General features: G+C 36.2%; 5 protein-coding genes, 1 long non-coding RNA gene and 1 other non-coding gene across 9 annotated transcripts; 5 read left to right on the forward strand and 2 right to left on the reverse strand.

The window, feature by feature from the left end:
- Positions 1 to 12,891: 12,891 nt before the first annotated feature.
- On the forward strand, positions 12,892 to 12,998 carry LOC148546806 (small nucleolar RNA R71). The gene has a single exon (XR_015900913.1). It is a non-coding gene; the product is annotated as a small nucleolar RNA R71 (small nucleolar RNA).
- A 22,257-nt stretch (positions 12,999 to 35,255) lies between these two features.
- On the reverse strand, positions 35,256 to 38,936 carry LOC107617612 (WD repeat protein). The gene is made up of 3 exons (XM_016319416.3): positions 38,801 to 38,936; positions 37,278 to 37,682; positions 35,256 to 35,730 (listed from the first exon to the last, which is right to left on the reverse strand). The coding sequence occupies exons 1-3, from the start codon at positions 38,846 to 38,848 to the stop codon at positions 35,518 to 35,520; spliced, it is 666 nt and encodes a 221-aa protein (XP_016174902.2). The 5' UTR covers positions 38,849 to 38,936; the 3' UTR covers positions 35,256 to 35,517.
- Positions 38,853 to 41,895, forward strand: LOC107617611 (ras-related protein Rab7). Its single transcript, XM_016319415.3, has 7 exons — positions 38,853 to 38,975; positions 39,094 to 39,120; positions 39,704 to 39,803; positions 39,896 to 40,042; positions 40,477 to 40,557; positions 40,628 to 40,773; positions 41,550 to 41,895. The coding sequence occupies exons 1-7, from the start codon at positions 38,923 to 38,925 to the stop codon at positions 41,614 to 41,616; spliced, it is 621 nt and encodes a 206-aa protein (XP_016174901.1). The 5' UTR covers positions 38,853 to 38,922; the 3' UTR covers positions 41,617 to 41,895.
- Positions 41,896 to 42,704: 809 nt separating this feature from the next.
- Positions 42,705 to 46,433, forward strand: LOC107617610 (uncharacterized). 3 transcript variants are annotated; one of them, XM_016319412.3, is made up of 9 exons: positions 42,705 to 42,932; positions 43,085 to 43,136; positions 43,345 to 43,418; positions 43,639 to 43,740; positions 44,249 to 44,395; positions 44,919 to 44,970; positions 45,525 to 45,598; positions 45,897 to 45,986; positions 46,189 to 46,433. In XM_016319412.3, exons 1-9 carry the CDS (start codon positions 42,799 to 42,801, stop codon positions 46,229 to 46,231), a joined length of 768 nt encoding a protein of 255 aa, XP_016174898.1. In that variant the 5' UTR covers positions 42,705 to 42,798; the 3' UTR covers positions 46,232 to 46,433. The 3 variants fall into 3 exon arrangements, with proteins under 3 accessions (XP_016174898.1, XP_016174897.1, XP_016174900.1); XM_016319411.3 differs by having other exon boundaries at positions 42,728 to 42,932; positions 45,897 to 45,969; positions 46,194 to 46,433; XM_016319414.3 differs by having other exon boundaries at positions 42,729 to 42,932; positions 45,897 to 45,969.
- A 1,635-nt stretch (positions 46,434 to 48,068) lies between these two features.
- Positions 48,069 to 48,606, forward strand: LOC148546807 (uncharacterized). The gene is made up of 3 exons (XR_015899482.1): positions 48,069 to 48,200; positions 48,314 to 48,404; positions 48,488 to 48,606. It is a non-coding gene; the product is annotated as an uncharacterized LOC148546807 (long non-coding RNA).
- A 217-nt stretch (positions 48,607 to 48,823) lies between these two features.
- Positions 48,824 to 49,780, forward strand: LOC148546808 (uncharacterized). The gene has a single exon (XM_088498206.1). It carries the CDS (start codon positions 48,824 to 48,826, stop codon positions 49,388 to 49,390), a length of 567 nt encoding a protein of 188 aa, XP_088354332.1. The 3' UTR covers positions 49,391 to 49,780.
- Positions 49,781 to 50,640: 860 nt separating this feature from the next.
- LOC148546809 (uncharacterized) lies at positions 50,641 to 51,309 on the reverse strand. Its single transcript, XM_088499372.1, has one exon. It carries the CDS (start codon positions 51,307 to 51,309, stop codon positions 50,641 to 50,643), a length of 669 nt encoding a protein of 222 aa, XP_088355498.1.
- Between the last annotated feature and the right edge of the window lie 20,780 nt (positions 51,310 to 72,089).

The following is a 72,089-nucleotide window of genomic DNA, read 5'->3' on the forward strand; positions in this document are numbered from 1 at the left end:
GTTGGCGGATTCTCCTTTTTTTATAAACCATTAAATATTAAACAATATATAATTTCACAATAATTTCAATAAATTTATAATTTCTAAAAATATAAAAAATAATAATTTTTAAATTCACATACATTACAGTCTTTATAATTATAAATATGTAATAAACATAATTATAAACCAAATTTATTGAAACAAAATAATAAAACCAACATTTCCAAAGCAAAATAAATATTGTCCAAAATATATAATTAAATATCTTCAAGTTTATAATCAATCAAACATAAAACATAATCCAAAATATAACTTAGAACATCTTCAATTATCATCTTCATCCTCTTGTAGATCAATAACATCATAAAAATTTGCAAAAAAATGGTCCTGACAAAATAAAAGCTTGGCCCAGCGGGGAAGCCTGCCCCACCCCGCCAAAACCCGCCAAATCCCATGGATTAGGCGGTGCAGGGTAGGCATGCTTTTTAAGTTTGACAATCTTAAATTTTTAGCCCAACCCCCCTTTTGGGGGTTATGCGGGGCCAACCCGATGAGTTTCGCCCCGTTTACCACCCCTAGTCCCTATCTAGTCTCAAAATACGAGTAATTCCTGCAAATACCCGTTTCGGCTGTTTTTGTGATCATTCCTATTGCAAGCATTCATTGGTTCGTGACGTGGAGCTATTCTAGTCACTCAATAAATTCTCAGATAATCAAAGTTAAGGTTATATCATTTTTATAAAGCTAAGTCACATATATCCTTGTTATAACAATATTAATAGAAGATAAATGGATAAACACTAAGCTATTGTTTGGATATAAGATGGAAAATAAGAGGAAAGACAATGAAAAGAAAGAAAATGAGAGGAAAGAAAATGGAAAGAAAAGTATATTTTTGTATGTGTTAGTTGTTTAGATGAAGAAAAAATGAATGGAAAGAAAATAGAGAAAAATTTTTCTTTTGCTTAAATGGAAGGAAAAGTAAGAAGAGAAAAAATTATAATAGAGTAAAATTATATTAATGTTTTTATATATTATATATAAATTATAATTCAAATGGTAACTTTATATTTTTACCCATATTTACACTTCTGCATCAGTTTTTTTCGCAACTTTGAAGAGAAAAAATTTACATGAGCTTCACATACACTTTTATGTTTAAATTATTTTTACCCTCCAATCTGCCATTAGACAGGGCGGATAAAAATTTGGACCGCTACACTAGGTGGGACGGGGCAGTCTAGTCCGTTTGTCACCCCTAAACTCTTATCTATCAAGTGCGAGGCTTTTCCTTTTTTTTTTTTTGGAATATTTCTTCGTATGGTTCAAAGTAAAACAAATTTACCGGGATCGAGAAATCTTCAACCAAATGCAAAATGGTATACTTTTTAAAGTAAACCTATATTCAAGCCAAGTTTGCTTGAACCTAATATTATTTTGTCCTACGCCAAGATTTGTCATAACATAAATACTTCCTTTAGAAATTCTTTTCCCAAATAGGGATAATTCTGGATTTTTTATTGTGCATTGTATATGGACATCATTATAAAATAATATTACAATAAAAAAATTAAAAATAATAAAAATAGTAAATTAATTTAAAAATGATATACATTTTTATATTACCTCTTCATCAAGTATAACAACCTTAATTGGGAATTTTTGTATCCGTGTTTAAATTGTTTGATATTTTATAATCGAATTATTCTAATCTTAAATTTTAAATTTTATACCCAGATATTACTTTGAGATTCTTAATAAAATCATACTTGTAAATAAATTCATATAAAATAAAAACACAAAAAATATAAATAAAAAACTAATTAAAAAATTATATTAAACTCAAGGTTACAACATCATCATATCTAGGAGTCATAGCAATTGTCAAAAAAATATAAGCCTTAAATATAAAATCTTACAATCATATAATACATTAAAGGACATATATATAGTATAGGATTAATATACTCTAAATTAAAAATAAACATATTTAATTATTATCTATTTCAAAACAAATCATTATAATGATGTGTATTTAATTCCTAAAATAAAAAATATACTATTTCTTTTTAATTAATAATTTTTTTATTTATGTATACGTATATATTAATTATTTACTTAATAGTTTCCTTGTTCTTAAGATATACTTATTTTGTTTAAATCATTCTAAATTTTTTTTATATATATGTATATATTAGTTGTACATAAATATATCTAAGTCACAAAGTTTAATTTTTTTTATTATGATTATTTTCTTTTGAGTCCATAATCATGAAAGTTTTCTTATTTATATAAAAATATATATTAATATATATTAATTGTGTAATTAATAATTTTTAATTCTTAAAATATATTTATTTTATTTAAATAGTTCCAAATATTTTATTATTTATGTATATATACGTATCATATTAATTGTAGGTAAATATATTTAAATTATATTATTAAATTTTTTATTATAATTATTTTTTTATATTTAATAATTTTTTTCTCAGGATATATTTATTTTTTGATTACGATTATTTATATATATATATATCGTCTACAATCATTCAAGCTAAGGAATTTTTTTATTCCTCATTATTAATATTAGTGTAAGTGTAATATTCATAAATTATGATAATCTTCATTAATCATGGCAATCTTCATAAATCACTATTAAAAACATAATTTATATAAAAATAGTAGTATAATAGAAATAATAAAATTATGGATAGTATTATGATTATATAAAATAATGTTAATTATAATTGTGTATTTATTTAATAATAATGATAAAATTGATTTGGTTTAAGATAAAAAAAATAAACTTTTAATTAATAATTTGATATATACTAATTATAGCCATAAATTTCAGCTATTAACATATTTTTTATACCCTTAATTATTTTCTTATATATATATATTATTGGAGGACTAAATTTTACCCTAATATACTATTCATTATAGGTTATCATAAGATTATACGTATAATTAATTATACGTTAATATATATGTTAATAAAATTTTAACCCAACTAAATATATTATTAAAAATATAAAATTTTGAATAAATACTATTGTTAACAAAATTTTAACCCAACTATTAATTATTTTGTTTGTTTACAATAATTTCACAATTGATTAAAATAATGATCATATCAAAGATATTATTTATTATTAGCAGATTTTTTAACTTAATTATTTTATTTTTTTCTTAGTTATATTGAGAGCAAATAAAAATAAACAATTTAAAAACTAAAAAAATCATACAATTAAATTTAAAAATAATATATTCAAAAATAATAATCGTACTATATAAATTGAGGCAACAATTAAAATTTTTCTAAATCTACTTTAATAAAATACTAATATTAAAACTAAATTATTATTTATATAATATTTAAGCTATTCTAGTCCTTAGACACATATAAATTAGAGTCACTCTCATAACGACACCTAACTGAAACAATATCATCAGTTCGAACATTTAGAATCCATGTAAATGCAGATCATCCTCTTGTTAAATAACCTTCATCATCCGCTATCTATGTAATGTGGTAAGGTATATAATAGTCACACTAAGAAACTAAATTGACCTTTATTTCAATCAATGACATTACATTGATACACCAGAAGGCCGGTAGTTTCTAAAAAAAATCATAATATGTTATAAAATTATTTTTATTATGAAAGGTTTAAAAGAAAAATACAATACCAAGTTTTGAAATTGCATCTCCAAACTTGACACAATTCTAGCAAAAATGAACCTAAATTGAAGAAATTCAATCTCATTATATGCTCTAATTCAAAGATTTTTGGACAGACGTAAAATAAAGCACAGAGGGGATAGAATTTGAACTTGGCCTATAAAGCTCATTGGAAGCAATTGCTCGATAGACGAAAAGAATAAACTTGAGTAAGAACAATTATCAAATTATCAAAAAAAAAAATGACTACATAAAAAAATATCATAAAAAATTGTAACTTGTACTTTAAAATGATAAACTTCGATGAAAAATGAAGAATACATTTTTATTCAATGAAGTAGTTAAGGAAGAATAACAAATTAAAAAAATTAAATAAAATATTATCTCTCAAACTTAGACTCATGAACTACGAAAGCAACACTATATATAATCTTTAGTAGTACGAAATTAACTATAAAAATTAATTATTGATATCGATATCAATTTACCACTAATTAATACACACATGTATTATAGAGCATTTTAACAAAGCTGTAAAATCACTGTTTTTTTAAATTAAATTATGAGTTATTTGAGATCTATGATATTTATTTATGATTTTATTTTTTGAAAATTATCTTACAAAAAGGTAATTAAAGCAAAATTATGAGGTTTTGAGTTTAAAATTTATTATAACTCATATAATTTTCATAATAATTGAGTATTTTTTTATTTATAATTTAAAATTTTAATAATTCAAAAATAATGAGAATTTTATATGACTTAATGTGAATATTAAGATTTTCAATTTTATCTTTTTAATAAAGAAAAATTAATTTGATTATCTCTAATTTTTGAATAAGAGTATTTATTTGAAAATAATTTGTAAGTTGATAATTAAATGGTATTCTAATTTTGTTGGGTTAAATTTAGTTTTCAATTACTATATTACCTCTAATTTTATTGAAAAATTACCAAACTAACCCTAACCCTAACATACACACTCTCATCTCAGTCACACTCTCTCGTTAGCATTGCCACCACCTTTTTCACATAACACATGATAAACCACTATTTTATGGTTTATATTGTGTTTAATTATGTGGTTTTATCATGATCTTTACCCACTTATTCATTAAATAAGCATGCATTTATAATTCCTTCCTAAAGTTAATGCATGATTGAAAACTTGCTTCCTAGAGACTTTTAATTATGTATTTTATTTCTCCTTTATTCCATTCGATATCGTGATCTGTGTGTTAAGTGTTTCAGGCTTTATAGGGCATGAATGAATTAGAGATTGGAAAGGAAGCTTGCAAAAAAATGGAAGGAACACAAGAAATTGAGGAGATGACCAGCGAGAAGCGACGCGGCCGCATGGATGACGCGGCTGCGCGAATTGGAAACTGCACAAGTGACGCGGAAGCGTGGACAACGCGCCCGCGTGGCAAAGCGAAACGCCGAATGACGTGTTCGCCTGAATGACGCGTCCGCGTGACATGCGCGATCTGCATAATCAGCAGAATCGCTGGGGGCGATTTTGGGCCTGATTTTGACCCAGTTTTTGGCCCAGAAAAGCAGACTAGAGCCAGAGAACATGCAGAAACCAACAACAACATTCATTCCGCATAGTTTTAGTTTTTTTAGATCTAGTTTTCCTCTCCTCTAGGTTTTCTCTCTACACATTCATAGTTTTTAGGATTTGTTATTTTTCATTGTTTTTGCATTGGGATATTGAGAAGAGTTATTGCCTCATCAAGACTTCGACGTTCTAGTTCGTTCTCTTTACTTGTCTCTTACTCTTTCATGTTCCTTAATTTACTTAATTTTACTATTGGATTATTTTAATATTTATTAATACAAGAATTACTTTTATTTTTAATTAATCTTTTGATCATTATTTATCATGTCTTTCTTTAATCCCCTTTCTTATGTTATGAATTTTACATTTACAATGAGCGAATAGTTCCCTAACTTGATGGGGAGTTGAGTGAAAGGAATCCTTGAGTTGAGATGCTCAAGAGAAAGATTGTAATTGGGTTTATTGTTGGATTGCTCTCTAGTCACTAACATCAATCCTCCCAAGAGCGGATTGGAACATGTGGATAGAAACAGCATCCCAACTTGTTTAACTTTTCCTTACTTAGTAAGGGACAACTAAACATAATAACCCCCAATTGTCAATTAATCTTGAGAGTACTCCAACAAGAATAGAGCTTCCAGCTAATCAACTCCCAGTCAAGGCTTTTATTTAAATTTATATAAATTCTCTAATTTAATTTTCTGCCATTCAACTCAAACCTTTTTGAAAACATCTGATCAATAAAATAGCACACTTTTCTGCAACTCATTGGGAGACGACCTGGGATTCATACTCCCAGTATTTCAATTTTAATTTCTGTGACACCCTTCTAAATTGATAAGCGGATTTCTGGTTGGTTGAGAACTATACTTGCAATGCATATTTTATAATCATTCTTAACTCGCCAATTTCCGCCACCACCAATTTTTGGCCACCACCAATTTTTGACCTGCCTTGGCTGTCTTTGTAGGAAACCCCATTGTCTTCGGGCAATTTGCGGCTCAACAAAGGTAGTAATATTGGGTGGGAGGAGAAGAAGGTATTCGTTGTTGTAACTCCTTTCAGTCAGGATGAGGAACATCTGCTCACAGTAGCGATTGGGAAATCGCACAGTGTCCTTTGCTGGGAAGGCTTTTTCTTTATCATCAACCTTTATAATCCTTTTTGTTTTCTTTGTTGAGGGCTTTACTGCAGTTGAAGAGGGTTCTGCCACCAATGCTCTCTTTGTTCCTCTTCTTGCTGGTTGTTTGGGAGTAGCTTTCTCCTTTCCTTTCTTGGTGGCCATCCTGAAAAAGGGAAGAGAAAGTAAATTAAATTTAAAGGTGTAAAGCAAGGAAGAGGGCGATGTGAGTGATAATCAATGCACAATAAAGAAGAATGACGTTAACACATGGTCCGGACTACATGTGAAAAGTTCATCAACAGAAATATAGCAAGTGCATATGGGGACAAATAAATGCAAGGGGTTTATTGGCATGCAGGCAAAGGCATGAGTAGCATATATCAAGCATTCAATGTCCAATTTAAATATGTTATCACTCGTAACTAACTATCACATTTGTATTGACAATTAAATTCAATGAATAAAATAGTAAAGGGAATTTGTGAAAAACAAGCATTGAATATTAGAGTAGAAAAATGTAGAGAAGTTCATAATGCCATATGCGTTTTTTCACAAACACATAGCATGCATGTAGAAGAAGCTCTTGAAAATAAGAATTTGAACATGCAAGTAATCCCTTAAAAAGCAATATATAATTGTCAAACAAATTTACAACAATCCACAAGCATATAATGAAAAACAATGACTCAAATAAATTTATAACACCAAGTAAAAAGGAGAAAGAAAGAAAAAGAAAAGATGAATAATGAAGGTAAAAAGAAAAGAAAAGAAGATGGCATATAAAAATAAGAAGAATAATAGAAAAGTAAGGAGGGAAGGAGAAAGAAAAACCTTGTTAATGGGGGTGAGAGAGAGGAAAAAGTGAGAAAGAAGGAAGAAGGAAGGAAGGGAGGGAGAAGAAATAAGGAGGGAAAAGAGAAAATAGGATTTGGGGGGAGAAAGATATGATAATTGGCAAATTAAGAAAACTGTGCGGCGCAGGCGACGCGGTTGCGTGGGGCACACGATCGCGCGACTTGCGCTGAACTAAATGACGCGGTCGCATCGGTCACGCGGTCGCGTGACCCGTTTTATGCCATTGGCGCGGAGGCAGCCTCGCACTCGCACAACTCTCTGTTCAAAATCATTACATGCCAAATTTTGGGTGACGCGATCGCATGGGGCATGCGATCGCGTGAGTGGTCAATTATTGGGGTACGACGCAGCCGCGTGGGGCACGCGATCGCGTGAGAGGGACTGCGCGTCCAGCGCCAGTCCAGCACCACTCTAGCACAACTTTCGGGTGTGCACCACTTTGACGTCGAAATTCTGGTCACGCGGCCGCGTGGGGCACGAGGTCGCGTGGGAGGCCATTATTCCCATATGACGCGGTCGCGTGGGACAATTTGTGCCATTGGCACGCCTCCAGCCACGCTCTTGCGTGACTCTCTGTTTAATTTATTAATCTCTCCCACATCTATGACGCGGACGCGTCAATGAGGCGGTCGCGTCGCGTGAAAATTTTTTTTTTTGTTTTTTTTGTTTTTTTTTAAAAATAAAAGTATGGAAATGCAGATGCACGAAATGTACTAATGAGGAGAAGAGTTATTGAATAAGAAAACTAAAAATAAAGAAAAGAACGATCATACCATGGTGGGTTGTCTCCCATCTAGCACTTTGCTTTAACGTCCGTAAGTTGGACGCTCCACTAACTCAGTCTTCGGCTATGTGGGGATCTTCCAAGAGGAAGATCTCAAACTCCTTGTTTTTCTTCAGCTTCTCGCCATGGTACAGTTTTAAACGATGTCCATTAACTTTGATAAGTTCAGAGCTTGAAAGATGGCTTAGGTGATAAACTCCGTACGGTTCGGCCTTCTCTACTCTGTATGGACCTTCCCATCTTGATCTCAACTTGCCTGGCATGAGCCTCAGTCGAGATTTATAAAGGAGGATTGAGTCCCCAGGTTGGAACTCTTTCCTCCTGATGTGCTGATCATGTACAGCCTTCATCTTCTCATTGTATAGTCTTGAGTTCTCATAAGCTTCTAGGCGAATGCTCTCCAGTTCCTGCAGTTGCAACTTCCTTTTAGCTCCGCTTTTTCAATTCCCATGTTGCATTCCTTTACTGCCCAGAAGGCTTTGTGCTCTACTTCAACAGGGAGATGACAAGATTTTCCATAAACTAAGCGAAAAGGACTCATCCCAATGGGTGTTTTGTATGCTGTTCTGTATGCCCAGAGTGCATCTTGTAGCCCGGTGCTCCAGTCTCTTCTATGAGGTTTGACTATCTTCTGCAAGATACGCTTTATCTCTCTATTTGACATCTCGGCTTGCCCATTAGTCTGAGGATGGTAGGTTGTTGTAACTTTATGAATTATCCCATGCTTCTTCATTAGTCCTGTTAGTCTCCTGTTACAAAAATGGGTGCCTTGATCGCTCACGATTGCTCGTGGTGATCCAAAGCGACAAATAATATGGTTTCTCACAAAGAAAACAATGGTGTTAGTATCATCAGTGCGGGTAGGAATTGCTTCCACCCATTTGAAAACGTAATCCACAGCTAACAATATATAGAAATAACCATTAGAATTTGGAAATGGACCCATGAAGTCAATGCCCCAAACATAAAAAATTTCACAAAAAAACATAATCTGTTGAGGCATCTCATCCCTCCTGGATATATTACCAAATTTCTGGCATGGAAAACAAGATCTACAAAATTCAGCAGCGTCCTTAAAAAGAGTAGGCCACCAGAATCCACAGTCTAAGATTTTTCTAGCAGTTCTTTGAGGGCCAAAATGTCCTCCACTCTCAGATGAGTGACAAGCCTCTAAGATGGACTGGAATTCTGATTGAGGCACACACCGTCTAATTACCTGGTCAGCGCCACATCTCCATAAATATGGGTCATCCCATATATAATATTTAGACTCGCTTTTCAGCTTGTCTCTTTGATGCTTAGAAAAATTTGGAGGAAAAGTGCGGCTAACTAGATAATTAGCTACAGGTGCATACCAAGGGACTATCTCAGATACTGCTTGCAGGTTATCAAATGGGAAATTATCAGCTATAGGAGTGGAGTCATCTGTAATATGTTCAAGGCGACTCAAGTGGTCTGTCACTAAATTCTGGTTACCACTCCTATCCTTAATTTCTAAATCAAATTCTTGTAATAGCAGTATCCAACGTATAAGCCTTGGTTTGGACTCCTTTTTAGCTAATAAATACTTTAGAGCTGCGTGGTCTGAATACACTACTACTTTAGTACCAAGTAAATAGGCTCGGAATTTATCCAGAGCAAAAACAATAGCAAGAAGCTCTTTCTCAGTAGTAGTGTAATTCGACTGAGCGGCATCTAAAGTTTTAGACGCGTAAGCAATAACAAAAGGATCCTTACCTTCACGCTGAGCCAGTGCTGCTCCTACAGCATGGTTGGAAGCATCACACATTATTTCAAATGGTTGGCTCCAGTCTGGTCCTCTCACAATTGGGGCTTGAGTCAGTGCGGTTTTCAGCTTATCAAACGCTTGTTTGCAATTTTCACTGAACTCAAACTCAATATCTTTCTACAGTAATCTGGATAAGGGAAGTGTTACCTTACTGAAGTCCTTAATGAACCTCCTGTAAAAACCTGCATGGCCAAGAAAAGAACGGACCTCCCTCACAGAAGAGGGGTAAGGTAAACTAGAAATAACATCCACCTTTGCTGGATCTACAAAAATGCCAGTGTTAGACACAACATGTCCTAGTACAATCCCTTGTTTAACCATAAAGTGACATTTTTCAAAATTTAATACCAGGTTTGTACTGACACATCTATCTAATACTCTAGATAATCCATCTAAGCAAAGGCTAAAGGAATCGCCGTATACACTAAAATCATCCATAAAAACCTCCATATAGTCCTCAATAAGATCAGAGAAAAGACTCATCATGCACCTTTGGAAAGTAGCTGGTGTATTGCACAAGCCAAAGGGCATTCTCTTGTAAGCATAAGTCCCAAAAGGACATGTAAAAGTGGTCTTTTCCTGATCCTTAGGAGCTATATGAATCTGGAAATAACCTGTGTAACCATCTAAAAAATAATAATGCGATTTACCTGACAGGCGATCCAGCATTTGATCAATGAATGGAAGAGGATAGTGATCCTGACGGGTTGCTTGGTTGAGGCGTCTGTAGTCAATGCAGACCCTCCACGCGTTCTGAACTCTGGTTGTCAGGAGCTCTCCATGCTCATTCTTCACTTCAGTGACTCCAGACTTCTTTGGCACCACTTGTACTGGGCTTACCCATTCACTGTCTGAGATGGGATAGATGATATCTGCCTCTAGTAGTCTAGTCACTTCCTTTTTGACAACCTCTAGGATAGTGGGGTTCAGTCTTCTCTGGGGTTGACGGACAGGTCTTGCTCCCTCTTCTAAAAATATCCTATGCTCACAGACTTGAGGATTGATGCCTACTATGTCTGCCAAACTCCAACCAATTGCCTTCTTGTGCCTCCTCAGCACACCAAGTAGCTGCTCTTCCTGTTGAGAAGTGAGTTCCCTTGCAATGATAACCGGAAACTTCTGCCCGTCTTCAAGGTAAGCATATTTGAGGTGTGGAGGAAGGGGTTTTAATTCTAACTTCTGATCATGTTCAGGCTCTGGGTTGTCTGGAGCTGGTAATAGTGGTAAAGCACTGTCATTGTCCTCTGAGAATGTCCCCACACTTGGGCCTTGTCCTGCGTGCTTCTCTTCAAATTCCTCCTGGTGAACTTCAGCCACGGTTTCATCTATAATGTCACACTTGAGGATAGAGTGATCCTCCGGAGGGTGCGTCATAACTCCATTCAGGTTGAAGATCACTATTCGGCCATCTATTTCAAAAGAGTATGTTCCTAAAAAAGCATCTAATTTAAACTTTGAGGTCTTCAAGAATGGCCTTCCGAGTAGGATTGATGATGGCTTGTCTGAGTCATTTTGGGGCATTTCTAGGATATAAAAATCAGTGGGGAACGTGAGTCCCTTAATGCCCACTAAGACATCTTCAGCAACTCCAACCACTGTAATAATGCTTTTATATGCTAACACAAAACGAGCTACCGACCTTTTTAAGGGAGGGAGCCTCAAAACATCATATATAGACAAAGGCATTATACTCACACATGCTCCTAAATCACACATGCAGTCAGAAATTATCACACCATCAATAGTACAATTAACTATACAAGGACCTGGGTCACTACACTTTTCAGGTAAACCTCCCATTAAAGCAGATATGGAACTTCCTAAAGGAATAGTTTCTAATTCATTAATTTTGTCTTTATGTATACATAAATCTTTTAGAAACTTTTCATACTTAGGTACCTGTTGAATAACATCAAATAGAGGAACAATTACCTCAACCTTTTTGAATATCTCTACCATTTTTGGATCAGGTTCCAGCTGCTTCTTGGGCTTCCTTGCAAGTTGTGGAAATGGAATGGGAGTGGTGTCTTCTACAGTGTCTGCGCCCTTTGATGCTTCCTCTTGTGGCTGCACTTCTTCTTCTTCAGCCATGTCCTGTATGTCTTCTTCCTCTTCAACATCTTCTATTTCCACTACCTCTTCAGCTGAGGCATGTTCTGGTGAGCTTGGCTCCTCCTGGTTCCTCTCCTGCAGTGTGGTTCCGGACCTTAGGGTGATGGCATTAATACCACCCTTGGGATTGGGTAATGGTTGAGAGGAAATTCCACTGGAACTCAAAGGTTGATTATTGGAGTTGTTCATTGATCCAATCTGGGAGACAAGAGCCTGCAAAGTAGCGTTCAGACCATTTAGAGTGGCATTAATCTTATTCTCCATGGTCTGTTATTTCCGATCAATTGATTGTAGTAAGTCATCATTAGCAGAAGAAGAAGGATAGGTAATTGGAGAGGTCTGCTGTAGGGTATTCTGTGGTCCTTGGGATTGCCTTAGGTGAGGTGCTCTGTAAGGCTGATTCTAATTCTGCTGCCTGTTGTTGTTGTTATTCCACCTCTGATTTTCCTGATTATCTCTGCCTCCTCTGTTGTTGTTGTTGTCCCTCCAATTCTGGTTAGAATTGTCCTGCCATCCATGATTGTAATTGCCACTTTGATTGTACCCTTGGTTGGGGCGGTCATAGAAGTTATGAGTGGCTGCGACGGTGTTGTCTTCCTGCTGGAGCTGCGGACATTCGTCAGTATAATGGCTATAATCAGTACAGATTTTGCAAACTCTTTGTGGGACTAACTGTTGGTTTTGCTGCGCTGGAGAAGGTTGAGCTTGTTGAACTTGTTGTTGATTCAATTGCATTTGCTTCAGCAAGTTGGTCATTTCACAGATACTCTGAGTTAGAGCAGCAGTCTCTCTGCTAGAGGATACTTCTGCAACGGCTTTTGAACGACCTTGTTTCTGCCTGTGATTCCTAGTAGATTCAGCTAAGTCGCTGATCAGTTGCCATGCCTCATCAGTGGTCTTATACTTTTTCATAGACCCATTGCTAGCACTTTCCAATGTGGTCTTGTCTTGGGGCCTCATGCCCTATGTGACATAACCGAGTAACACTATCTTGTCAATCATATGGTGGGGGCAAGCTTCCAGAAGATTATTGAAGCGCTCCCAATACTCATAGAGAGTTTCAGAATCATCCTGAACAATCATGGAAATATCTTTCCTCAATTTATCAGTAACTTCAGCTGGAAAGAACTTTTCCAAAAATTCTCTTCTAAGTGTATCCCAGTTGGATACAGTTGCTGCTGGTTGAGTGTAGTACCACTCTCTTGCCTTTCCCTCAAGAGAAAACGGGAAGGCTTTCAGCAAAATTGAAGTTTCATCTGCACCATCACGCCTGACAGTAGAACAGGCTGCTTGAAAATCTCTCAGGTGCTTGATAGGCTCTTGAGCAGGTAAGCCATGAAACTTGGGCATCAAATTGAGCAGTGCGGTCTTTATTTCAAAGTCTGTAGCCACCGCAGGGTGATGCGCTTGAAATGGTTGCATTGTAAAATCAGGGCCTCCAGCCTCCTGGATAGTAACTCTCCTAGCTGCTGCCATGTTACCTGCACGTAAAACAACCAAATCAGTAGAACGGGGGCTGGTTTCTTTCTCAAGTGACGTTTCAGATCCGCCCTCAGAGAGGACTAACCGACGCCGAGCTTGCCTTATTCGTGAAATAGTTCTTTCAATCTCAGGATCGAATACTAACAAGCTTGGGTCAGGAAGCGAACGCGTCATCCAACGAAAGAAACAAGCAGTTCATAGTAGCAAAATAAAATAAATGCAAATAAATAAAATCCAATCAATAACTTTAGCACTCTATTGCAACTCCCCGGCAACGGCGCCAAAATTTGGTGGTGGCGGAAATTGGCGAGTTAAGAATGATTATAAAATATGCGTTGCAAGTATAGTTCTCAACCAACCAGAAATTCACTTATCAATTTAGAAGGGTGTCACAGAAATTAAAATTGAAATACTGGGAGTATGAATCCCAGGTCGTCTCCCAACGAGTTGCAGAAAAGTGTGCTATTTTATTGATCAGATATTTTCAAAAAGGTTTGAGTTGAATGGCAGAAAATTAAATTAGAGAATTTATATAAATTTAAATAAAAGCCTTGACTGGGAGTTGATTAGCTGGAAACCCTATTCTTGTTGGAGTACTCTCAAGATTAATTGACAATTGGGGGTTATTATGTTTAGTTGTCCCTTACTAAGTAAGGGAAAGTTAAACAAGTTGGGATGCTGTTTCTATCCACAAGTTCCAATCCGCTCTTGGGAGGATTGGTGTTAGTGACTAGAGAGCAATCCAACAATAAACCAAATTACAATCTTTCTCTTGAGCATCCCAACTCAAGGATTCCTTTCAATCAACTCCCCATCAAGTTAGGGAACTATTCGCTCATTGTAAATGTAAAATTCATAACATAAGAAAGGGGATTAAAGAAAGACATGATAAATAATGATCAAAAGATTAATTAAAAATAAAAGTAATTCTTGTATTAATAAATGCTAAAATAATCCAATAGTAAAATTAAGTAAATTAAGGAACATGGAAGAGTAAGAGACAAGTAAAGAGAACGAACTAGAACGTCGAAGTCTTGATGAGGCAATAACTCTTCTCAATATCCCAATGAAAAAATAATGAAAAATAACAAATCGTAAAAACTATGAATGTGTAGAGAGAAAACCTAGAGGAGAGGAAAACTAGATCTAAAAAAACTAAAACTATGCAGAATGAATGTTGTTGTTAGTTTCTGCATGTTCTCTGGCTCTAGTCTGCTTTTCTGGGCCGAAAACTGGGTCAAAATCAGGCCCGAAATTGCCCCCAGTGATTCTGCAGATTATGCAGATCGCGCATGTCACGCGGACGCGTCATTCAGGCGGACGCGTCATTCGGCGTTTCGCTTTACCACGTGGGCGCGTCGTCCACGCTTCCGCGTCACTTGTGCAGTTTCCAATTTGCACGGCCGCGTCATCCATGCGGTCGCGTCATTGCGATTTCCTCTCTTCCGCGTGGTCGCGTCATCCATGCGGCCGCGTCGCTTCTCGCTGGTCATCTCCTCAATTTCTTGTGTTCCTTCCATTTTTTTGCAAGCTTCCTTTCCAATCTCTAATTCATTCATCCCCTATAAAGCCTGAAACACTTAACACACAGATCACGGCATCGAATGGAATAAAGGAGAAATAAAATACATAATTAAAAGTCTCTAGGAAGCAAGTTTTCAATCATGCAATAACTTTAGGAAGGAATTATAAATGCATGCTTATTTAATGAATAAGTGGGTAAAGATCATGATAAAACCACATAATTAAACACAATATAAACCATAAAATAGTGGTTTATCAACACACTCTACTCATGAAACTCGCACACGCAGAAGACAAGAGGGAAGAGAGAGGGGTAGCGCTGGCGAAGGGGAAGGCTACTGCTGCCGTTACTGCCATGTCACTGAGGGAAGCCCGGGAGAAAAATGAGGGAGACATGAGCCAGGGACCACAACATGGAGGAGAGGATGTTGTCGCTGTCGTCGTCGCTGGTGTTGGGTTTTTCTCTCCTTTGTGAGGCTCAAGCCCAATATTTTGAGGTGTCTCTTTGCACCCAATGTACCACAACTCTAATCAGATTTTAGGGTCAATTTGAGAGAGAGAGAGAGAGAGAGAGAGAGAGAGAGAGAGAGAGAGAGAGAGTAGCTACCAAGTGAGAGAGAAGAGGAAAAATAGAATTCCCATTTTTATGCAAAGCAGTATGTTTTAAATGGCAGTTTCTCATTCATTCACTGTTGGATCAGCTTGAAATTTGAACTGCGTGTTCGACTCATCTTGTTCTTCATTCTGGTAGGTAGAGATGTTGATTGGAGATTTGCAGTGGGAGAAATTGGCTTTGCAAGAGAGAAAATAGGTTTCCCATTTTTTCACAGAGAAGTAATCTTTGAACGGAAGTTTCTCATTCTTTCACCGTTGGATCGACGTAAAATTTGGACTACAGATTCTTCACATCTTGTTCTTCATTTTGAATGGTAAATATTATAATTGGAGGTCTGCAGAGGGAGAAATAGGCTTCGAATAGCAGCTCTATTTTTGGGTATTTTTCATCTTCTTGCTTCTCATTTATAAGCTTTGGTGCTTTGATGTTTTGGCTGGTTATATGCACATTTTTGTGCTTTGTTTGAGACTCTCTTGTACTTCATTTGATTATAGTGGAGCTATTTCATTGGTCTGGACGACCCGTCATTTTTACCTCTCACATTGAGGGAGTTTTCCACGTTAAAATCTCGGTGTGTTCTTGTTATTGCTTTACTTGCTATATTTGCTTGTTATAGTTGCTGCCATATTGTGTTGTGAGTACTTCTATATTATTCTTGTGTTGGATATTTGTGTTATTTTCGCTGCTAGGCTCTTTCATACTAGCATCAGAGCTTGTTGGTATTTTTCTGGGCTTGTGATTCTGTGAACAATGGAAGCTAATACTAATACTAGTAGAATGATCACTCTTAATGGTCCTAATTATGATTTTTGGAAGTCAAAAATAGAAGATTTGCTTTATGTCAAGAATTTTCATCAACCAGTTTTTGGTACAGAGAAGCCTAATGATAAATCTGATGATGATTGGACTTTGTTGCATAGACAAGTTTGTGAATATATTAGGCAGTGGGTTGACGATAATATGTTAAACCATATTACTGGAGAGACACATGCTTGGACCCTTTGGATTGAGCTTGAACAGTTGTATGCTCAGAAAACTGGGAATAACAAGATGTTTTTGATCAAGCAGTTGTTGGCTTTGAAGTATATAGATGGGATATCAATGACAGATCACTTGAATAATTTTCAAAGAATTATGAATCAGTTATCTTCCATGGGTATCAAGTTTGATGAAGAGGTTCAAGGATTGTTACTTCTCGGCTCCTTACCAGACTCTTGAAAAATTCTCAGAATGTCATTGTCTAATTCTGCTCCTGATGGTGTAATCTCTATGGATCTTGCCAAGAGAAATATTTTGAATGAAGAGATGAGAAGAAAGTCACAAGGTACATCGACTACACATTCAGATGTTCTTGTTTCTAAGTTTAGGGGGAGAAACAAAAGTCGAGGTCCTAAAAGTAGAGATCAAAGCAGAAGCAAGTCTCGAGGAAAGTATAAGAATATTGAGTGTCATCATTGTGGTCAAAAGGGACATGTGAAGAAATTTTGTTGGCAGCTAAAGAAGGAGAAAGCCAAGGCAAGTAAAGATAAGAGCATAAATAAAGATGATGGTAGCAATGAAGACAAGGTTAATGTAACTCATGATGATTTTCTTCTTGTTGAGGAGTTTGAATCTATTAACCTTGTTGATAATAGCACCAGTTGGGTGATTGATAGTGGTGCTTCTATTCATGTTACATCTAGGAGGGATTTGTTTACATCTTATACTCCTGGTGATTTTGGTGATGTGAAAATGGCTCATCAAGGTGTTACAAAATGTGCTGGTGTTGGACAAGTTTGCTTAGAAACCTCTAACGGTACCAAGTTGACTTTGAAGCGTGTGAAGCATGTTCTAGATATTCGGTTGAACTTACTTTCTGTTGGTAAGTTGTGTGATGAAGACTTGGATAGCTCATTCTCTCGTGATAGTTGGAAGCTCACCAAGGGTTCCATGGTTGTTGCTAGAGGTACACAACACTCTACTCTTTATTTAACTCAAGCAAAGATTGTGAAACATGTTGTTAATGCTGCTGAGTTTGTTGATGAAACTGATTTATGGCATAAGAGATTAGGTTATATGAGTGAGAAGGGCATGAATATGTTATCTAAGAGGAATCTTTTATCTGGTTGTAAGGTTACTTTACAAAAGTGCAACCATTGCTTTGCTGGAAAACAAAACAGGGTTTCTTTTAAGGGTCATCCACCTTCAAGAAAGCCGGAGATACTTGACTTGGTGCATTTTGATGTATGTGGGCCGATGAAGACAAGAACACTTGCAGGGTCTATCTATTTTGTAACCTTTATTGATGACCATTCTAGGAAATTATGAGTTTACACTTTGAAGACCAAAGATCAAGTTTTGAATGTGTTCAAGCAATTTCAAGATTTTGTTGAAAGAGAAACTGGAAAGAAGTTGAAATACATTCGTACTGACAATAGTGGTGAGTACTCAGGTCCATTTGATGCTTATTATAAAGATCATGGTAAAAGACATCAGAAGACTCCTCAGTTGAATGGCTTGGCTGAAAGGATGAACAGAACATTGGTTGAAAGAGTTAGGTGCTTATTGTCACAATCTGGATTGACAAAATCCTTTTGGGGTGAAGCTTTGAGCACTGTTGTTCATGTCTTGAACCAGACACCATGTGTTCCCTTGCAATTTGAAGTGCTAGAGAAGATATGGTCAGGTAAAGATGTTTCTTATGATCATTTAAGAGTCTTTGGATGTAAAGCTTTTGTTCATATTCTCAAAGATGAGAGATCTAAGCTTGATGTAAAGACTAGGCAGTGTATTTTTATTGGCTATGGCATGGATGAGTTTGGTTACAGGTTTTATGATCCTGTTAGCAAGAAGGTAATTCGGAGTAGAGATGTTGTCTTTGTTGAAGACCAAACGTTGAAGAATGTTGATAATGCGGAGAAGCCAATGGTTCAACCAAGTGATGATTTTTCTGACTTAGATATTACTCCCTCTATGGTAAAAGATAGTAGAGTTGAGCTCAAAATAATGAGCATGATACAAATGCAGGTGAAGATAGAACAATTGATCCGATACTTGATGAAGTTGGTGATGATGATCAAGATCAACAACCAACTTTAGAAATTCCTGCAAATCCACTCAGAAGGTCTACAAGAGAGAGGAAGCCTTCGTCAAAGTATTCTCCACATGAGTTTGTTTTGTTGACTAATGGGGGAGAACCTGAATGCTTTGGAGAGGCTGTTGAAGATGAAAGCAAAGCTCAATGGCTTGAAGCTATGCATGAAGAAATGAAGTCCTTACTTGAGAATGATACCTATGAGTTGGTGAAGCTACCGAAGGGTATGCGAGTTTTGAAGAACAAATGGGTATTTAGAATCAAGAATGAAGAACACAATTCTAAGCCTCGGTATAAAGCTAGATTGGTTGTTAGAGGCTTTAGCCAGAGAAAATGTGTTGATTATGAGGAGATCTTTTCTCATGTTGTGAGGATGTCATCCATTTGTGCTATGCTTGGATTAGCAGCATCTCTTGATCTGGAGATTGAGCAAATGGATGTGAAGACATCTTTTCTTTATGGTGATTTAGACAAGGAGATCTACATGGAGCAACCGGAGGGCTTTGTTGTTAAAGGAAAAGAAGATTTTGTGTGCAAGATTAAGAAGAGTCTTTATGGGTTGAAGCAAGCTCCAAGACAGTGGTACAAGAAGTTTGAATCTGTTATGGGGAAGCATGGTTACCGTAAGACAACTTCAGATCATTGTGTATTTGTGCAAAAATTTTTTGATGATGATTTTATCATTCTTTTGCTTTATGTGGATGATATTTTGATTGTGGGCAAGAATGCTTTGAGGATTAATGAGTTGAAGAAATAGTTGAGCAAGTTCTTTGCTATGAAGGACTTAGGTCCTACCAAACAGATTTTGGACATGACTATTACTCGTTATAGAGATTCCAAGAAGCTTTATTTGTCACAGGAGAAGTACATAAAGAAGGTGCTTCAAAGGTTTGGCATGAATGATGCCAAATGTGTTACTAGTTCTTTTACTCCTCATTTTAAGTTGAGTACCAAGCAGTGTCCAACAACTGACGAGGAGAAACAAGCAATGGATGAAATTTCTTATACCTCAGCTGTTGGAAGCTTGCTGTATGCTATGGTGTGTACTAGACCAGACATTGCTCATGCGGTTGGTACTGTGAGTCGTTTTCTCTCTAATCCAGGTAAAGAACATTGGAATGTTGTTAAATGGATTATGAGATATCTCAAAGGTACAAATAACTTGAGTTTGAGTTTTGGTGGTGAGAAACCTTTGCTAGTTAGCTTTACTGATGCAGACATGGCAGGAGATATTAATTTTCGAAAGTCTACTTCAGGTTATTTGGTCAAGTTTACAGGGGGAGCTATTTCATGGCAGTCAAGGCTACAAAAGTGTATTGCACTTTCTACCACAGAGGCAGAGTTTATTGCAGCAACTAAAGCATGTAAGGAGTTGTTGTGGATGAAGAAGTTTCTTGTAGCACTTGGTTTCAAGCAAGACCGTTATGTGTTGTTGTGTGATAGTCAAAGTGCTATTCATCTTGCCAAGAATTCTACTTTTCATGCAAGATCTAAACATATTGATGTTAGGTATCACTGGATATGGGATGTGTTAGATTCCAAGTTGTTGGAACTTGAAAAAGTTCACACTGATGACAATGGTGCTAATATGATGACAAAAGCATTGTCAAGAGAAAAGCTTGAAACATGTTGTTTGATCGCCGGAATGGCGAGGGCCTCCACCTAGTCGAGAAGGGGGAGATTTGTTGGGTTTTTTCTCTCCTTTGTGAGGCCCAAGCCCAACATTTTGAGGGTGTCTCTTTGCAGCCAATATGTCACAACCCTAATTAGATTTTAGGGTCAATTTGAGAGAGAGAGAGAGAGAGAGTGTAGCCACCAAGTGAGAGAGAAGAGGGAAAACAGAATTCCTGTTTTTATGCAAAGCAGAAAGTTTCAAATGGTGGTTTCTCATTCATTCACCGTTGGATCGGCTTGAAATTTGAACTGTGTGTTTCACTCATCTTGTTCTTCATTTTGATCGGTAGAGATATTGATTGGAGATTTGTAGTGGGAGAAATTGGCTTCGCAAAAGAGAAAATAGGTTTCCCATTTTTACACAGAGTAGTAATCTTTGAACGGCAATTTCTCATTCTTTCACCATTGGATCGACGTGAAATTTGGACTTCAGATTTTTCACATTTTGTTCTTTATTCTGAATGGTGAAAATTTTAATTAGAGGTTTGTAGAGGGAGAAATAGGCTTCGAACAGCAGCTCTGTTTTTGGATATTTTTCATTTTCTTGTTTTTGGGTATTTTTCATTTTCTTGCTTCTCATTTATAAGTTTTGGTGCTTTGATATTTTGGCTGGTTATATGCACGTTTTTATGCTTTGTTTGAGACTCTCTTGTACCTCATTTGATTATAGTGGAGCTATTTCATTGGTCTGGACGACCTGTGATTTTTACCTCTCACATTGAGGGGGTTTTCCAAGTTAAAATTTTGGTGTGTTCTTGTTATTGCTTTACTTGCTATATTTGCTTGTTATAGTTGCTGCCATATTGTATTGTGAGTACTTCCATATTATTCTTGTGTTGGATATTTGTGTTGTTTCCGCTGCTAGACTCTTTCAGCTGGAACCTCAGTCGTCGCCGTCACTATTGGAAATTCGTCGTCACTATCTCAACTGTGGGTGTGGAGCTCGCAGAGGAGAAAGAAATGTGATGTACAGAGAGAGAAGGAGAGTCTCACGAGGAGGGAGCTGCCTCCGTCATTGTCAAGGGCTGCTACCATGTCATTGCGGGTTGGAGTTCGTCGCTGGGCTGCTGCACTGTCTTTGAGCAGTTGCGCCACCGTCGGTGTTGACTGGAGCGACCACCACAGCTATTCTGCCTCGCCCTCGCTTTTCGTTGTTTTTGTCAGGTTTTGCTCTTGCTGGTGAGGGTCGTCAGAGTTGTTGCTGCTCCATCTTTTTGTTTCCCTTTTGATACAGTGGGTTGTTTTTGTTCCGATATCGTTGTTCTGTTATATAATACTGAGGATTTTGCGACGTTAATGTCTAAGGGTTGAGTTACGATACTTGCATGTTGTGTTTAATGGCTGTTGCTGCTGCAGAAAATGGTTGGAATTGATGCCGCTGCTGCACAAGAATTAAAGGTAGGGATATTTTTAAAAACCTATTTTATTTCAAGGAATTGTTATAAATCGATATCAATGTGAAAAATATATTTTCTGTGATTATGTAAGTCTTAAGGATTTAATGGTTTTGTGTTGTTAGTTAATTATGTGTGAATTGTGGATTATGGTTGATTTGATGATTGTTGTGATGGTTTGGCTGAAGAATTTGATTATGCTGAGTTAGTTATGTTGAATGATAAATTGAATTATGATGAGATGATTAATTGAGAATCTTTTGTATTTTGTTTAGTATTATTATGAACGGATTGATTTGTGGCTGTGAATGGTGTTTGATTTAGTGTTATTGTGTTTGTGGCTGTGATTATGAGTGATTTCTTGATTGTGTTGATAATTGATGAGAATCATAATTTAGTTGACTATTTTGAATGCTATATTGAGAAAGGGTTGAGAGATGTTGGTTTGGAGAGAATGCTTGAAAGGTGGAAAGGTCCGAGTTTTAGGAGAGATGCTGTCGAAAATTTTATAAGAATTTGAGTAAAAATTGAATAATAATAATAATAATAATAATAATAATAATAATAATAATAATAATAATGAAAATCGGTGCTATTTTCACAAAAACTAGAGACTTTGTTTTGAAGTTTTATTTGAAAATTTTGATTGAAGAATTATGTTTTGAGAAATTTTTAGTGAATTCAAAGCATTTGAATTTAATTGGTGAAACAGAAATGAGTTTTGTTTGATTAATTTTTATTAAAGGACTATGTTTTGTGGAGTTTTAGAGAAATCTAAAGTAGCGAAAGTGAACTGAAGAATTAACTTATTTGAGTTTGAATAATCATAGAAGGGATTATGTTTTTGGGACATTTTAGCGAATTTAAAACAATTGTTTAAGAATAAGAACGATTATGTTCCATTAAGATTTTGACTCTTGGAAAAATTTCGTAAGTTTGATTAAAGAAAAGATTTTGAGTAGTATGAATTTTGAATGTTGCCAAAAATGTTGTTTTGAACTATTAAAACTTTTCGGCGAGTTATAAACCACTGTAACCTCCATATGGAGATTAAGAACCATTTTTTAAATATTTGATTATGTTGGGATGAATATAACATATTGAATTGAGTAAGTCACCGATAAGAATTTTGTCAAATGAAATATTTTGATATTGTAGAGATAGTGGTTCGTCCCACCCACGGTGAGGATGGTGGCGTTGTCCCACTCACGAAATAAAGAAATTAATAAATTGATAAAGAGTTGGGGTTAATGAATATTATAATTTATGAAAATTATTTAGGTTAATGATTTGACTGAATGTGGTCTGAACGACTGAATTGGTAAGGACGGAGGTCTCATCCCACTTGCGTGTTTTTGATTAATAATGATTATAATTGAAAAATGTGCCTGACACTATATCCCAAGAGTGTGACATGCATTATATCCCAAGAGTGTGGCGAACACTATATCCCGGAGTGAATAGGAAAGTTGAGATGGTGGATTCTTTCTCTTGTTGCGAATAGACAAGTTGAGGATGAAGGATTCCCTCTCTTGTTGCGAACAGACAAGTTAAGGATGAAGGATTCTCTTTCTTGCTATGATGAGAATAATTAATCTTATAATTGATGGGTGGTAGGGAACTCTTCATCGAAATTTCTCCCATGTCTCTCTCTGGTTGCAAGATGAGATAGTACTCTCTGTTGTTTTTGGCACGGTTTGAGGAAGGTGGTAAGACACTCTCCCTCGGAACGTTACTCACTGAATATACCTCCAGGAGAAGGTGTAACGACCCAACTCCCAGTATGCCATGGTCATACAAGAAGCCAAGTGTTACCAACTTGTTCTTCCTAATTATTAACTATTACTTAATATATGAGCCTGTTCCTTGTTAGAACGTTGCCAATTTTACAAGTAACATTTTTTTTTTACTTATATCGTTACGAGCGAGGGAGTAAAATAAATAAGCACACACTGATAAAAATAATAAGGAAGCATAAAGAAACATATAACTCAGCTAATATTGTACATCATGTATACTATAACAAAACATATAGTGTTCACAAAAGATTAAGTCAGTTTACATCCTCGTCATCCTACGTAGCTAATATATACACGACACTCCCAGGGCCTGGCCCTTACAAAAAGCCGCTAAGCTGGCGCCCAGGCTAGCCTAACCACTATATAGCTCCTAGCTCTCAGGTGTACTAATACAAATGAGAGACTAACTAACAGATAATGTTAGACTAGAGTGTCATCAAAAGAATTCCCCTACTACTGTCGGACTATATCTACACGTGGTCGATCGAAAGATCGTCATGAGGCTCATCCATCTCCTCATCCTGCTCTATCTCTATCTCAGAATCCTCCTCCTCCTCATCATCCGCAGCTACAGCTATACTCTCAGATCCACCAGAAACACTACTGTCACTATGTACAAACCCTTCGCGAGCACAGGTCCGTTCGCGTAAATAGGAGCTATCCCACCGTCCGGTAGAGCCGGCTCATCAGGTTGTGGAAAGTCGGGGATCGGCTCAGGGGGAAATCCCACTCTGGTGGTATTACAGGTACGTAGTCACCAGCTAACTCGGGGTCATCAGGAATGATAGGCTCAGGTACCGCCTCATTCAAAGGTTGAGCTGGTATAGGGGGTTCGGGATCATCAGGAAAAGGATGTACATGTGCGTCAGGATGTAACCAGGATAAGGGAAAGTCGTAAGGAGCATCGGGGTCAAAATGCGGGCTAGACAGAGGATGTTGGAAGGGACAGTTTTGTAACGCGTAACATCTCATACGAGGCTTTGTACTCAAAATGTAGTAACCATAGTACACTGGGTCCTCATAAATGTAAAGGTCTTTAACTTCATAAAATATCACGCCCGTTTTCCATCTGATGGGGGAGGAAGGGAGAGAAGGGGTAAGAACTGGGGAGTCCTTAGTAGGGTCGGGGTTATTAGTTACATTCATTTATTCGATCTCAATTAGTAGATGGGTAATATAATACAGTAAAGTAGTGAACAAAAGTTAAAAATAGATAGAAAAACAAAGAACAGAACACAAGCAGGAGAATACAAGAAGATAAAGCACAGACATAGCACTCAAGCAAACAACCATAAAGAAATAGATCACACACAAGTAGGAATGCAATAGAGAATAATGCGCAGACAAGAATTATGCATGTCTAGTCCTAGTGCAGGTAATGAGCTCATTTGTCGGTTTCTACCCGCTCCCGACGTAATCCAGCATTACCAGCCGGATATGGCTTTCCTGTTGGCAATACCCCTGTGTACAGGAAATAACCCCTCTGCCACCACAGGGTCCACTGTACGCAGGAAATAACACATCTGCCACTGCAGGGATGTATGCCGAAACACCTTCTATATACAGGAAATAACCCTCTGCCACTACAGAAATGGAACAGGTGGTCACGGTACTCTGTAGCAGGAAATAACCAATATGCCTTACAAAAATAAAATATGGATCTGTACCGCAGGAAAGTGTTTCTCAGTGGTCGCACCATTATCTATCTGACTGCCACAATGCAGCAGATGAACATATAGATATCTCTGAGGTTGCCTTAATGCAACAAATGACCTCTTAATAGGTCCTCTGCTCTTTATCATACTACTCTTTTCGCTTTGTCTCTTTATTCTGCTCTGTTTGTTCTTTTCTATGCACTTCCTTACTTTATTCTGCTTCCTCTGTTTAACGTATGTATTTAAAGCTTATGTAAATTTCGGTATGATTAGTTAGCCTGTCCCAAGTATAGGTTCATTAAGTCTATACTGAAACATTTTAACTTTTCATATAATACCTAACCCTATTCGCAATTCAAGGACTAACTATGTTGCCCTAGTTCGTTCACTAGTCTCTGTCTGTTTTTCTGTCATTAAAACTTTACAGACTTTTTCTTTAATTTTTATCTTTTCTTCAACTTTTTATCTTTTATTTATCTTTGCCTCACTAATATGTTTTTACCACTCTCTAAGTGTTTTATGAAGGTAACTATGAGATTCTGAGTTTAAAGTTGTCTTTCTAAAGCTTTTACAGAAAACTGCCTTTTCCGTATTATTTTATTATTTTTATTAAAATATTATTTTTAATTAAATATTATTATTTAATATTTTATTATTATTTATTATTTTATCATTAATTTTCGAAAATTAACTTATCTTTTTCTTTTAACCCTTAAAATTCACTTTTTACCACCCGTAACTTTTAATATTTTTACTTTAACCACCCTGACTTTCAGAAATTACCGAATAACCCCTCAAACACCAAAATAATTATAACCTTGCCCTTTTTAAGATCTAAAAGATGTTCTTCAATGTTCTTCATTACACTCAAAGTGTTCTTCGTGTTCTTCGTAAATTCTTCAGATTCTTTCTCTGTTTTTACCCGTTTTTCAGTCTTTTCAGCAACCGATTTTTACCATAATTCATAATAAATTAGCAGCCACTAAAACCCCATCTTTTCTACATGATTTTAACACAAATTGAACCTCAATTTAAGCTTAGGGTTTCGTTTTTCCAGCTTCCCCAAGAACATGAACTTTAAAGCTTGAATTTCATCAAATTCCATCAAAATTTCACCAAATTTTCACCAAGAATCAATCATATATGCAACCAATTTTTAGCACATCCAAATTATACAAAATTCACACAACTCAAACACAAATAATCAAGATTAATTTTGTTACACCCTACCTGGTTTTGCTGCTCCTAATTCAGTTAGACTTTCAGGTGGTCCTTTAGCACTTTTTCCTCCTAAATCACATCAAGAACAACTTTAAATCCAAAAATCCTCAACTGACCAAATCTTGCTCAGCACATTAGGAAGGGATATCTCACCTTAGACTTGCTGGAAATTAACGTTTTTTGGCCCTCAAGTCAAGTTAAGCATGATTTCTAAGGAAGAACATTAAGAAAACACATGTTTAAGCATGTTTCCTTGAAAACCGAATTGAAGAGGGAGGGAGACAGTCATATCACCTTATTTTCAGCCTTGATATGTTATATGGTTATGTAGAGGAAGAAGAGAGGATCATTTTGGTGAAATCGGAGTTTTGATTTGAGTTTTAGTTCAGAAGAAATCAAGCTTTGAAGATTTATGAACCAAGAACTTTCTCTCCTTTTTCTCTTGATGATTTTTGGCCACAACGAGCAAATGAGGCAGCCTTGGGGGTTTTGGGGGTGTAGGGTGAGTTGTGATTGGTTGGCTTGGAGGTGGATTAAAATAATATTAAAATATCTCAGGTATATAACTACTAAAACTAGATGTATCGGAACACTTGTGAAAACATCTCTAAAAATTATTTTCTGAGCTACTAGCATAAATGACACTAGTAACATATTTATTATGAGAATAAAACATGTATAATGAGGCCTTAGCATTGCTAAAGTCATCAGGGAGTGCTGGTGCTAAGCTGCACCAATAAACTGTGAACCCAGTTAAACCGATTTTATGTTTTTAACTAAAACTGACCAGGTAACCTTATAATATCATTCAAGAAGCTTCTAATACTAATATAATGATAATATCATCCTATTATCTCTCTTCTCTCATAAATCGAGTCCGGTTTGTCAAACTGAGACTATTTACGAAAAATCGAATCAAAACTCCTAACCGATACAGTTCAAAAACTAGGTTCTTCGTGACCGCGCTATCGAGCTTGCCTCGGAAAAGGTTCTAACTTAAAGATAACATAATGACAATGAGGATTGAGATACTTGATGATATATCAAAGGTTTTTCCCTTACTGATCTTCCAGAGTTCTCCGTACTTTCAGAAAAGATCTCGCGTACTCAAAAATCAGGGTTGTTACAGAAGGTGGTAGGGCACTCTCCCTTAGAATTTATTCCTCTTGGGATGCGCAATAGAGAGACTGATCCGGGAGTTGCCAACCAGATTTGTGACGGATCTGGCAGTATAACTGACACGTGAGCTCATGGCCAATAGGACAAACATGCATTATACTAAATTTGTTTGAAATTATTTGGATCTGCATAATTACTTGGTTTGCGTAATTGATATTCTATTAACTGCTAATCGTACTACTAGTCATAATTGTTCTCTATGTGTGAGTGTTTGATTGTTTGTCTAATTACTTGCGATTGTGACTTGTTAGTTTGGATTATGGTGGAGTGTTGTGGTGATTGTTTGGGGCCGAAGGTCATGTTTGATTTGTGTTATATTTCTTGATGTGTTGTGGTGTATTTTTGAGCAAGAAGCTGTGATGGGGTAAGTATATCTCCTAGTATGTTTGGTGAAAATTGATATGTATAGATGTGTTTGTTGAGGTTGAAATCCTTTAGATAAGGTGTGAAATTGAATGGGGTTTGAAATTTGAATGAATTTTGGGTCGGAGGCCGTGATTGGTTAAATTATATCTCTTGATATGTATATTGACTTGTGGTGGTGTGACCGATAAAAATGAAATTTTGATGACTTTGATTTTTAATAGATAATCACATGACTTTGAAATAAAGATTGAGATTTGGTGAATTAATGAGTAAAAAATTAGATAGAATTAAGAATGAAATAAATTAATTTAGCAAAAAGATTTATAAGATGAGTAATAATCACTACTGATGAACAAATTTTCTTTATATATATATATATATATATATATATATATATATTATTTTATAACAATTTTGAAATTTCTTTGGTGAGACCGTGTGGTTAGGTTTTCACCCGCTACAACCCTATCTTTTTCAGAAAATAGTCAAATGGTACAACCGAAAGCATGCATTATAGATCATTTTAACAAAGTTATTTACGTTAATATCATATTTATGGCAACTAGAATTATCAATTTACAGTTAATTTTTTATTATTAGTATTAATATCAATTTACCATCGATTATGTTTGATTACAAATTATATTATTATGATTGATAATTAGAATGATTAATAATTAATATAATTAGAATGATTGAAAATATTAATAATTGACAATTAGTCTAGTTATGCATTAAAGGTTGATTTTCATATATAATTATAAAGAATATACTTTCTTAAAATAAATTGAGAACAGAAAGGTATGCATACTGGCACCAGAATACGCCACGTTAGTATTTTTGGTGCCAAAATGCTACCCGTTGTAGAATAATATAATAATAATAATTTTTTTTGTGACTGAAAATAAATTAACAAAAAAAAAAGAAAAGAAATAAAAGAATTAAGACAGATCGAAGGACTATCTACTAAAAGAGTAGTCTTGACATAAACAATTCTCAAACTCCTTCCAAGGAGCAAGGAGCACCACATGTTCATGACTCAAAGTTAGCTCTATCTTTGCCATGTTATCGGCCATCCTATTCGCATTCCGTAAGATTAAACGAAGCTTAGCTCGCCACTTCCAACTCATAATGTCACGGATTTTCTAAACCAAGAACTCAGCAGAATTGCTACCCCTGTAATGATTATTGATAAGAGTAAATTCCTCCACACAATCAATTTCACAAACAACATTCCTCTATCCTAAATCCCAAGCTAGAAGGTAATCCCGCTAAATAGCAAATAGCTCTCCATGAATGACTAAATTACTATCCAAAACACCACGACAACTTCTCTACAAATTACCATTCCAGTCTCTGATAACACAAACAAAGCCAAGTCAATTATCATTTCTAAAATAACTAGCATCGCAGTTAATCTTAAAAGTGCCCACAGAAGGAGGACCCCAAGAACTACTCATAGATAAAGGCATGGAAACCAGCTGCAATTCAAAGATGTTTATAAGCTCATTCTCGGAAGCTAAAGCCGTACCTGTCACCTTGTCAGCAGACCAAGGTTTTCCATCATTGAAAATATCATTATTCCTTACTCACTAAAGCTACCAAAGTACCAAAAAAGAACTTGAAAGGGTGCTCTTTACTATGCTTCAAGAACCAAGCAGCCATATCCCCTAGAAATTGAGAAATCTTTAAATTCTGTCAAACTAATTGAGCTTTGGGACATTTTCGAATACAATGCAACACCAACACCCGAGAAGAAAGGCACCTGGGACACAAATATGAATTCAACAACCCTCTCTTGAATCTAAGAGCTGTAGTGGGAAGAGTCTCTCTAAAACAGAGCCATGCCAAGAGTTTGTGTTTTTCTGGAACTTGAAGGCGCCAAGGCCACAGCCACATCCCCTTCTCCTCCCAACCGATTTTCTTCTTGCTCAAACACAAATAGCCATTACTTATGTTGTATACCTTAGAGTTAGCCCCAGATCAATACCAATCCAATTTCGAATCCGCTTGAGAATCTGAATTGTAAGAAACGATGTTGTGCTTCAAATTCTAGCTTAAAGGGGAATAGAAGATCTCAAAATGTCACTTGTCGTTCGACCACAAATTCAAAACATGAAGGTTCAAATCATAAATGTGCACATAGTCTACCTCAAAGGCTAGCGGCTCTTCTTTCCTCCAATTAGCAAACCAAACGTTCTAATCAAGACCATCTATACACCAAGCAAAACCATCCCGCAACACACCGAAAGCTTTACATAAGTTTTTCCAAACATGAGAGCCCTTACCTGGCGAGAAATCACATCTAGCATCATGGGAAGATTTATATTTGGCAGCCAACACTTTGGCTCATAGCTTATTCGTTTGATGAAAGAATTGCACACTAATTTCCCGAGCAAAGCAATATTTGCACAATAGGGATCTTTAATTCCCAAACTCCTGTACTTCTTAAACGTAATCAAAACCTTCCAACTAACTAGATTTAATCCTCTACCATAAGCCTGACCTTTTTAAAGAAAATTTCTCATCATAGATTCTATTTTACCTGTAATGCCTTTCGGGAAGAGAGACACTTGCATGTAGTAGGTAGGGATAACAACAATCATTAAATTAACCAAACAAAGTCTTCCAACCATATTGAGTAATCTACCCCTCTAGTTGGCTAGCCTTCTCCTAACTTTATCGAAAACTTCATTAAAAGAGGCTCGATTAACTCTGGAATGGTTGAGATTAATCCCAAGATAATTCCCTAAATCCTGCACAAATTTTATAGAGGATACACCTATAAGCATATCTCTTCTCTTTGCTAATACATTCTTGGAGCACAATGCTTTGAATTTTTCAACATTTATTTTCATCTAGAAGTTTTGCAGAACTTATTCATAATGGACAAAACATTTTTCACTTGACTTTTCCTTGCTTTACAAAAAAGAAGTAAATCATCAGCAAACATTAAGTGCAATATCCTAGGTCCTTCTCTAGAAACTGCCACTAGATCCTAACTTCCCATCTCAACCTGCTGATTAATAAAGCAAGCCAAACGCTCCATACACAACACAAAAAGGTATGGTGACATTGGGTCATTCTGCCTAAGGCCACGCCTAGGAGAGAAACCCGTCAATCTATCACCATTCCAAAGAATTGATAAAGAGGAAGCTGTGATCAATTCATAATCAGCCTGACAGTGAGGTTAGGAAACCCAAAACTTTGCAGAGTTTGCTCCAAAAATCTCCAGTCAACCCTGTCATGTACTTTTTCTAGATCAATTTTAAACGTTAAAGTACCTTTCCTCGACTTAGTATGCTTCATGAAATGAAGAATTCTTGTGCAATAATATTATCAGAAGACCCCCTTCCTGGTATAAACCGTCTTTGAAGAAGACCCACAATGTCAGAAAGGTAAGGACGAAGTCTATTAAGCAACACTTTTGTGATAATCTTGTATAGGGGTGAACGCGGATCGGATTGGATATAGCTAAAATTTCGATCCGATCCGCACTAAAATCATCGGATCAAATCCAATATCCGCAGTTTTTAAGTTTGGATCCGATCAGATCCGATCCACACATTTGCGGATCCGATTGGATTGGATAGGAAAAATATCCGCAAAACGTAAAAATATTTTAAAAGGTTATTTTTATTTAAAAATATCAATAAAATTTATTTTTTCTATTCTTTTAAATATGTTTACTCTTAAAATAATATTAAACACACTTTTCTTAAATAATAAGTTAAAATAATACAACATATATGATAATTATTAGTTGAAATAAAACATAAAAAAATATTTACTTATTAATTTCTTTATTTTTGCGGATACGCGGATATGTGGTTACCTACATAAAATCCGCGATCTGATCCAATAGCCTTGTGGATCGGATCCATATCCGCAATTTTTGGGTCGGATTCGGATAAACACCGCAGATATGCGGATTGGATCCGATCTATGAACACTCCTAATCTTGTAAATCACATTGTAAAGACTAATAGGTCTGAAATCTTTCATGGATGTGGCACTTCCACCTTAGGAATAAAGACAATTAATGTTTCTGTCATCTTAGGATTGATTGTATCACCTGAAAATGCCGGCCGAATCATGTTCCACATATCAACACCAACTGTCTCCTAGTACTCTTTAAAGAAAAAAGCTTGGAAACCATCAGGTCCAGGGGTTTTAAAGGAGCTCGTGTTAAAAACGGCTGACTTAATTTCCTCCATGGTAACCGGCGCTATAAAACCCAAACAAGCTTCTTTACTAAGAGAAGGCATAGGAGCACTGCCTAAGCTTCCCAAATCGACGTCCTCTATATGGCAAAATAAACCTCGATAGAAAAACTCTGCTTCACAACTAAGTACCTTTGAATCTGTTTTCCAAACACTATCATTAAGAAAAAGATCATGAATCTTGTTATTTTTCCAGTGCACTAGAGTCTGAATATGAAAAAAAAAAAACTTATATTCTTGTCCCCAAACCTACCCAGTGTTCTCTTAATTTCTAAAACTATAGAAGTTCTTGTACTAAAATGTTGTTATAAGCTTCATTCAACCTCTGTTCTTTCAATCTCAGAGATAGGCTATCAACCACTTCCAAGTACTTTTGAATGTAGCTAATTTTCCACTTCATATCACTTTTTCGAATAAAAATGTTGCCGAAAACCTTAGAATTAAACTCAGACGAATTCTTCTACACTTCAGACAATTTGTTATGGATCCCAGAATTACCTGACCGCCAAGATCGGGCCACAATCTCCTTGTATTTGGGGTGAGTTGTCCAAGTTGCAATGAAACGAAAGAGTTTATTCCCTTTAAGTTGCGAATGACTTTTACAACGCACAAGGATAAGACAATGATTAGATTGAAGTCTATTAAGAATTTCAGCATAAGCCTTCGAAAACCCAAATGACCAATCACCATTAATAAAAATTTTGTCTAGTTTTTTTGCCACATCAAGAGAATTTTGAATGCGGTGATTAGGGATGTCAATGGGGTGGGGCGGGGGCAGGGGATGCCTCCCTGCTCCCCGTCCCTGCCACGTTCCCCGCCATGAGAGAATAATTGTCCCCATCCCCATTCTCTGCATTCCCCGCATTTTCCGCGGGGCCCCATTCCCCATCTCCCTATGTTTAACATTCATATGAAAATTATAATAAAGAATATAAAAAAAACCAAAAAATAAACTACAAAATATTATTACAAACACACAAACATATCTTATCCAAGATTATAAGTCTAGAAATATAACATAGCAAATCATAGTTCATAAAATAAAATCTTGAACAATAGGGTTAGGATTTTTCAATGAATGAAATTACTAAAAGAACTCCTATATTAGAAATAAAGTAAGGGTTATTAAGTAAGTTAAAAAATTCGGGGAATTATTGGGGATGGGGCGGGAATCCCCGCTTGGATCCCCGCGCCTGTCTTGGGAGAATTTCGCTCCCCATCCCCATTTCCACAGAAAAAATTCTCCACCACTAAGGCCCCATTCAGGGCGATCCCCGCGGGGATTCCCACCTCCTAAAAATTTTTGACACCCCTAGCGGTGATATCACAAAAACTTCTTACCAATCAATTTCAGATCAAAGAGTCTACAATCACCCAAAATTTGACAACTTTTAACTTCATACGAGTAAAGAACTTTATTGAAATCACCAAGTAAAATCCAAGGTCTATGATAAGTTGACTATGAGAAACAAGGTTATCCCAGAGAAGGACTCTATTACTAAATTGTGAGCTGCCATAAATTCCATTGCACCTCCAAGTTAAATTGTCATACTGAACATCAACCGTCAGACATTGCTCAAAAACATCAATCACTTTACAACTGGCACCCTGCAAGGAGGATAGGAACCAAATTCCTCCCTTGTGCCTCACAGCTTCTACAATCCCAACCTGGAAATACCCAAGACGCTCCCAAAAAGACTTCAAAAGTTTCCATTGCAACCTTTCTTTGAAGAGATGGATGTGATTTTGCGGGCATCGGTGCCCCCGTTTGGGTCTTTTCTACGTCATGTGGAACGCTTTCAACAATAATCTTTTTAACCATCGGTAATTCTAGATTAATTTGAACATATGGCCTGTTTCTGGTAGTAGCATATCGAAAGACCCAATATCCGAATCCACACTAAAATTGAACCAAAGGTTTAAAAGGTCATTTCTCCTTTCATACCAAATGCACAAACTGTATCATTGAACCACATAATGATGCTTTACGTATCATCAGTCATTGCCCATCGTCCTCCTCTTACCATACGCATTGGCTCCTATTGAGGATGTTGTGTGGCACCGTTGCAAAGAATAATGAGCAACTTAGCCAATGCCGTCAAACGCCTTCCTCCGCCGCCACCAGTCCTTCTAGATGAGCTGATAGCTGAAATATTGCCGAGGCTTCCGGCAAAGAACGTCACGACACTCAAGATTGTCTGCAAGTCATAGACACCACCATAATCTCCGGCCCTCAATTCTCATGATTCTATTGCCTTTACTTTAACGATGAATGTTATGTTTCATGCAGTGATAGATGATCTTTTTTTTTTTTTTTTTAATTTCTAAAGTCAAATCCTCGTAAGATATACTGGTTCCATTGATTCAATTTATGTTTAAATTTAAAATAAAATGAATAACCACTAAATTGTGTTAAATTTGATTTAGATTTTAAAATTTTAAACAACAAAATCAAATGTTATAGAGTATTAATCATCAAATTCAAGTTTTTTAAATCTAAAATCAGTATTTTTTTTTTCTTGAATTTGAGTTATAATAGTTAAGAATAATCATTTTTACTGTGAATAGTTATTAACTTATATCTATACTTCCTATATAATGGGTATTGAAAAAGTTTTGATGCACAAATTTTTGTTCTTAAAATGTTATGTTATATATATCCATAAAAATTAGTTTTTGTAATTCTAAGATTTGAACCAAGCCCTCTTAATTATAGTGTAAGGTGATTTTTATCTTGACTAATCACAAATTTATTATTTTGATAGTAAATAAAAGAACAAATTAATAGACACATTACGCTGGTATATATATGTATATATACCTATTTGATTTGCACCAGGTATCCATCAAGTCGGAAGTCCAATGACTAATCCCTCAAGTACTACAGAAATACAAAGTGGGCGACCCTCTCAAGCAAACAAGTTTTATTGCCATTCCCTCAAGCAAACAAGTTTTATTGCCATTCCGTAGTGAATATCAAACCCGGGAGAGATGGATAAGAAAATTTTCATTTTCATTTATTTTCTCGCCATTCTAATCAAATAATTTGGCTGCATGATATAAATACAGAACCGATTATCTGTTTTATTTTTTGCTTACCCAGATCGTAACTTGGCTCATAAGTAAGATTCCTAACGTAAGATGCAGAGCACAAATACATTGTTTTCCACTCTCATCAGATATGCTTCTAAGGATTTAAAAAAATAACAAAAAAAAAGAAAGTAGTACAAAAATGGACAATTGTATGCTTGCTGAACAAGAGCAACTATTATGCAGTATCATCAGATAACGTGACATTTATCCTATACCATTGATGATGACACATTTCATCGTAAAAAATGTCAACTTCTTGAAAGAACTGAAAGCATAAACAGAAAAGCATGAAAAGCCTTACACAAAAGCATCCATCCCTTCCATTCACCAACCATACTTTTTCAGAAAATCTTTAGTTCTCTTCCTCATGCGGGTGAAAACAATCACTATACAAGCCAGCACCCATGGAGAGGAGTTTGTGCCCAAGATGTTATATTTCTTGATCCATTCTGGAGTGTCCCTTGAAACTAGGGCTATCATAAATGTTATTACAAGCACCCCGATCAAGATCCTGGTCACTGGTTTAAGTACCGAGTCCTGCAATTGAAGGTTACACAGAAGAGAAACACCTTTAGTTTGATGGACCTCAGTTAATAAGAAATGAAACAAGGTGCCTTATTACCATCTAAGTTCCTCAGAGTGCATTTAACTATAGAGATACTTAAGTCCCCATGCTTGTTTAAGCATTGCTTATTTTCAGAATCTTATTTCCTATCACCACTTACATAAAGAATCAATCACAACTAGGTGTGGTAGATTACATAGATCAAACAATACCATTGCGTCCTATCATGTATCATGTCCATATTGAGATTATATTTCCTATCACCACTGACATAAAGCATCCATCTAGAAAATGTAAAGAATGCTATATCTTATAAAGGTTTTATCTTGGACGTAGGAAACTCATCATCTCCTCCATCCTTCTTATTCAACAAAGATAAAGTCCAAAAAGGAATGGATCAACCGCACAAAAACCACATAAGCAATCCAAAAAGGTACCAACATAAACATGTATAGAGCACCCCCTTTTTTTTTGAAAAAGAAAAAAAAAAACTGAACGCACAAACACACCTAGAAGAAAGATGTGCTGAGTCCATATGACATAATATAGATGAATCTTAAATCCCACGTTAAGAGAAACCTTGCAAGAGTATTTTTCTCATTAAAACCCGGAAAAAAAGAAATTGTTTTTTGGTCCTTAAGGTCAAGTACATAAATTTCTGTGGCTACCTTCATACATAATTGCTTGTTCAATGAAGCCTCTAATGGTGAATGTTGGCTATACACATTCTTCTCTATACTCTGATAGATAATATAGGTAGAACAACTCATGAGCCAAAAAAAATTGGATAGTTTTATTCATAGTAAGATACCAAAAGGTATTAAATACTCGCCCTAATGTATATGTATAAAAAATTTCAGAGCTTCAAAAGACCAACGCAATCTGTGTTTCTTCTCGTTATGGTAACCAATCGAATTCAAACTATTGAATTCCCCCCTCAAATGGATGAAACACACTTGAGGTTCTTCTTACATCCATTACCTATGAGCTTTTATTTTTTTCTCATTCCAATGAGTATTGCCATAGACTTATAGGCACAATTTCTAAGGAAGGGTGTACTAGAAAGAAGGGAAAACTAATTTGAGAAGGGCATGTAACATGTTTAGTGTGGTATGGCCAGCCTACTCTATGAACCTTCTCCAGTTCTCCTCTCCCTATTCTGAATTTTGACCATAGTTTCTCCAAATTACGGCGAATGCTTCTGCTTCTGCTTCTACCGCTTCCAATTTTGATCCTGTTTATGGAGAAGTACTTTTCTCATCACCACAACTAAAAGTAGATTTTCATTGTTCTGTTACTTGGATTGATGAATTGGGATGATCCCTGTCTTAACCGATCTGAATATAAGTTTCGTATGATTGGATTGTTCATCTTACAAGTTACACTAAAACAGCTAAATATCCTTTCTTTCCCCAATTGTTACCAACATAATAATAAAGCAAGCATTAAACTCAAACAAAAATATCAAATTTCCTTCTTAGTTAGATCCCAAAGCAATCACTCAGAAAGGAGAGGGTACCTTAGGTTCGCCATCAACATAAACAGTAGCACCGTCGTGGTAAGTGAGGATGGACCTCCCATTTCGGTGGAAGCGGATGGGGACGCCGCGACCGGACTGAGGGTTAAAGACGAAGATGGATTTGAGTCCGTACTTTTCGAGAATTTCACGCACTTCCAGCTGGTCCTGTTCCCAACCACCAAGGTTCGACTTGAACACCGCTATGGGTCCCTTCCCTTGCCGGTACAGATGGATCTCCACCTCCGGCACCTTCGTCCGCACCTGCTTCTTCGGCGACACCTCATCCGTCGTCGTCGTGGGGGCTGTGGCGGTTGCGTCTACTTCCTCGATTTCTCCGATCAAGGGTGCTTTCTCTTCCTCCATGGAGTTTATATATGTTTCCGTCGTAACGCTCTGATCTGAATTCTGAATTTTTGAATATGGAAGATGAGTATGATTCTATGAGTAATTAAGCTTCACACTCAAATCTAATACAAAATAGTGAAAATACAAAACCCTTTTTTTTTTTCCTCCTCAAAGTAAATATTTTAATCAAAACTTATATTTTAATTATTTTAATCAATATCGATGTTCTTTTTAGCTAATTATAAAATGTAAGTATATAAATTTTGCTAGTATTAATCATATATACTAATAAAGTTTGAGAGAATGGGGATTGGGGAAGGTTAGATGGAACAAAAGAATATGATTCTTTTTTTTTTTTTCTTCATAGAATTGAAAAAAAAAATTTAAATCATCATCATATATCATATATGAAATTAGATGGATGATTGTATGTATCAAAATAGACTATGTTGCTGTGTACGGAAAAAGGATTATGTAGCTATTCTTCTCTTCATTCTAACGAACATATAAAAATATTAGAAATGTGCAATTGAAATAATAATAAAATAGTCAAGATGGTAATTATTTTGTTACTTTAATTAATAGTTTTGATTAAAATTTTAAAAATTATAAAATAATTTTATAAATATATCTGTATTTTCATTTCATATATATATACACACGCATGTGTATGTTTTCTAATTTTTTTTTAAATTAATATATATATATATATATATATATATATATATATATATATATATATATATATATATAGTAGATAAATTTATAGATTGTAGGATGCAATATTGCAATTGAAGAATTAAAAAAGGGTAAAAATAAAAAAAGGGAAAAATATAGGGATAAGAATTCAATTATAATATATATAGTGATTTAAAATGATTTTATACTTCACCTTCAAAAAAAATTACTTTATTCTATTAATTATTGGATATAGATGGAGCCCAAAAAAAATATTGGATATACTAATATAGATGATTTGAAAGATTGATTATTTATCCGAATAGCAGGGGAAGCAGTTAATTATAAATGATTATGTGAGCTTTAAAAAAGCATTCTTAAATGCATATATAAAGTAAACTTTTATTTATTTTATTTTATTTTATTATCGTTTTTGGCTGTAATTTTTTTTTGAAAGCAGTTGAAGTGAATAGTGCAGAGACAGATCGAAAATGGCGTACCTTTTTCCCTTTTCTGCACGAAGTTGACCTTGAAACCAATCGCCCCATAAATACACAAACCCGCAACAACAATAACGAGCTTCAACGTGAATCCTCGATTTGGGTCCCTACCGTAACCAGCTATGTCTTTGCGCAGACGAACCTTGCTCAAGGTCATCGTCCTCGGCGATAGCGGGTACGTTTTCTAGGATTAGGGTTTTTTTTTTTTCTTTTCTTTTCTTCATATTTTATTTTCCTCCCTCAAATGCATCCAAAAATTTAGTTTTTACAAACCCTTTTCGTTTCGTTGTTAGGGTGGGAAAGACCTCATTGATGAATCAGTATCCTGACCCTCACGTGCTCTTCTCCCAATTCCATTGCTGTTTGGTAATTTCATGCGTTATTGTTGGAGGGTTTGTGTCATTTCACTTCGTCCTTGAATCCCTTCGCCTGTTACATTGTTGCACCTTTGGCGTTATTACGCTTGATTTGTTATTTAACTAATTTACTTAACTTTTTGTTTACGTTATAGTTCTAATTCGTGTTAGTGTTAGTTACGCGAAATTATTCCAAAAGTGACTAGTCTTATATATGATTTTTTTATGTTGAAAGTAAACGTTTCACCTAAGAGTACTAGTGCACGTTTCATGACATTCACACAGTGCCTTATCTAAATTATTGCTTTAGTGAAATAATAAGGTTTCAGTTTGAGGTCCTTTTGATGATAATAATGTTATTTTCTTATTGGAGTTTGCATCTATTGACCGCTAAGAGTGTGTGTGCACAAGAAGTTAGTATTAGGAAGTATTAGTCAACATATTGTGTAGACTTTTTAGTTTTCTGTTTGGACAAGTTGTCAAAAAAGATTTATGGTTATTTCCTTTTCTTGAGTTATCCACTTTGGAACCTTAACTACTTACATAGATATGTGCACAAGAAGTTTAGTCAGCAATATAAGGCAACCATTGGAGCTGATTTTGTAACTAAAGAACTCCAGATTGATGACAGACTAGTCACTCTTCAAGTGGGTTTGTTTTCTTTCTCAATAGTATTTTTGAATCTCTATATATATTATGTGAAAATTGTGTGTATTTCAATTGTATGTTTGATTGGTAGATATGGGACACTGCGGGGCAAGAGAGATTCCAAAGTCTTGGCGTTGCATTTTATAGAGGGGCGGATTGCTGTGTTCTAGTTTATGATGTGAATATAATGAGGTCATTCGATACCCTTGACAATTGGCACGAGGAGTTTCTCAAGCAGGTCCTTCCTGTCCTTTTCTAGATGATAGTTTCATTTGTTGTCCTTCATGACCGCATCCATATTGGGTTCTGCTTGTAATATTTTCTCGATGTTATACTTTGTGGTTATTAGAAAATGGTAGGACTCCATTTTGATTTTCTGGTAATATACTGGAAGCATATTGTTATGATTATGATTGTAGTTTGTAGTCTAACATGGGGAATCCGGATTCTTTACCTCAACAAAGGGCAAGAAACACAGTTTTCAGACATTGTTAGTTTACTTGCATTCTTCCATCATTTCATAACCTTTTATCTGTGGCACTATCTCCCTGGATACAGAATTGCGAAATGCATTGTGATTTGATTTGTCTCACTTTCTTACGTATTACTTACCCTTATTAGATTTTTTACAAATAATGCTCTATTAAGACTTGTATTCTTATTGTGAGACAGGCAAATCCTTCTGACCCGAGGAAGTTTCCGTTTATATTGCTTGGAAACAAGATAGATATTGATGGTGGGAATAGTCGAGTGGTAGGCAAGTTTAATTACAGATTCATGATTCCTCATCTCATGCATAAATGACTAATTATCTTAAAAGCAGGTATCTGAAAAGAAAGCCAAGGATTGGTGTACTTCAAAAGGAAATATCCCCTACTTTGAGACGTCTGCGAAAGAAGATTACAACGTTGATGCCGCATTCCTCTGTATTGCCAAGACTGCCCTAGCCAATGAACATGAGCAGGACATGTAAGTTTTGCTTTTGAAAGATATGGACTTGCTGATGAGTTTTACTGTATGAATTTGTACATTATCATATGAATACAAGTCACCACTATTATGTAATTGATGAGTTTGGATGAATGCATAATAACCATGCTTAGAACCTGTTGAAAACTTTTTACATAGACAGTCCCAGTCTGGATAAAAGAGGATGTTGACTGGCTCTGCTGGGTCTTTAAAAGCCAATGTAAAACTTTGTTGAATATCTATGGCATGGATCAAACACTATATCATAGGACTATTGTCGTTAATTTATTAAGTTGTACTTTTGACTGTATGAACTTGTAATGGAAGAAGACATTGATGTTTCGTCCTCACGTTTAGAGGCAATGAAGATTCCTTAACCTAAGATCTTTGAAAAGTATTTATGAGGAAGTTTTTTATCTCTTTCTGATCTCCAAGTATTATTGGTATGTTCTGTAAATTCCTGAACTGTACCATTAGTAGTTTGTACAATTCTATTTCTAACTATTGGTGTTCTGACCTCTGAGCTCCATTTTATTATTGGTATCTGAAATTCTGATGCCTTCCAAACATTAGTTATTTGTACAATTCAGTATCTTATGTTTAGGGGAAAAAAGACGGATATCTCAGAATCCAGTTTTCCTGTTCTATACAATTTCATCGGTTTTGTGGAAGACATTTTTGTACTAAATAAGTTTCCTTCTTTCTTTTGGAGATTTAGATATTGACAGGTAGCCTGCTAAATTAACTTCTGAATTGTTTCAATTTCAATTGTGCAGATATTTTCAAGGGATTCCTGAAGCTGTTACACCAGAGAATGAACAGAGGGGTGGATGTGCATGCTGAGATGGAAACAATGAATAATTTTACGGACTCCCCCTAATGTCGTGGCTCAAATTCTTCAAATTCTTTTTGCTCAAATAGTGATATTTATTCCTTCTTGTATACTGTATGCTATGGTTCTGTGAGTAAATTGTGTTTGACTTTGTGCAAGTGTAGCTTCCACTATTGGAAATGTTTCATTCAGTAGAATGGCTACATCACTTTCGGCATGTAAAAGCAATGAATATACTAAGGTGAAGGATAACACGCAGAGTATGAATTAGAGCATTTGGAGTGAGTAAATTATATTCCAAATGAATTTATATAATTTATAAACCTTAAATTCTAAACTCTATTTTTTTTATAAAAAAAAAAAAGAAAAAAAATACTGGACGACAATAATTAATTACGTTTGGGTCACATTTGTGATGAATTAATATATTCGTGCATTAATTTAAAAAAAAAAACTAAATTCACTAATGATAAACAGTTAACACTTAGGCCTAGTTTGGGTAATCAACTTAATTAAGTTTTTTTTGATAAAATAATTTAAACAATAAATGACTCTATTAAAAGTAACTTATAAGTAAGTTATTTTGTGTTTGGATTTTTAACTCTAAAAGTGCTTATTTTATAGAAATATGATGAAAAGTAGAAGTATTATGAAAGAAGTCAGTTTTTTTAACTTCTCTATAAGCTCTTAAATAGCTTTTTAAAAAGTTACCATTTGGCTTTGAAAATTGTATCAGACATTAATATTACCACTTTTCATAAGTCAAAAATTAAAAAAAGTTATTTCTAGAGTTTTCCAAACAGGCCCTAAAACCCTGTATCTATGCCGCTAGTATATTTTAAATACTATGGAGTGAGATAGTTAAAAACTTAAAAGTGAATTCTATGGTCTGCGTTTTCCTATCAATTTAGAATGAAATTTACAACCGCCTCAATTACGTGTAGCATGAGTGGTTAATTGCTAAAATAAGTGTAATATATATATATAATTTGAGTATGGAGAGATTATATTATTTCAGTTATAATCTAGTTATTCAACTAGCTAGTTTGAATATTCCTTTTTAAATTAGATTGATATATTTCATGCATGCTTGTTTAATATACATACAACGTGGCTTCCTTAGGTCCCCATGTTTCTACCATTTTCTTTTTGCATCTTCTTATTCGCTTCTTCTCTGACAACAATTAGAGGCTATGGCGGAAAACACTTGTTCACTTGCAGTTGCTCTCAGAACTCTCTTCTCTCTCTTGGGAGCTTTCATGCTCGCCACACTTCTTTACACTCTCTTCACCGATGGTTCTCCTTTCCGCAAAGAACTTCTCACCCCGTAATAATCCCTGTCTCTCTCTTTCAAAATCTTACTTTGATTTTGTTGCCTGCAATTTACAATATTCGAGAATAATCCTTCATTAATCTACTAAGCATTTTATGTCGTTGCTAATTAATTATCAAACTTCTATTCTTGCCTCTATTTTTCAGGTGGATGGCAGCAACTTTGATTGATTTCTATATCAATGTTGTAGCTTTGGCGGTAAGTCAACTCAAAAGCATCATGTATATAGTGATCCATGGAATACCAATACCTGTTGAAGAGTCTTTTATTGTGCTTTGCTTTTCTTCTATAGAACCCTGCTTGTGATTTTGAATAATCTAATTAAAACATTGCCGATTTATTTAGGGCTCAGTCTCAAAATTCACTTCTGAAAACTAAGAAGTTCCACCTTTGTCAATCATATCAGGTATGGGTTGCATACAAAGAATCAAACTGGATCAGCTCATTTCTGTGGATAATTTTCCTTATCTGCTTTGGAAGGTACCACTATCTGTTATGATTCGATCTTATATCTCAGCTATGAGATGGAACTTACTTTTCAGCAAGACTTCATATTATTAGAACAACGCAATGGTGTTTATATGGATAAAAGTTAAGATTGATCAAGAGTTTGTGGTTGTTTCTTATAATTGTTTATGATCATTCAATGGAGTCTCGGAAGTGCTAACTTATTCTCACTAATATTTTTTGTATGTTCCAGCATTGCTACATGTTCCTATATTGTTTTACAATTTCTGAAGCTGTCACCTCAAGAATCTTCACAGGATCCTATGTATTATGTTCTGTTGCGGAATCCAAACAAGTATGTAAATTGAAACACAACTATAGAATCAGATTTTCTCTTCATGTGCCTATAATGGAATTACCCCAGCTTGTATCTTGTTTCTGCTTCAACATCTTTTATTAGTTATTTAATATGGGGTTTGACCAAGTTGCTTGCTTTTGATTCTCGCTATACTGATGTCTTATTCTATTCATAATAAGAAAATATTATTAGAATTCTTGAGTTTGATTAACAAATTGTGAAGCCTGTTTCATGTGAAAGAAGCAAATAAAATATATGCACCTTTCAACTAGTGATGCTCTATGGTGTTTTTTAAGGGTTTTATATATAAATGAATTTTAGGGTGTAACTAGATGTTGTTGTTTTCTTCTCACTAAATTTTATTATTCAAACTGCTATTTCTTATTCAAATTGTGTAAACTATTGCTATCCTTTTGAATTGGTCTTTCTCTAGAGATTCCAATTTCATCATGATCTAGGATATTATCCTCTGTTCTCTGATTGACTCAGAAGTTTTGTCATATAGGACTACTGCTGCAGAACCGAAAAGGAAGAATTCTTTTGTTGTGGCTCTAACAGCCCTTTTTGGCATCTTGGGTGTTTTCATGCTTGGAACTATAGTGTACACTATTGTCACTGATGGTTCTCCTTTCCGGATGGAGCTTTTAACTCCGTAAGTGCTTCATATTTGTTGCTGTGATCTTTATTATGGAAGTCATGATACTTTTTGTCAATATAAGCATGGTTGAGCATAAGCATGAATCAGTGAACTCTTTTTTGTAGTCAACTCTTTCTGTTATAATACATAAGCATGGTTGTCAATATAAGTCATGATATTTGTTAATAAATGAATGCTTGGTCACAGTTCTGAAACGTTCAACTTTCAAGCTTGGTCACAGTTTTTTGTAGTCAACTCTTTCTGTTATAATACATACTTGCAAGCAAAATGCATCTGTTGTTAAACATTTGAGGGGTTATGCATAATTAAAGTACATCATGAACAACATTGATTTTGAAATGCTGCAATATACAAGTTTGTTACGTTCATTATTTTCCTAAATTAGTGTTCTCAAGGCAAGAGCATACGCTTTCTGTGCTTGATATGCAAGTGTATTTGCAGCTCAGTGTAGTAAATTATTTCTAAAGTTTATGCTTTTATGTTTCTTTGTGAATGTCATATGCTCCAACATTTGCAGGTGGATGGCAGCAACATTAGTTGACTTCTATATCAATGTTGTGGCTATATCAGTAAGTTTGTATATCCTCATATCACAGGCTCTATAAATTATACAAAATCTAAATGTCTTGTCATCAACTTGAAGGATTTAAGGTTTGAGGAGGCTCTTTAAATTGTTTTCTTTTGTCCAAAAAGAGAGATCATAGAAACTCCTGTTAATATACACAGTTTTACACATATTTACAATAATAGGGAAATCTAAACTTTCATAAGCAAAGTTTTAATGGAGAGTGAGAAGCATACCCACACACTTTAAACTTAATGGTCTTAGCCTATACACGAAGAAACCAACCATCTCTAAGAGTACGAGTGAAATTTGAATTAACAAGTGAATCTTGCATCTTCAACAAAAAAGACTTGAATTATATCAGGAACACAGGCCATGTCATTGTGATGGTTGTGAAAATATTACTGGCCGGTGACCATTAAATAACTCTGGGATAATCGAAATCAAAATGTTTCAGCACGATCACATAATCAGTATTGAATACTAAAGAAAAATTTTGAGTTTACCGTACACTTTTTTCAGTCAACATGAGTATACTAATTATTCATACAATATCAGGTTTGGATAGCCTACAAAGAATCCAGTTGGATTAACGCAGCTTTTTGGATAATTCTATTGATATGTTTCGGCAGGTTAGTTCTTTAGCTTTGCTTCTTGCTTGGTGATTAAAACTAGTTGTCATTACTCATTAGAAAATTTCTCTATCAAGAATTTTAACCTCTTTGATTATTATAGTAGAGATTCCATCATCTATTTGCATTGTTTTTAATATTTCACACTTCTTTGTATCATCTTATCTTCTGAGAGTATCAGGTTTTTATATAGTAAGAAATTTTACAACTCAAGATCCTTATTTAATTTTATTTCGACTATTATTTGATCGATCATAAAATTAAGTTCAAACTAAGTAAACATTGTTTTCTTTATCAGCGCTGCTACAAGCACCTACATTGTGTGGCAGCTGTTCCAGATTTCTTGCCAAGACCCTGTCTACCTTATTTTGGTACGTCATGGTGACAGGCAAGTATATAGCACTGGTTTACAATGATGTTTAAACATTTGACATTTGATATTAATATTAGTTAACATGGCACTTGCCCTTTTTAATGTTATAACATTCTTCAACTCTTGAGTAGCTAGTAATGTTGTATTGGCGACTACTTCACCATTACTAGGATATTGTGGATAGTTTGCTTAGAACTTTAATAATTGCTCATGCTAGGGCAGAAAGCAAATATAAGGGGATTCCTAATGAGGCACAATAGCAATGGTGGTTATGAGCAAATGTTCTTGCAAATCTCACTCCGGATTCAACTATGTAAAATACAAGAATCATATTGTTTCTCCAAATGCTAGAGTAGCAGCTTTATGATCTAGTTATCCATGTAGTGTGATCATGTAAAAAAAACTGGTAAATACTATACCATTGGATTTTACACAATTGAATAGAACTACATTTATTTAGAAGAGCTTGTTGCTGTTTCTCCTTTCACATTAAAAATAATGCGTGAGTGAGTTTGTATATTGTGTATGAAAAAAAAAAACAGAAATAACCGTCCTCCAAAACAAGTATCGGACAAAAAAAAGAAGAAGAAGAAAGTATTGTTATATTACAAGTTTCTAAGACTATGAAGTAATAGTTTCTTCATTCACACGTGAAGCTCTGATCCCTCAAATATTATATATATATATATATATATTAGAACTTTTAAACTGTAAAATTTGACACTTTTATGATTATTACATGGTCTTTTTATTACATTTTCTTTCCAAAATACTTTTATTAAGGGATAATTTTATCAATGAAGTCTATCATACGTATTTTAAGAAAGTAAAATTGTAAAATAGATGCAAAGTATTATAAATGAAAAATAATTTGAAGTTCTAATTCATCTTTTTAATTTTAAATTATTTTTTATTTTATTTTTTAATATTTTTAATATATACATATATTAAGTTTTTGCTTATTTAAAAATTAAGAAGATGAATTAATATTTTTAATTATTATTCATTACAAATATATATACATCTTTAAGGAAGTAGATAGCAGATTTTTTTATTTAAATTAAATAAATATAGTATTTATGAAAATGAATAGATAGTGAGGTAATTACAAAAATACATTTTGGGACACATCTCGGATGCTGAGGGAGTAATTACAAAATGGGCATATCTCGGATGTTTTGACTACTGTGATATGGTTTAGGGTTTAGGGTTTCGTTGGTTTCTTTGGTATACCTAGGATCGATGTATACGTTGTATAATTGATTGTGATTACTTAAGTTAAATAAATAAAATAGGTACCTAATTGTGAGTTAAGTTAAATAAATAAAATAAGTAACTCTCATTTAACCTGTTAGTCCAATAAATAGTATCTGTTACATTTAGCATAAATGATTATCTAGGTGGATTATAAGTTTTAGTAACGTTTAGCAACAATTAATGGTTTAGATGTAATTAATATGCGCTAGTAAATGTTTTGAAAATTGCAAAGACCATGATTACTGTTGCCACGCCGTGTGACCCTGGATCTCTCGTCGCCGGCCATCTTGTTGCCCTGTATAAGGGAGGCTGGATTTGGACATTAAATAGAGTTGAGGGATTTTATGTTTGACAATTCCTTGATCTCTGCACTTGTCGAGCAGTGGAGGCCTGAGACCCACACGTTCCACCTTCCATGGGGTGAGACCAGCATTACGCTCTAGGATGTTGCCTACCACATTGGTCTGCGCACTGCTAGAGAGCGCGTTAGGGGTTGTACCAGAGACTTTCAGTGATGGCATGGACACTCGATATGGGAGTGGGTTGAGGATTTACTAGGCGCCAGGTCGCCACCACAGCCGAAGGGAGGTAAGCAGGTTTTTGGGCTGAGGATGACTTGGCTCAGGGACCGGGTTGCACACATGCCTGATAGGGCAGCCCCGGATACATTCTGTCAGTATGTCCGATGCTACTTGATGATGCTGATTGGGGAGTTTCTGTTCACGGACAAGTCTGCTACACTTGTGCCTTTGAGACGATGGCTACCGCTGCTGGAGGATTTTGATCGTTGCAGCCAGTTGCCATGGGGTCTACACTGCTCTGTCATACCTACCACTTATTGTGCACCACGGTATCGCGTGATGTGACGGACATTGTAGGGTGTATGCCGCTCCTTATCTCGTGAATCTATCATAAGTTCCCGTCGTTTAGTCCGGCAGGATACGACGTCGTCAGGTTTCCACTTGCTTCTAGGTACGTACATATTGTAAATAATTTTTAACTTACCAAGTAGTACACATTGAACACGTGTTTTGTTATGGAATATAATTAATTAAATTCCGTTAAACTATTTTTGTTGTGCGTAGGTTGGCAGGGCTAGGGCAACAAAGCAGAGATCGTCATGATGGCAAGATCCAGAGTTTGCGTCGTCGCATCAATGCACTGACATTTGACCATGTACAATGGAGTCTAGTTTATGTATTTTTTCCATGCATTGGTATATTATTTATAATTAAGGTACTTTAACCTGATGTGAACAGTTTCGGTGTGCACCTTACGATGATATCCAGCTATGTCAGATTGCGCCCGACTGACTTATGGGTGACACAGAGCTTTATACATGGAGGGCTATCGTCCCTATCGTCTGCTTTCACTTTGTAGAGTTTCATCACGTTGACAGAGTGAAGAGGCAGCTAGGAGGCAGCAGCACAAGCCAGTGGATCCGGTGAACGTCAAGGACTACCTTTTCAAGACGACCAGAGGAGATGACACATGGTGGCCTGAGCAGCACCGTTTGTGGTACCATCTATTCAGGGGCCGTTACCAGGCACAGCACTTGATTACCATCAACGGCCATCCGGACCTTCGCCCGACACATGAGTACCTTACCTGGTGGCAGCAGACTTGCAGAGTCAAATCTCTCGGGGGAGGAGGTCTTTGCCGATCCCAGAGTAGCAGCCCCACCAGACGATATCCTCCCTGTGGCTCCTGGTCAGAGAGATGAGCTACAATTACCACGGGATGCCCCAGATCAGAAGCGACGGGTGAGGAGGCAACCTTGCGATGATGTCCGGAGACTGACACGGAGGGCACGCGATCAGCGCGTCAAACAGGACGGTGGAGATCCTCAACACGGTAAGGGAGACCAGCAGTTGTTAAACGAGGAGGCTGAGTATGCACGGCAGAAGGATATACTTAAGGGTGACATTCTAGCTGCACATGTAGAGCTTTCCACCGATGCATTCTTTGTTGACCATGAGGCCGACATGACTAGGAGGCTTATGTCGGGTACCTCCATCCCCAGTCACCACTCGGCTGATGACACTGCCTGGGACCAGGCCCAGTTCAACATTGGATCTGATGTTGAGATAAACATCAATGACATGTTCCAGATTGTAGGTGCGACTGGGGATGCGATGGATGAGTTGGCCAGCCGTTATTGATAGCGAAGAGATGATACCGACATACCTGAGTCATCGAGCGGTAGGTGTATCCACCCAGCATGGTAAACTCCGTCATTATATTACCAGACTCCTCCTCCACGACCCCACTAGTCTGGATCCACACCATCACTTTACTAGAAGACTCCATCCTTACCACCACAGCCACCTTTGTCGGGATCCGTCTGGCCGCCACCTCCTCCGCCTCCTCCTGTGCATGGAGCAGCTCCTACACCACCACCACCCCAACTGCCACCACCCACTGCGAGCCACCCAACTGTTCGTCCTTGGCCATACCGTCCTCTGAGGGTGTCTCGTCCTCGTGGATGTGGGACTAGATACCATTTGGATCCCGTAACCGGGCGGCGTTAATGGTCATTATGACTATGTATTTTGATCATTACTTATGCTTTTAGTTGAGTATCCATGTATGACTCTTTTAGTTCATTATTCATGTATGACTCTAGTTGATTATCCATTTTCGTGTATTTTTTTTACGAAAATATTGCAAGTTGTTTATTCATGTACAACTATGTATTAGCCAGTATCAAGATTACTAGTGATGCATTCTTAACGTTAATGATTGAAATTGGTATGAAAGCAACGAAAGTAACGAGTAACAGCTACACTAGTTATAAAAAAAATCATGTTTCATTGCACATTAAATACAGACATAATAGATAAAAACACAGATTGTTTCATTATATATGAAACTTACAAACTTGCAATCCAAAGTCCTAAACCCTAAATTGTATGCATCGTCATGGATCCGAGTGCAGCGCATTGGAACACCCATGTTTGGTGTGACCTTCTCCATGGCAGAGCCCACATCTCTTTTCCGCACGCTCAACGGCATCCATCTCATTCCGGATCCGAGTGGATACCGGTCTTCCCGATATCTTCCGTTGCATGGCTGGGTTGGGCTTCAGGCAGCACCGTACCATAGAGACCACATCTTCTCATCTGGTATCGGCGGAAACTCCCTCTCGTAGACGTTGAATATAGGTACCATTGTGTACACGGGATCGACGAATTGGCACCACTCGATACTCGTAGCTGCACATGCCGCCAGGGCGTGTCGACATGGGTAATGCAATGACTAGAACAAGCCGCAGTCGCATGTATGCGCGTTCAACCGAACGCGATATGAAGTCTGCGACTAACCATCCATCGGCTCTAGCTCCTCTACAATGAACATGGATTCCCTACGATCACAATGAGTGACTCGCATCATCGGCAGGCTCTCTCTGTTCTTATCTATATCTATCAACAGCCACTGAGTATATCTGTCCACCCTTTAACTGAGCATGTGCTTCGCGACCCCTGCACACAAATAACTGTTGCAAACGCTCATATGTTGCCCAAACAATTGCAGCTACTGGAAGATTCCTCGTTCCCTTCAACACCGTATTTATGCACTCTGATAGGTTCGTCATCATGTGACCATACCGACGACCTTCGTCACAATGTTGCAGCCATAAATCCTTCCTGAAACGAAGAGCCCAATCTACCATCTCACGGGATAGTGTACCCAAAGCATCCAAGTACCAATCGCAACCCTCCTTACTTGGACTGTACGCAACATTTACAAGGTACCCCTTACCCTCGGCTGATTTGAACCATAAATTGAAGTTTGAAGCCATTTGCCGGATGCAGTAAACATGATATGCCGATGGAGGATGCCATCCACTGTGAGGTGCGTTGATGGTGGTGCGAATGGCCTGTGATCTATCTGATATGATAAGGATTCCTGGCTGTGGAGTAACATGTTGTCTCAAATTCAAGAGAAAAAACGTCCATGTCTCTGTTGTCTCAAACTCAACTAATGAGAAAGCTATAGGAAGAATATTGTTGTTACCATCTTGAGCCACAACAATTAAAAGCATGCCCTCATACTTTTCATACAAGTGTGTCCCGTCCATAGATACAAAAGGCTTGCAATGCTTAAACACTTCAATACATTGAGGAAATGCCTAAAAAACCTTATCAAACTGACTCCACTCTTCGTCAACCATGTTTCCGTTGTAATAAGGAACAACAATGCATTCGTGAATGGTATCTGGGAGGCACTCCTGCAAAGCTTGTAAGAGCACAAGTATCCTGTTGTACGACTCTTCCCAATTGCCATAGATCTTGGCAATCTCTTTCTGCTTTGCCATCAATACATTTCGATACGAGGGCTTGAAATGGTAACTCTGATACACATCACTTTGCAATACTTGGATAGACACCGATGAGTCAGTCTTTATCATAGGTAACATGACCTTGCAAATCAAACCACTATCCAGTTGAGTATGGTCCTGAGACATGGTAGGTGCCAGACAGGTATGTGATCCACCAAACCGACGCACCGCCACCGCTGGGAGTCTCCGGCACATACTCATCTTCGGATGCTATATCGCTTGACGACCTGGACCCGACAACATAAGCTGAATCGCCCTCACTGTCGTCCTCGTCGACACTATCATGAGGCTAGGCATAGTGGATCGGTGTCGCCTCGAGCGGCACAACTTCAGTAGTCGAAGGAGACGGCCCACCATCAACTACCACATCACAGACCGCAGCATACAACTCCATCACAAGTTGCGGCATTAGCCGTACATGTACGTCGAACATTACCCTCACATGCTGATCCCATCAATCCAAAATAACCGGTTGGTAAATCCACCATTCGGAAGGGCATGCAGAAATCTATATGCAACCCGTCCAACCTCCTTCGTACTTACTCCCTCCATATTGCTCAGCATGATTGTCTTTAGTGCATCCAGGCTATCAACCCGGTAAGTGCACAACATGACAGTTTTTTCAAACTAAAAAATCACTCATTCATCAATGTGTCTGACTATCCCATTGGGATAAACCACAACAAAAAAGAATTGATTATTCTCCATCAAAAAGAAGAGAAAGAAGAGATTGGTTTGTGAAATATGTGAAGGGAGGTATTGGGATGAGCTCTATAAATAGACTTATTTTCCAACATATCTTAGGTGCATAAACATCTAAACCATAATACACATATCTCGAGTGTTGAGACCCTAGTTATATCCTTGACTATATCTCGGATGCCGAGGAAGGAATTAGAAAGTTGCTCTTATCTCAGATGTTGAGATCCCATCACAAATTGCGCATATCTCGGATGCTCAGTATTCGATATCAGCCCATAAACATATTCTGAGTACATTCAGGATGTGATTCGCTATGACCCTATCATAGTACGATGTCACAGCATTCAAAATATGTCCATTTTGTAATTATATTCTCAGCATCTAAAATGTATTCTAATATACTTTTTATAATTACCTCACCGGTTATTCATTTTCGTAAATATTATATTTATTTAATTTAAAAAAAAAATCTAGTAGATAGCTCATTTTGGATTTGGATCCTCTAAAATTTGAATTTTACTTTAGAGAATAAAGTGTGATCTCTCACCATTGATTTCATAGGTGGGACCAAAAATAAATATGAAAAAGAAACTATTTAAGGGTAGAAGATCATACTTTATTCTCTAAAGTGAAATTCAAACTTTAGAGGATCTAAATCCGCTCATTTTAATCAATTTCAAAGGGCAATAGTTATAGAACTTTTCAAACAAAACATGACATCATCTTTTAATATCTCATTCAAAGCTCCTACCGTAGAACTTACCAAAAAGCTCCCCTGGCCGAAAGCGACCTTCCAACACGTGTCATCCAGCAATCATTCCAAAGTCCAAACCCATTAAACAAATGACAAATTTCATGCCTTTCAGTGCCCGATAAAACGGGAATAATAAATTAATACTCACCACAAAATTTGATTACAAATATTTTTATGAAATATAAGTGCACATTAAAGTTATTTAAAATGATATATATATATAACACAAATTATCCACTCTTAAATTTTTACTTAAATTTAAAAGTAATAAAAAATGTGTTATAAACATAAAAATTTCATAAAAGTTACCTCTTAAACTCATAATAATTTCCTTTTCAATTATATTTTTTTTTCAAAGACGATATTAATTAATTGGTGATACTAAATGATTAAATTATTTTAGTAACTAAATTTAACAAATTGGTCTAATAACTTATTGATACAATAAAAATTAGCCAAAAAAATACATAAAAAATAGAATAAATTTGATTATAAAAATAATTTATTTATCTAGTTTTTAAATTAATTATTTTAAGCAACTTCAAATATCTACCTGAAATAATCTCTTAAAATGAATTTTAAAACAATAAAAGAATATATTTGAAACTGTTCAACACTGTTATTAGTATTCTTTTCTTATTTTTTAATGAAGTATAAACATTGACATGAATACAAAATAGAACACAATATAAGATATGCAAACATATAAATTTTAATTTTTTTATAAGATATAAGGACATTGTATATATATAAAATCTAAGTTTAGCTAACATGTGTCATAAGAATATATTTTAAAATTCTTAATTAAAAAGTTCGTATAAAATTTACAAAGTTTAAATTTTTAATGTATTTATTATTTATTTATTAAAATAAAAAATTTAAAAATTTCTACTAATGGTAATTTTAGTGCTTATTTAGACGTTATTAAATCGATAAAAAAAATTTTAATAAAAAAATCTTTTTATTTTATAATGTGTTTAGAAAATTTTTAATAGTAAAATTAAAAACACTAAAAAAATAAAAAAGATTTTATTAAGAAGTTACAATTTATGTGTTTGTTTGGACGTTATTAAATTGATAAAAAAGATATTTTTTCAACGAAAAATATCTTTTTTTTTTTAATTTGCAGTGTGTTTGGCAAGTTTTTAATAGTAAAAGTAAAAGTACTAGAAAAAAACATCTTTTGTGGCAAATTTCTAATAGTAAAAGTAAAAGCACTAGAAAAAAATTTCAACGATTATGTGTTTTTTCTTCTTCTTTGTTTGATTTTTTTTTGTTATTGTTAAAAGAGTAAAATAAGAAAAAAACTTAAGAATGTAAAATAAAAAAAAAAGATGAATAAGAAAAAAAGAAGAAGAAGAAGATGGTGATGATGATAAGAAAAAGAAGAAGCAGCAGCAACATAAGATGAAAAAGAGGAAGAGAAAGAGTTTTGAATTATGCATAACTTATCAGCACACATACACCGAAAATTCTTAGATAATACTCTCGAATATCTTTGTGTTACACCCAAATTTGCTGCAAATACAGAAAAATATTTCCTCTAATACTGCATTTTTTCTTCTTTTTTTTCTTATTTCTTTCTTTCTTTTAGTTGAATGAATATAAGTTCATCATCTTCCAAGTAATTTTGCAGCATTATATACTTTTTTCTTCCTTGTTTAATTTTTTTATTTTTATTCTTGTTAAAAGAGTAAAACAAGAAGAAACCTGAAAAAATAAAACAAGAAAAAGAAAAGTTGAATAAGAAAAAAAAAAGATGATAATGATGATGATGAAAAAGAAGAAGAAGAAGCAGCAGAAGATGAGGAAGAGGGAGAAGAAGGATTTTGAATTATATATACAAAATGTATCAGCATGCATATACCGAAAATTCTTAAACAATACACTCAAATATCTTTGTGTTATACCCAAATATCTTCGTGTTACACCCAAATTTTGCTACAAATACAGAAAAAATATTTTTTTAATGCAAAACTTTTACATTACATTCAATTCAAACCATCAACGATGAACATTATTCACCTACAGAATCATAAACTACTAATGAAAAAATTAACTAGAATTGAACCACACCTCAACCACTTGATTGGATTCAAAACAATAATTACTTTCGTTCTAGTTCAATTGACAATCTGACAATGAAATAACTGATGATGTAGGAGAAGGAATAAGAACGTGCGCACGTAAATATAAATAACTTGTAAGGACTTGTATAAAAAATGACTTGTATGCAGAGAATAACTCTTTTTTTTTATATGAGATATCCAAACATAAAATCACTTTTACTTTTGTAAAAGATCTTTTAAAAAATATCGTTTTAAATTTTTTTTTTTTGAGAATAACGTCCAAACAAATCCTATATATTTTTTTAAAAGATATTTTTTCTTAAAAAAATGTTTTTTACATAATAAAAAAGTACTTTTAACTTATTTTATCCAAATATAATTAATAAATAAAAAATCTTTTTACATAAGATATCCAAACATAAAATTACTTTTATTTTTATAAAAAATCTTTTAAAAAAGATCATTAAAGATATGTATTCTTAAAATATAAGTTAGCTAAATTTTAAATTATAAAATATTTTTTAGATAAAATATAATAATATTTTAATATTTTTTAATTATGTAAAATATTTAAAAAAATATTTTATTTTAATAAATAATAATATATATTATTTTTAATTTTATTTAAAAAATATAAATTAAAAATAAAATTATATATAATGATATTTAGATATATTTAAATGTATTTATTTATTTTTATTAAAATATAATTAAACACAAAATACAGATATGTCAGAGAATGTTAAATGAGGGTGGTTCTTTTTAGCTTATTTTCAAACACATCTATACAATCATTATGTGTTTTGTCGATTTTTAGCAAATCGATAGTGGTTCGATTCTAATGGTCTGGGAGCGAAATCCACTCCTCTTTGCAGGTACCAATTCTTCTAAAAATGCATCAAAGTGTCTTCTATTAGATAAGTTTTGAGAGAAAGGATAAATTAAACCTTGTAAATTGAAAAAATAATATAAAAGAAATAAAATTTTCAAAAGGAAAATCGCTTACATATAGAAAATAATTTGCATTGGAATTTAAAAGAAAACAATAAAATGCCTTTGATTGAATCGAAGGGCTTTAACATGCGAAATTAAGATGCAGAAAGATAAATTGAACAAGGAAAATAAAGAACACTTGAAAAATAAATTTATTTGAAATGTTAAAATTTACAGAAATGTAAATTGAAAGAATAAAAAGATGGAAGGAACCCTACAGAAAAGATACTCGATTGCAGACTCAGAAATTTTCTGGGATGTGAGTGTGCTTGAGTGTTTTTCTGAGTAAAAGTTCCAACCCCAATTTCCTAACACTTCCTAGTATTTATAATCTATCTTACATAACTGACAATTAATTACAATTGATTACAACTTTGAATATAATTCCTCTTGGTAACCGTTCCCGCCGCTTGATTATAGCCATTTCCCATAATTTCCTCATGTGATAATAGCCTCTAACCGTTCCACTACCATGACTATTCGACCCACCTGTCAAAGGCCTTACTCGATTATGCATATCGAATATCTTATTCAATTAGACTTATCTGATTAACAAATCATTTGAGATCCGATTTTACGCCAGTCACTTTCAACCTCACGCTTATGCGTACATCTTCTTGAGAAACTACCACTGGCTTATTCTGAATCGACTTATCATCATCGAAAATATTTTTTCGATTAACAAATTGCCCTCTTGAATTAATGTGTTTACCTTCGAAAATATTATTATTAGAAGATAAAACACTTAATCCAAAATTGAAAACGTCAGTTCTTAAGTTAGTAATAATTATCATTTAAACTCCCCATTAATACCGACCCACTCGACACGTTTTCTGAAACTTGCACTCTCTCTTTCCACCACTTCATCTTCCTCATGAAGGTACCTCTATTTGCATCCCTTTCACACTAACGGCTACAGTGCTACTTTAAATTCATCATTTTTCCCTTTGTTCAAATCTTTCGAATACCCATTACTCTTTGAATCTTCCTTACATTAAGAATTTCCTCACCAAATCCTCAACCTTTAGTCTTCTTTCTCTGTATTCAACAATGGCTGGTTTCTCTTCTCATGCTGCCACCCAAGACAAGGGTAAAGAACTTGTAATAGCACCGTCATCTCCACCAGCTCTTCGCATTCTCAATCAAGTCAATGATAAAATCATTGACGATCCCCATTTGCAAGTTAATGATACCAGAATCTTAATCCCCTTCACAATCGGTGCGGATACACACTATTTTCTCGGCCCGATTGAATCTCTTGAGAAAGCAAACAAAAAACTTTCTTTCTTCTGAAGCACTGAAGGGGAAGATTTATTAATAAACCAAGATTTTAACATCTCTCATTTCATTAACCAGAAATCCTTCAAAAATAATCCAAAAATCAACCCTCGAGAATTCGATTTCACAGCTTGGTACCAACGCCTTGAACTGACAAAAAGTGCTACCTGGGGAGCCCTAGGAATACAGGCACTACTAAGGCTCTCTCATTTCTCACTCACAACATATCATTGGATGATTGGAGCAGTGACTTGTTTCTGGAATAGCACGACCAACAACTTTCATCTTCCTTGCGGAATGATCAGAATGTCTCTACTCGATGTAGCTGCCATTACAGGACTCCCAATAGATTCTCCAAATTGTACCCCTGACATGCAATCTAAACACTGGTATAATGTTGTCTTAACCAACTCTTACAGCGACTTCATTGCCCATAACATGGGTGAAAATGGTACAGAAATCACAGATAGTGAACATGTAGCCTTTTTGTTTTATTGGTTAAATGCAGTCCTGTTATGCTCTCGAAGCGTACAAATGTCAAAGTTCTTCCTTCCCTTGGCTACTCTTCTTCATGAAAGGAAAGTTCTCAACTTGGCCAAACTTTTTCTAGGGCACATTTTCAAAGAGCTTGGTCAATTTATTTGTGACCTCCGAGACAATAAGATAATCAGTATAGGAGGTCTTCTGTGGCTCCTTCAATTATGGCTTAATGCCATTTTCAAAAATTTTATGACAAAACCTGAAGGTGGCAGTACTGACAAACAACACATTGAAGGTTTTCGAGATTCCAATTACAAACCCACTTTCCTAAACACCCAATCAGATGAAGACAGATTCTGGGCTGTTTTCTCCCTTTTTCATTCTTGCAAGGATTTTGACAATGATCAACTCAACTTCACTCCCTTTTTGTGTCGCAATTGCGGTCCTGCCTGGCTTGATCGTTTACTCTTTCCTAATACCAATGAGGAAAGTGAACTTGCAAATCGAAATTGGGCGAACCTACTGGCTGTTCAGGTAATACCGATAGGGCTACCACAACACAAAAAAGAAAAGTTCAAAATAACCCTATATGTTCCTCACTTAACAGCCAGACAGTTGGAGTTTTCTCAAGCTATCCCAACACCACAACCTCGACACAGTGATCCATTCTGCCACATTGTTTTAACATCTCAAGAAGATTTCAACACCGGTCTCTTAAAAAATCAGCAAAGTAGAGACCGCTTGAACTTCTTGATCTATGAACGCAGTTCATTCATCACCAAATCTTGTTTCGAATGGTGGACTGCTTATTATTCAAGGTACACCCGTACCTTAGAAGAAATTCAACAAACTACTGTTCGAACGGTCCCTATCGTTGAAAGTTCCCCAAAAAGAACTCATAAAAGGAAAGCTGACACTGCTCGACTACCACCACACAAAAGCAGAAGGACTCCTACCAGAACCTCTCGAAAAGTAACTATTTCATTCATAAATTTTCCTTTTAACCTGAAATGTTCTGCAAATTATATTTTCTTAAACATACTTAATTCTGAACTTTTTTGCCAGTTACTGCTGCCATCATCAAGCGAAATCTGATGAAAGTGAACCAACCAATAAGGATACTCTTGCTACCTCTTCTCAATAAGAAGATGCAGCCGATTCTGACCCTGGCTCTCAGCTAGTACGGAGATCCAGACTTCCTCAGGTAACACGATTATCTCTATACATATTTCACTTAGTTTAAAATAAAATTCAAATTTATAAATGTGTACCTTTTATACCAGCCTACCAATGTTGCTCATTCAATTTCATCTACTGGTGCTCTTGATCAACCAATTCTGCAACAACAAAATGACCTAGAGCACTCCACATCACATGATTCAATTCAATTCACATGGCCCATTCAGTCGATTCCAGTTGTTTTTCCACCTCCTCTAACACAGGTGGTTGATCTGACAACAAATTCCTTGTAGCATTCTCCAGAAGACACCCACATACTTGAGTCAATTTCACCAAACAATCAAGTTGCATTGTCTGCAGAAAATTAGGCAGCTCCAGACTCTGACTCTGCTTCTAGAATTGCTGACACCACCAATTCAGATTCTTCTCGATCCAGGATCTTAGAAACTCCTCCCAAACTGCCAAGTCCTTCATTCCAAGTTGATCTTCAGACTTTTCCTGGACCAAGACCCGGAACATCGAGTGCTTCTACCACCCCCACAAGTCCTACCTTGGTCGACTTGATTTCTGTGTTAAATAAAGTTATCCAAGAAAATAAAGTACCAGTGTCTGTGCCAGCAATCTCAAGACCTGCTACAACATCAAGACCTTCATTTGAATTAGATCCTGGCACTCGAGAACAACTTCGATCACTCATCAAGCTCTTGGATCATCCACTACCACATGGGTTAATGATCCAATTCTTAACCAACTCCTGGCTGATATTTTGAACTCCCAACTAACACACCAAATTCTGCCTAAATTCAAGAATTCAAACAACTCCTCAATGAGAGCGTTACATCTCAATTTCAACTCCAAGAAACTGAGACTGAAAAAACCAATATCAAAACTAATATAGAAAATTGTTTTGCAGCCGCTCAACTAATCCAAGCTTCTCGTGAGGAATTTGATCTGAGAATATCCCATGCTATTTCTGTTCAAGCTTTTCATGACCAAGAAGAAGCAAGACTTGAAGCAGAATTAGCTCAGATTAAAGAAAAGCTTACCACAATACGCCAAAATCGAGCTACTATAGCCAAACCTCTGGCAGCAGCCCAACAAGAACAACACCACCTTATTCAAGAACTTGTTTCAATTGATACCAAGTGGGGAGAATATGAAAAACAACTTGAGAAAGTCCAAGCTGACAAGTTCAAACAAATTGAAATACTTTCAATTCTGGACAACAAAAGGGCAAAGCTACGCTCCGATTTAGTAAAACTAGTGGCACCTTGAATTTCTTTTCATCTCAAGTTTTATTTATTTATTTATTTAATAATTTCCATCTTTTCTAGACATATGCATGTTGAACTTATACTTTTGCCAACAATAGTATTGCTTCAAGTATTTTCCATTAACCGAATTAATTACTCTTTCTGATTCAATATCTTTAATCTGGTAAGCATTTCCAGAATATGTTCCCATCACTTGGAACGGACCTTCCCAGGTATGGGACCATTTACCAAGAAATTTCGATTTCTTTTTCATTGGCAAGATAACTTTCAAAACCAATTCACCTACATTAAAAGACTTTTCTTTGATTCGACGATTATAACTTCGAGCAATACTTTCTTTTTGTCGAATCATATTATCGAGTGCCGAAATTCGTTCTGAGTCTAATTCATTTAACTCATCAAATATTGCATTCCAATAATAATCAACTGGCAAATTATTCTGTCTTAATACTCTTAAAGTATTCAAATTAATTTCTAATGGTAGTATTGCATCATGACCATATACCAATTTATATGGCGAAGTACCTGTCGAACCCCTTGGTGAATTTCGATAAGCCCATAACACTTGACTTAAAGTTTCATGCCATGTTCGAGGCTTATTTCTAATATGCTTTTTAATCAAACTTATTAAAATTTTATTTGCTGCTTCTACTTGCCCATTAGCCTGTGCATAATAGGGAGTCAAAGTAACCATACTAATATTTCTCGAAGATGCAAAATTTTTAATCCGCTGACCAATAAACATTGTTCCTTGATCAGTACTTAATGTTTGAGGGATCCCAAATCGATGGATAATATGTTCCTCAATAAAATCTATTATCTCACCTTGACTTACTTCTATCAGGGGAATCGCTTCAATCCATTTGGTAAAATAATCAATTGCTACTAGGATAAACTTATGTTGTTTTGATGAAGGATGATGAATTAACCCAATTAAATCCAAAGCCCAACCTCTAAATGGTCATGGCTTTATTATCAAATGTAATTCAAATGCTGGAATTTGTTGAATCGAGCCATATTTCTGGCATTCTAGACATGCTTTTGCATAATCAATACAATCTTTAATTATAGATGGCCAATATACATGATTGCGATATAACACCCATCTCATTTTCTTTTCAGCCTGATGAGCACTGCATATCCCATTGTGAACTTCACCCAAAGCAATATTTTGGTCATTTTAACCTAAACATCTCAATAGACTTCCATCGATACCTTTCTTATACAATTCGTTAGCCATTAAAACAAAATTCATTGCTCGCAATTTCATTTTTCTATCAACTGGAATATTGGGATCTTTCAAGTACTGAGCAATAGGCTTCCTCCAATCAATGTCCTCCTATTCATCAACACACAAAATTTCCCTTTCACTTGCAGGTACTAAGATCTGATGAATACCTACCAAAAACTCAAAGGTTCCTGAGCCAATTTTATACTTCAAAGTAATTTGGGCTAATTCGTTAGCCATTTCATTCTGAATCCTTGGAATATAAACTAGAAAAACTCTTCGAAAAGAAGTTAACAACTCCCAAGCAGTTGTCAAATACTTCTGTAACCTCTTATTATTACATTTAAATTCTTTGGACAACTGCTTTAAAACCAACTGGGAATCCCCTAATATCTGAACTTCCAAAACTCCTTTATTAATTAAGATTTCAAGGCCCAAAATCAATGCTTCATACTCTGCCTCATTATTCGAACAAGGATATTTTATTTCAAATAGAAATTTTGACAAAATTTCTTCTGGTGAAACAATTAAAATCCCAACTCCTGCACCATCTTTATGTTTTGATCCATCAAAATACAACTTCCAATAATCGATTTTTACTTCGATTACATTTGCCCCCTGGTCATTCAGATCTTTCGAATTATCCACAAGAAAATCTGCAAAGACCTGTCCTTTTACAGCCTTGGCTGGGACATATTGTAAATCAAATTCCGTCAACGCCAGCATCCATTTCCCTAAATATCCCCTTAACATAGGGAAACTCAACATATACTTGATTAGATCAGTTTGCGCTATAACTTTCACCGATTTAGCCACCATATAGCACTTTAATTTCATACAAGCATGATATAGAGACAAACACAATTTTTCGATTGGGGAATACCTTGTTCGATATTAGTTAAAACTCGACTAAGGTAATAAATTGTCCGCTCTTGCCCATGTTCATCATCTTGGGCTAACGTACACCCTATAGTATTTTCAAATGCTGCAATATATAATTTTAAGGGTTCAGATGGTCGAAAATTTGCCATAATCGGAGCTTTAGACAAATAAGTTTTAATCGAATCGAACGCTAATTGATGCTCCATAGTCCATTCAAATTGTGAATCATTTTTTAATTTCACTAAAGGTGCAAACACTCTAGTTCGATCTGAAAGATTTGAAATGAATCTTCGAAGATAATTCACCTTACCCAAAAATGATTGTACTTCTTTCTTCGATTTCGGTGCAGACAGCGCTAATATCGCATCTGCTTTGTTCTTATCGATGGAAATTCTTTTTTTATGAATAATAAAACCCAAAAAATTTTCAGCCGACACACCAAAAGCACATTTCAAAAGATTCAATTTTAACCCATTCTTCCTCATAGTAAGGAATGCCCTTCTTAAATGATCAATATGCTGGCTTACCAAAATCGATTTAACCATAATGTCATCAATATATACTTCTATAATCTTTCCAATAAACTCATGGAAAATAGCATTCATTGCCTGCTGATATGTTGCTCCAGCATTTTTTTAAACCAAAAGGCATAACTACCCATTCATACGTACCCAATGCCCCAGGACAACAAAAAGCAGTTTTAGTCACATCATCTTCTGCAATGAAAATTTGGTTATACCCAGAATAACCATCCATAAAACTAAGTATTTCATTTCCTGCTGCAGAATCGATTAACATATCTGCGATAGACATGTAGTATTCATCTTTTGGAGTAGCATTATTTAAATCTCGAAAATCGATGCATACTCTCAACTTCCCATTCTTCTTCATAACAGGGATGATATTCGACACCCACTCAACATAGCGTGCAGTTCGAATAAATTTTACTTTAATCAAGCGTTCAATCTCTTCAATCTTTATATTAATTTCAGGAGCAAAACGTCTTGGAGTTTGTTTCATAGGTCGAGCATTAGGTTTCAATGCTAATCGATGTTCCACCAGTGAACGATCGAGACCAGGCATCTCATGATAATCAGTGAAACAATCTTTAAACTCATGTAAAAGATTAAAGAGTTCAATTTGAAAAGGATCAACAAGATCTTTACAAATATATGTAATTCGAACATCATCAGGAGTCCCTAGATTGATTTCCTCTAAGGGATCTTGAGATTCAAACCCTTTATAATAATCATCATCATTTACTGAGTATTTTTCAAAACCCAATGGTTCTAGATCATAAATGCAATCAAAAGTGAAATCAATGGAATTATCAGAAACAGAAAAGACTTGATCATTGATAAAAACATCATTACTTCTATTTTCCACGCAATGAGCCTCTGCTATTAAATCGGCAGTTCGGCTTGCATCATTATTTTTATTACAAGAAATAAGGAAATCATAACTAAATTCGACTGAAGACGTCGAATCAAACACATTATAACTAATAAGATTACTAACCCTATGTGATTCAACTTCATCAGAAGAATCAACTTTATTTTTGAGTAACTAAAAATTATTTAAATAATTATGTAATGTTACCAGGTAGTCAGAAACTTCCTCAACCTGGTCCATAAAGCAGTTCCTTTAAGGTCTTCAAGAAAGACAATCCCAACCAGTCGGCTCTAAACCCAACTCTGGATAGCATAACTTCACCGAGAGGCCTTCCGAGGACAAGTAGCACCCTTCACAATTATAAGGGCTCAATGATCGATCAACATTTAAAGGCTTTAACTTATGATTAAATATCCTGAAATCAAAATGTATTTGTTCGACATATAAATTCGAATATGCATTGACGGTTTCAGATTTAGTCTCCTTAGTCCATAGAAGTACGCTCTGATGTACAGTAGAAGGTATGACTCCACACCGTGGATCCAATCTCGCCCCAACAAAGCATTATAACTTGCTCTTGAGGGAACCACCACAAAGACAGTATTACGCTCAGATGAGCCGACCTTCACAGTCAGAGTAACCAATCCTCTGGCTGGGGTCGAAGTTTCACTAAAATCTGTCACAGCAATGTTTGTAGGAATAAATCGTCAGGATTCTTTCCCACCTTGATTAACATCCTCTCTGGCAACAGACTAATTACAGCACCACCATTAATCATAACTTTATTTACCTTTTGATGAGTGATTTTATGCCGGTGTAGAATTTATCAATAAATCCAATCGTAGTATAGTCTAAACTGACACGTAATTCCACATCAAACAATCTAAAATCAATAACCGAGAGTATAAGTCCCGAGTTGTTCTCCCTAGGAGTGATCCAAGATGCACATTGTTGATTAGAGAGTGTATTGATGTTTGGAGTTTCATATAAGAAAAGAACAAGCTAGCAATGTGAATGAAAATCAAATGATATAAAAGCCTTGGTTAGAAGTGAGAATTAGACTTTCTATCATCATTATTTCTATCAATTGTAATCACAATTAGTTATTGCTTCACTTAGTTAACCTATAGTATAAAGGAAAGTCAAGTGAAAGTAATCAATTTAGATTCACAAGTCCTAGCCTAACCCTAGGGAAGTCTAGCTTTAGTGACATGCAAATCAATTAGCAGTTTCCAATTGATAATCAACAAAAGACATTAATAATTCAAGTGTCTCCAATGTCTCAACTCCCAAGCCAAGTAGGAAAATTCTACTCCATAGTTAAAGTTGGCATTTTCTCAAACACTTGGAAAACAATGATGAGAGACATTGTAAAATTGAGAATGAAATTGAATTCAAAGATGTCCACTACAAGAGATTAACAACAAGCAACAATTAAAATTAAGAACATGAAATTACCTCAATGTATTAATGGAAATAGAAGTAACAACATCCAAAAGCTAAGATCCACAAGTAACTTGAACAACAAGAACTAATTTGAGAGTATGTGAATCTAGATCTACAGTTGGAAGCAAAGTAGAAGTGAATTGACAATAGATCTCACCAATGGATACAGAAGAGTTCCAAATTTGAGAAGCTAAACCCTAGAGAGAAGCTAGAGAGAAGTTGGAGTTTTTCTCTCTCTACAAAATGTAACTTCCAACTAAAAATATCTAAAAATGAGTCAATAGATGAGAACCCCTTCATCCTTGGTCTTCTTATGCCTTTTCCCGCCAGAATTCTGCTCCAAACAGGGTCTGTAACTACCCTGAAATCGCTAGTCATGTTTTCTCTTTAAAAGTCACGTGCGGCATCGACACGTACGCGCACAGCACGCGTACGCGTCCCTAAGGTTTTCACCATCCACGCGGAAGCATCAATTGTGCGTGCGCGTCCATGAGATTCTGGCTGAGCCACGCGAATGCGCCGGCTTCTAGCGTTGGCTTTTCCGCACCGATCCAGTGGCGCGCATCTATTCATACGCGCAAGGTATGCGTGCGTGTCGCTGCTCAAGCTCCAAAACTTCATTTTCCATGCTCCTTCCTTTTATGCATACTTCCTTCTCCTCTTCTAGGCCATCCTCGCCCTAAGAACTCTGGAATCACTTAACAAACGGATCACGGCATTAAATGGTAATAGGAGATGATTCAAATATGATACATTTAGTGTAAAAGAGGCATGTTTTCATCCATGAGGCAAAAATCGGGAAGGAAACACAAAACTATGCATTATTTATGAATAAGTGTGAGAGAACATCGATAAAACCCTTAAAATCCATACAAGATAAACCCTGAAAACGGGGTTTATCAACCTCCCCACACTTAGACCAAGCATGTCATCATGCTTGAAGGAAACCAAAGATCAAAGATTCACAAGGGATTGGGATTTATAAGATGCAACCTACCTACATGAATGCAGCTAAAATGAATGCTATTATTTTCTTGGTCAAGAGCAAATTATCCTTCCAAGGCACATCTATAAGCAAGCAGGGCAAGATGATAAACAATATATGAACTCTACCAATTTCAATCATCAAAGTGAAGTGCGCATAACTTGCATGAAGAATGATCGCGAGAGCCAGGAACAAGGAATTGAGCCTCGAACCCTCACCGGAAAGTGTTTGCACTCTATCCGCTCGGTGTATAGGATTGATCACTCGATTCTCCTCTATTTCATGCTTTCCAAAATTTGTTCTTCCTCTACAAATGAACACTTATTCCAGGCATGCATACACACAGCATGAGGTCTTTTTTTGAGTTGTAATGGGATTAGGTCAAGGTAGGGATATATATGCACGGATAAGTGTGATAGAATTTGAATCTTTGATTAGCCTAAGCGTCCCACCTAACCTATTTACAACCTATACATTCGAGTACTAACCTTACTACCCTTTCCTCACTTTTCCATGTACTCACGTGTTCACCTTTGGTCACTACACATATGCATTGATGGTTATTGAATCTTACTTTGGGGCATTTTGTCCCTTTTTTCTTTCTTTCTTTTTCCTTCGTTTTTCCTTCTATATATATATTTTTTCTTTTTCATTGTTCATTTTTCTTTTCTTTTTGTTTTTTTTTCTTTTCTTTTCTTTTGACGTATTTATATACAAAAGTACCAATGCATATGGTTTACATATTCAATAGACACATGAGTACATACCTGCTCCCCAATATTTTCTATGAAACAAAAACATGCTCTTACCTCAACCAATGTCCCCCCCCCATTTCCCACACTTGAATAATGCACATGCTAGCCTAAGCTAATCAAGGATTCAAATAAGGACATTTATGGTTTTCCACCTTAGTCTTGTATTGTGCTAAAATTTAGAACAAGTGGGTTAATCATAGGCCCAAATTGGCTAACAAAGGTTGTTGTAAGGTCAGGCTATTTGGGTAAGTGGTTAAGTGTAATGATGGCCTCAATCACATACATGCATTCATACACACAATAATGGATATATAGAGTCAAGCAAATCAAGGATCACAATCATAGAAGGAGAACTTTGCACACAAGAAGGAGGATAAGTGGTTATAAGATGTAACCACGCAATTGGCTCAAGTCTCACTTGCTTGTATTCTTAACTCTAAAACCATGTTCAAAAATACATTTCTCAAGCAATTTTAGCATAAAAAAAATGTTCAAATTGGTAGGGTTGTCCAAAAATTATGCCAAAAAATTATAGTTTCTTGGAAAGACAATCATGACATTAACCAAGTAGACCTAACAAGAGATAACTAACATGCAAAATGTATTCAAAAAGCAAAACCTAACCATGCAATCTATCTTAATTTCCTAAAGAAAAATCAACGTTTATTCGGGTGTTACATACGGAGGCCGGTCGAACGACCTCCCCACACTTAAGAGTTTGCACCGTCCTCGGTACTATTGGTGAGGCGCAAGGGGCGATCGGCCTTGTAGCTTCCATTGTCCACTCCGTCCAAGCTATCTTCACTCACGTTCGAGGTAGAAGTAGAAATCTCCAGTTCCTCCATAGGTGGGGTCGTACAACTCAAAAGCTTCTTTATGTAAGCAAACCGGCGTTGGTTCCGCCGCTCGTATCGGTCCATCTTCTTATGGAGATCCTCAAGGCGTTGGCGGGATGATCTAGGTGGTACGGATGAAGTGGCGGAAATGCCAATGGGATTGGTGATGTCAAGGTCTCCGGTGTACGTCGGGGGCTTGAGATATTTCCCGGATGGGACGATATCGCCATCCATCGGAATTAGTGCCTTCCGATTCTTGGTCTCCCGGGGAACACCAACGGCAGCAACTAACTCAGTCACCAAAGCCGGGAAGGGTAAGTTTCCCCTAGCATGGACATGACCCATGGCTTGTCGGATGAGAAGGGGGACATTGACCGGTTTCTCTGTAAGGATACACCAAACCAACAAGGCTAGCTCCGCAGTGATAGATGACCCGTGGGTGCTTGAGAGCACATAATGGGATAAGATTTGGGCCCAGGCTTGGGCATCCACAGTGAGGTAACGCGCGTCAATACCCTTGGATCGGGATCTCATTCTCCTTTGGATCCAAATTGCTCCCGATGTGGCAATTACCCAGAGGACAGCATCGCAATCGAAATTAAAACCAAATTCACATCGCTGCTTCAAGACCTCTTGGTAAGCGTCTATCCCATCCACCAATGGTCCGGTCTTAAGCACTCCTTGAATGGCTTCCGCCGAGATGGAAACTTGCTTTCGGCGCACAAATACGGATGTGAGAAAAGGTGAGTGGAAGTTGGAGTAAAACTCCACCACCCATGAGAGATTAGCCTCCTGCGGTCTTCTCAAGAGAAACCCTCACTGCCACCGCTCAATGCGGGGTGTGACAAACTCAATAACGTGGGCCGGAGGGTTGAAAAGAGGTTCCGGGTGATAGTTCCTTTCAGTCATAAGGGGGAATATGAGCTCACAATACCGGTTGAAAAACTTAGTAGAGTCCCTCACAGGGTTTTCCTTCTCTTGTTCATCAATCTTAATGATGCTCCTCACTTTTTTGAGGAGGGGCTTAGCCGTCGGTGCTAGGTGTGCCTTGGTGATGGATCTTTGAGACGCCTTCTTGGTAGGTGGCTTCTTTGGTGCCTTTCCTTTATCTTTTGTGATAACCATCCTAAAAAGAAGGAAAGAGCATACATCAAACTCAAAGAAACACATATGGAAAATGTCATGCAAGTGATAAAGAGAGCTACAAAAAGATAGGTGTCTTGGAGACATGACAGCTGCAACATGTAAGCAAGACAACAATAGAAAATAATGACATGTCACTTAGCATGGGATGCAAGAGGTGTATAAGCATGCAAAGAAAAAGCATGAGAAGTATGTACCCAAGCATCAATAACAAGAGGCAAGTCATAAAGAGTGAGCGTGTGAAATAAGAAGAATGAAGAATAAGAGGCTCAACGCGCATAGGAGTAGGCAATGGAGTGAGAAAGGGAACTAAGTTGAAAGTATTATGTCAAACTTGAAATAAAAACTCATAGGTACCTTTCATCAAACACTTGGTGTGTAAGTTTAAAGTGATAAGCAAATGGGGGAAATGTAACAATGTAGTATCCCATAAGGCATTAACAATCATTATATAGCACCACATAGCATAAGGGAAATCAAAACATAGTAAAACAACCCACTAAACCAAGAGAGGACTCCACCCTCAACACCCATGGCAAGTAGAAAAGAAGAAGCAAACAAGGAAACCAAAAATGCATGAAAGAGAAGCTAACTAAGAAGGAGCAAGAAAATGTAACTAAAGAGAGAAAAATGAAACAAAACAAAGGGGAAGAAAGTGAGTGTTACCTCAAAATGGAGAAGAAAGTGATGTAGAATGTAAGGGAAGAGAAATGGGGGAAGAAATGGGAGGAAGGGAGGAGAAAGAGAAGTGTGGGACCGCCGGAGGTGGTGGTTGCCAGAGGTCAGTACCACCGGTGAAAGGTGGTAGAGGTGGGTGGAAAAAAGGAGAAGATGGAAATAGAAGAAGAAGAGTAGATTATAAGAAGAAAATTTGAAAAGAGGCGCGCTGCAGGTGAGTGATGTCGTGGTAACGACGCGCGCACACCATCCACGCGTACGCGTGGATAGGCATGAAGACAGTAGGGACGCGGAGGCGTCGCCCACGCGTACGTGTGGGCAGCAGAAGAAAATTGGACACGTGCGCGCCAGGTGCGCACACGCATGAGAGGTAGTTGTGCTAGTGGCACAATGCGGGCCTGAAACTCGCGCAACTCTCTAGTCGAAGTACCAGGAGTTGGCTGTAGTAAGAGCGACGTGCACGCGCACAGTGCGCACACGCGTGGAATTTGCATGTGGCATATGGACGCGCAGGCGTCATGTACGCCTGTGCGTGAAGGGGGGTTGTGCTCCCAGCACAGTGTAGGCGCAATGTTTGCGCAACTCTCGGGAAAAATCTACCAGGAGTGCGAATTGCACGATCAACACGGACGCGGCAAGCATGCTTACGCATTGATTCGCAAACCAGCAGAGGGACGCATACGCGCCAGGTGCGCGCACGCGTGAACTAGGTTAGGCACAGGGCATAGTGTCAGCCCAGAGTTTGCCTAAGTCTCTGGAAAATGTGCCAGGGGTGCAGGTGGTGCAGTCGACGCGGATGCGTCGTCCATGCGGATGCGTGGGTTGCACATTCAGAATCATAGACGCGTACGCGCCAGGTGTGCGCACGCGTGAGTGGGGTAGGCGTGGGGCTCAGTGCTGGCCCAATGCTCGCATAACTCTCTGGATTTTTATACCAGGAGCTGTGAAGACCATCGACGCGTACACGTCTAGCACGCGCACTCCTCCCCCCCCCTCTTTTTTTCATAGACATGAAGAAATGCATTTTTATCACAAATTTCATAGGCAAGCAAGCCAAAGGGTACAAAAACACCCTAACTCCATATAATACCCAAAATGGCAATAACTCTACCACACTATCAATCCACCTACTTAAAATCAATGCAAATTTTCATAAACAACCTGTCTAAGGCAATCAAAATCAAATCTATGCAAACACAATCCCTAAAACTAAGCATTTACCAAATCAAGCGAGAGTTCAAAAGTATGTACAAAAGAGAGAAAAAGGGTAGATCTCACCATGGTGAGGTGTCTCCCACCTAGCATTTTTGTTTAATTTCCTTAAGTTGGACGGTTACTAGCTCAATTTTCTTTGCTATTAGGTGCATCTTTCAAAAGGAACACCTCCATCTCCTTGTTGCTTTTCATCTTTTCACCAAGATACAACTTTAGACGATGCCCATTAACCTTGAAAATGTCGAAGCTTGAAGGATGGCGCAAATGATAAACTCCGTATGGCTCTGCTTTTTCTACTCTATAAGGTCCTTCCCGCCTTGACCTTAGCTTTCCGGGCATCAATCTCAATCTTGAATTGTAGAGGAGGACTAGGTCACCGGCTCTAAATTCTTTTCCTCTTATGGTCTTATCATGCACGGCTTTCATCCTTTCCTTGTAAAGTCTAGAGTTCTCATAAGCTTCTAAGCGCAGACACTCCAATTCTACTAGTTGTAGCTTTCTCTCAAGTCCGACCCCTCCCAAGCTTGAGTTGCACTCCTTGACGGCCCGATATACTTTGTGCTCTATCTCCACCGGTCAGTGGCAAGCTTTGTCATAGACCAACCAAAAGGGGCTCATGCCAATTGGTATTTTGTATGCCGTTCGGTAGGCCCATAGTGCATCGGTGAGCTTAGCACTCCAATCTTTCCGATGAGGCTTCACAATTCTTTCCCTCGGAGGAGTGGTAAGCTTCCAAGATTAGTTGAAATTCGGTTTGTGGAATGCACATCCGAATTACTTGATCTGCTCCACATCTCCAAAGGTATGGGTCATCCCATACATAGTATTTGAATTCGCTTTTTAGCTTATCCTTTTGATGTTTGGAGAGATTAGGAGGGAAGGTGCGGGATACCAAGTAATTGGCTATTGGTGCATACCAAGGAATGACTATCGAGATTGCTTGCAAGCCCTCAAGGGGGAAAGAATCATTAATAGGAGTGGTATCGCCTTTGGTGTGTTCAAGGCGACTTAAGTGATCTGCCACTAGGTTTTGCGAACCACTCCTATCTTTGATTTCCAAGTCAAATTCTTGCAATAATAAAACCCATCTAATCAATCTCGGTTTGGATTCCTTCTTAGCTAACAAATACTTTAACGTCGCATGATCCGAGTACACTACCACCTTGGAACCAAGTAGATATGCTCGAAATTTATCCAAAGTGAAAACTATTGCCAATAGTTCTTTCTCGG

This window comes from Arachis ipaensis, chromosome B9, assembly GCF_059453495.1.
Source record: "Arachis ipaensis isolate K30076 ecotype BB chromosome B9, ASM5945349v1, whole genome shotgun sequence".
NCBI lineage: Eukaryota > Viridiplantae > Streptophyta > Magnoliopsida > Fabales > Fabaceae > Arachis > Arachis ipaensis.

What these genes read in the sequence shown, in the direction of transcription:
- LOC107617612 (XM_016319416.3), bottom strand. Translation starts at nt 38,848, where the DNA reads ATGGGGCGATTGGTTTCAAGGTCAACTTCGTGCAGAAAAGGGAAAAAG. An exon ending in CGTGCAGAAAAGGGAAAAAG is followed by an intron (nt 37,683 to 38,800) that starts GTACGCCATTTT and finishes TCAAAAATTCAG; the next exon opens with AATTCAGATCAGAGCGTTAC. An exon ending in ATGTTGATGGCGAACCTAAG is followed by an intron (nt 35,731 to 37,277) that starts GTACCCTCTCCT and finishes CTTCAATTGCAG; the next exon opens with GACTCGGTACTTAAACCAGT.
- LOC107617611 (XM_016319415.3), top strand. Translation starts at nt 38,923, where the DNA reads ATGTCTTTGCGCAGACGAACCTTGCTCAAGGTCATCGTCCTCGGCGAT. An exon ending in ACAGACTAGTCACTCTTCAA is followed by an intron (nt 39,804 to 39,895) that starts GTGGGTTTGTTT and finishes TTTGATTGGTAG; the next exon opens with ATATGGGACACTGCGGGGCA. An exon ending in ACGAGGAGTTTCTCAAGCAG is followed by an intron (nt 40,043 to 40,476) that starts GTCCTTCCTGTC and finishes ATTGTGAGACAG; the next exon opens with GCAAATCCTTCTGACCCGAG.
- LOC107617610 (XM_016319411.3), top strand. Translation starts at nt 42,799, where the DNA reads ATGGCGGAAAACACTTGTTCACTTGCAGTTGCTCTCAGAACTCTCTTC. An exon ending in CGGATGGAGCTTTTAACTCC is followed by an intron (nt 44,396 to 44,918) that starts GTAAGTGCTTCA and finishes CAACATTTGCAG; the next exon opens with GTGGATGGCAGCAACATTAG. An exon ending in ACCCTGTCTACCTTATTTTG is followed by an intron (nt 45,970 to 46,193) that starts GTACGTCATGGT and finishes ATGCTAGGGCAG; the next exon opens with AAAGCAAATATAAGGGGATT.
- LOC148546808 (XM_088498206.1), top strand. Translation starts at nt 48,824, where the DNA reads ATGAGTACCTTACCTGGTGGCAGCAGACTTGCAGAGTCAAATCTCTCG.
- LOC148546809 (XM_088499372.1), bottom strand. Translation starts at nt 51,309, where the DNA reads ATGGACGGGACACACTTGTATGAAAAGTATGAGGGCATGCTTTTAATT.